Source organism: Chironomus tepperi, unplaced genomic scaffold (assembly GCF_022539635.2).
Source record: "Chironomus tepperi strain 1889 unplaced genomic scaffold, CSIRO-AGI_Ctep_v1 contig_349, whole genome shotgun sequence".
Taxonomy (NCBI): domain Eukaryota; kingdom Metazoa; phylum Arthropoda; class Insecta; order Diptera; family Chironomidae; genus Chironomus; species Chironomus tepperi.
The window spans coordinates 1,012,412-1,084,500 of NW_027226471.1; the positions used below are offsets into that span (position 1 = coordinate 1,012,412).

At 33.8% G+C, this 72,089-nt stretch overlaps 6 protein-coding genes across 6 annotated transcripts; all 6 read left to right on the forward strand.

The window, feature by feature from the left end:
• Positions 1 to 8,785: 8,785 nt before the first annotated feature.
• LOC139094064 (uncharacterized) lies at positions 8,786 to 10,452 on the forward strand. Its single transcript, XM_070644967.1, has 3 exons — positions 8,786 to 8,879; positions 8,937 to 9,671; positions 9,845 to 10,452. Exons 1-3 carry the CDS (start codon positions 8,826 to 8,828, stop codon positions 10,034 to 10,036), a joined length of 981 nt encoding a protein of 326 aa, XP_070501068.1. The 5' UTR covers positions 8,786 to 8,825; the 3' UTR covers positions 10,037 to 10,452.
• Positions 10,453 to 27,161: 16,709 nt separating this feature from the next.
• LOC139094138 (low choriolytic enzyme-like) lies at positions 27,162 to 28,755 on the forward strand. The gene is made up of 2 exons (XM_070645072.1): positions 27,162 to 27,573; positions 28,071 to 28,755. The coding sequence occupies exons 1-2, from the start codon at positions 27,336 to 27,338 to the stop codon at positions 28,610 to 28,612; spliced, it is 780 nt and encodes a 259-aa protein (XP_070501173.1). The 5' UTR covers positions 27,162 to 27,335; the 3' UTR covers positions 28,613 to 28,755.
• Positions 28,756 to 31,322: 2,567 nt separating this feature from the next.
• LOC139094096 (hatching enzyme 1.2-like) lies at positions 31,323 to 32,645 on the forward strand. The gene is made up of 2 exons (XM_070645010.1): positions 31,323 to 31,759; positions 31,820 to 32,645. Exons 1-2 carry the CDS (start codon positions 31,336 to 31,338, stop codon positions 32,347 to 32,349), a joined length of 954 nt encoding a protein of 317 aa, XP_070501111.1. The 5' UTR covers positions 31,323 to 31,335; the 3' UTR covers positions 32,350 to 32,645.
• A 917-nt stretch (positions 32,646 to 33,562) lies between these two features.
• LOC139094127 (low choriolytic enzyme-like) lies at positions 33,563 to 34,779 on the forward strand. Its single transcript, XM_070645058.1, has 2 exons — positions 33,563 to 34,193; positions 34,251 to 34,779. Exons 1-2 carry the CDS (start codon positions 33,626 to 33,628, stop codon positions 34,766 to 34,768), a joined length of 1,086 nt encoding a protein of 361 aa, XP_070501159.1. The 5' UTR covers positions 33,563 to 33,625; the 3' UTR covers positions 34,769 to 34,779.
• Positions 34,780 to 35,457: 678 nt separating this feature from the next.
• LOC139094137 (low choriolytic enzyme-like) lies at positions 35,458 to 36,682 on the forward strand. The gene is made up of 2 exons (XM_070645071.1): positions 35,458 to 35,892; positions 36,153 to 36,682. Exons 1-2 carry the CDS (start codon positions 35,463 to 35,465, stop codon positions 36,680 to 36,682), a joined length of 960 nt encoding a protein of 319 aa, XP_070501172.1. The 5' UTR covers positions 35,458 to 35,462.
• Positions 36,683 to 42,206: 5,524 nt separating this feature from the next.
• On the forward strand, positions 42,207 to 44,613 carry LOC139094030 (UPF0193 protein EVG1 homolog). The gene is made up of 3 exons (XM_070644903.1): positions 42,207 to 42,306; positions 42,389 to 42,608; positions 44,262 to 44,613. Exons 1-3 carry the CDS (start codon positions 42,207 to 42,209, stop codon positions 44,611 to 44,613), a joined length of 672 nt encoding a protein of 223 aa, XP_070501004.1.
• The last annotated feature ends 27,476 nt before the right edge of the window (positions 44,614 to 72,089 follow it).

The following is a 72,089-nucleotide window of genomic DNA, read 5'->3' on the forward strand; positions in this document are numbered from 1 at the left end:
ACTTGTGCATAAATTGGGTCATCTTATTGCGGAACATATACAGAGACTGAATATAGAAAAAGAAATCGTCGAGTGCTATAGCATGAGTAGCATGAGGGCAGTAAATACAATAACAGAAAAATAGAAAGCAGGTAAATAGATTAACGAGAAAAAGAAATTAAGTGCTTTAGCATAAAAGCATAAGCTAGGAAGAAAATGACAAAAAATAGACCTGTGGTTATGTGAAGCTCTTCTACATAACGATGTGCTTAAAACATACCTTTTTTGTTTGCACAATATAAAAGGGAAATGTTTGTACATTAAACATTGCGTGACATTAGCCATAGAGCCTTCCTAATCCAAAAGCAAAAGAATTTCTTGCTCCTCTGTCTGTGATTTTTATCTGCTGCTTATACTTCTTCATTTAGGAGCTTTTCAGATGAAAACTTTCAACTTGCAATCTGGTTGAGGATAAAATTATAAAATTGTGGTTCTTTAAAAACAGTAAAAAAAAGTTTTCTTAATGCTTTCAGGCTACACGCACTGAGGGAAGAAACTTCTTCTTATTCTGTTAAAAACCAATGAATAAAAGAAATTATGTCAGTATGAAAAAAGGTTTTGGGAAATTCTGTCTTATGGCTTTTTAAAAATTATATCCCTCTCATCACTAAAATATTAATTTTGAAGGACTTTAGGCGATGATCTGGCAATGACTTTTAAGTTTTACTTAAATTTACGTTGGCATTTCTTGAATACTTCAACAAAAACTCTTAATTCGGTGTTCTGTAGCTGATTGTAAAATTAATTTATATACTATGGTGTCCATATAGATCGATAGTTGGCATGGAAGACAGAGATAAAAACCAGCATTAGAAGACGTCTAAAGAAGGTCATGAATCGCAATTGATCTGTACAATCAGAGAAGTAAGTAAATTAGATGTCCATACAGATCAATTATGATTCATAAACTGTAATAGATGTCAAACAGGTGCGAAGGCAAGGGGAGGGTGATTGGAAGCACGGGCAAAATTTTTAAAAATAGATAGATTTTTGCCTTTGAAAGCAAATCGATGGGTGGCAACTCTCATGTTTCATGGCTTAATTCATTAAAATGCCATGAAGGAATTAGGAGCTTATAAGGCAACGCTTAGATGGATACTAACTTACTTACTGGAGCCACGGGAATTGATCGGAATTGATTGATCCTTATGTCAAATCTTAAGATTATCAACATACCATTCCCGAACAGAAATGGAGAATGTTCATGAGTACGTCACAAAATTGAGAATCCTCAGTTAAATCGATTGAGCATGCTCATTTAGATGAATATGCTTATTGTCCATTAAGGATTCTCAACCTATTAAACCAATAACTTAACCTCACAAAAAATCCAAAAAGTATAATTTTTTCCATCAGTGAAAATATTTCATTCATGCACCAAACTAACTTTTTCAGACTAACTTCATAAGACAATGGCTGAATAAAACTAGTAAGAAGAAGAAGAAGAACAAAAAATATTAAATGGATAACTAAATAAGTGTACGAAATGCTCTTGTAGAAGAGTGAAAAGAGTATAAAGGAAGAAACTACGACTATTACTTATTATTACGACATTTGAACTCGAAGCACGATTTCTTGAGTTTTAATCTGTACTGGGGCAGAAAAAGTTTTTGTGTGAAGCTTTATAAAGAAGCGGAAAAAGCCAGCTTTGAGGAAATCTTTCTGATCCTTCAAATAATTAAACTTTCTTTTTTGGTGCTGCTCAGCAAAAAATAAATGAAATGAAAATTTTTCGTATGCATGCTGAGGATTTGAGTGTCTTTGTAGATTCTATGTGGAAGGAATTGCAATTTTATATGCAAATTGAGGATGTAACATTAAGATTTGAGCTTAAAAGCATGTAGAACATTAGAATTATCATGCGAAATTCTGTAATCTTTAAAACAGCTTTAAAAAAGAGTTCCGACCGAGTTCCGACCAAGTTCCGACTTAGACAATATAAATGATGTGATGAAAATATCGAAGTGATTTAGGTGCGATAAAAATTCATTTCATTGATAGATAGTAATCATATAATAATCTTAAAATCCAATAATCCATTTTTGCATGTCAAACCCTTTTCCATCAGTCTTTTCATTCCACAAAATCTCTAGTCTTTCATGGAACTTAAAACGCCAAAGAAATATATGTATATGTTGAAGGATAAAAAAATAAGTATGGAATTATAATACTTGGATTTGATTTTGGGTCTTAAAACGCTTTTTGCAGGATGAGGAAATGGATTTCAGAATTGAAATTACTACTTACTTACTTCCTTGGCTGCGCATTGCCATGCGTAGGGAATGTCTGAAGACAGCACTATCATTCGAAATCTCTGCCAGTTTGGGATATTAAGGACTCTAGTCAACCAATCTCTTGCTATCCACAAAGTCTGATGATTTTGAACTTGATGATTTTTATTTTAACGGTTTTCAAAAATTCAAATATTAGTCAATTACTCTGTTAATTACCCTAATATCACAAGTTGGTTAATCAATCAAAATTGCAACACTTAGGTAACTTGGGCATGTTTCTAGATTGAAACCAAATCAGGCACCAAATCAGAGTTAAGCTCGTCTGAAACACGACTTTTGATCAATTAACTGACTTGAACTATTCAAACTAGAATTTGGTTTAAATCCAGCACCATGCCAGAATAACGCCGACTTGAGACAGGCTTTTTGATCGATTTATGATATTCGGATAAAAATTTAGTTTTGATCCAGCACCATGGTAGGGTCACGCCTACCTGAGACCTGACTATCGTTCGATTAACCGATTTGTGCTGTCCGATTTGGTTTCAATTTGAGAGTGACGACAGCTTAGTGCCAGACTTTTGATCAATTTGAGGTATTCGGATAAGAATTTGATTCTGATCTGACACGTTGGTATGGTCAAGGGTCAGACACTCCAGTGTACAGTACTGTACTTACTGTTCTTTCCATACAATTACAGTAAGTATGGTAAGTATAAATTCAACAAGTACAGTAGGTACAGTACTGTCCTTTTGGAGTGTCTAAACCTTGGGTAGGGTCACGCTGGCTCAGGGTTGAACTTTTGATCGATTAACTGAATTGTGTTAAGTAGGTTAGAGTTTGGTTTCAAATCGGCACCTAATCAGAATCCCTGCTTGGTGCCACTTTTGATCCTGGTCTGATCCTGATCCTGGCTTTCTGGGTAATTTGGGTGAGACAATATCTAAAATTCAAATTTTTCAACGTTTTTCTTTCTCAAAAAGTTCAAATTTCAAATTCTTTTTAGTCGAAAGCATTTCAGGACAACAACACAAACATAAATCACATAGCACACATCAAACGAAAAAGAATGTGCTTTTAAATTCTTATTTCATCGTTCTATAGAGAAAACACATCCACATCAATTTGTTCACATAAAAAAGAAGGATAAAGATAAGCGAATGTAGATATATAAAAAAAAAACGAGAGAAACCAAGTGGGAGAAAAGATGAAAAATGTAAAATGTATTTAAAAAGAATTTCATGTGAGCTACGAAATGGAAAAGTTCAATTGCTTGACATTCTTTTCTTCTTATTCATCACAGCTCATCTTCTTTCATCCCATTTTGCATATTGCTTATAATGTATGATACAATATTATACATTCAATTTAAATCATATTTGAATATATTCAATGAATGAAGGAAAAATAAGAAGTGATTTTGCTGAATATGTCGTTCAAGCGGAATCATGAAAAGGTCAGCTTATTGAATTTTTTTTTTTAAGAAATCCTTCAAAATTGCTAACTTTTATTTTATTTATTTTTATAAATCTTCGTAATTTAATTTTGCTTTCATGGTCATAATTTGAAATTGATTTATTGACAATAAACAGTGAACAGGAACAGATTAAAACACCATCAGGACAATTTTCCATAAAGGAAATGATTCTTGATACTGAAAGGCTGGTTTTACAGATATGGGTATTAAATCCAAGTCCTGAAACGTACCTCAAATTCTAAAAAAATTGAGATCTAATTGCTTATTTTGTGTTTGATGTCCGTACAAATCAATTGTGGTCCATGGCATCCCTCAAATGTCATCTAAAGCTGGCTTCTGCCTGCCAATTGCCAATACTGAAAGCATTACTATCTCTATCGACAATTTCCTCCCAGAGATCTAATTAATCTAGAAATAATTCAGAAATGTTTCATAGGACTGGATGTTTGGATCAGATCATTGATCGTACTCAGAAAAGGGAGGAAACACAAGCCGAGTTGATGTGCTTAAACAGTGAAAAAGCACCCAAAATTCATTAAGATTTTCCTTGGAATTGAATCTTGGTTCTTAGGAAGTGCTCACAGTTTGCTAGAGTTTTTTGGGAAAAATCTCCCTGGCACGTCTCGAACCCTGGCTCGCAGGGTAGTATTGCAATAACTAGGTACCGAAGTCCTAAGTCATACGGTCATCGAGCCACGTCGACTCATATGAATAATTCCAATAAACTTCATTTTAAATGTGTGGTGGACAACCTGTGTGGCACTTTTTTTGAAAATACCAAAAACCGTATGCCAAGCGCGGTTTCAGTTGTGACAAACCACCAAGATGTGTCTCGAAAAATAAGTCCACTGGTTTAAATAATGGATCAGTTGCTCAAATTGAACCAAAAAATGATTCGATGAGGTGCTTTTGCCAAGATTTTGGACACATATTTAGGACCTAATTTACAGTCAAAATTCATTGATTCAAACTTACCCAAAGATTGGAATTCTATTGTCTATCTTATCTCATTTTACACCAATTAAATCATGATTTCCTTTCAATCTCGACTTGATCTCATTTTATGATTCTGCATTACTGTAACTTAATACACATTAAACTTTATCTTTATATCAGAATCAAGAACAATCTAGACATTTTTAAAGCTGCTGCTTTGAGATGAAAATCACGATAAATTTAATATTTTTTTCGAATAAACGTATTTCGATACTCGTTTTGTCTCATTCAAAATTCATACACATACATTTAAATTCATTTATGCATCCAAAGCAACATAAATTTTATGACATACGACAATAAAATCAATGCTTAGCTTTGAAAAATTGATAATGTCATGAATGAGAAATGAGGTTTTTTGTATAGGTAGGATTATTATTATTTTATTATAAATGCAAGTTAGGTAAAGCTTTTGGAATCATAATTTTGAGAGACTTACTTACTTACTGGAACCATGCTCCGACATGGAGCCTAGGTTGCTACATAAGGCCTTCCATCTGACTCTATTGCTGGCTGTATCACAAAGTTTGTAAAAATTCTCAGTTTTGACATCTAACTGGCATTCCTTCATTACATTGCTCTTGGAGCACCTGGACGCCTTTTCCCTTGTGGATTCCAACCAAGGGCAGTATAGCAAGCTTGTGTCTCACCTCCAGCTACCACACTATTCCGTTTTCGAAGTAATTTTGAGAGAGATGGTACTCATTGTGCACCATGTCTTGAACGGTTCTGCATCATGTCTTGCACAGTATCCTGAATCCTGTCTTTGATCATTAATTTTTATTTAATTAATAAATTCAAGCATTCCTATTAAAATTCTGGTTTAAATTTTCATGTACCCAACAGGCCCCTGCAGAGGTACATCTGGAGGTCGAAGATGATAGATTGTTCACATTACCATTCCTATACTGACTCTGGGTATGCTACTCTTCCGGACTGGTTGTTTAAAAACGTTTTACATAAATCCTTATTATAGTACATATTCCAGCATAGAGCTCCGTCGCCAGTGGGATAATTAATAGCAACAGGTTACACCACGAGACTTGATATTTGATCAGCTTTGGAGTCGGCTTTTGGCTTTTTCAATACCACAGATCAGAGGAGTCTGAATACACTACGAGATTAAGACTAATAAATTCACTACATGTGAGGCTTTAAAATAGGTCAATAAGAATAATATTGACTTAGTTTAAATATTCTCTGGCTGATATGTTATCTACACAGTTCCAATTTTGTTTTCATTAGTCTGTTTCAAGTCTGTTCCTTTTAATAAGAAATTAAAAATTAAACCCGAACAGCACACTATGTTCACTTGAGCACCGCTAAACCAGCATATTAAAGGAGAGACACGAAGCTGCCGTGACGGCACCGTGTTGGCTGATTTTGATGCAAAAGTAGCGATTTGCCTCATTATGCTACTCGGGAAATATACATGCAAACTTTTTTATCATTTTTCAAATACTTTATTCAATCAATTTATCAATACATAGGTAATTTGGCAGAAACATTCAGCATATCAGCGAAAGTATTCAAAGCCCTTATGTACTTGCCATGCTACAAACATCATTCACTTGGTTTAAAATTTCATGTGATTTGACACTAATATATGTTGCATTTAAACGATGAATACAAGACTTAAATGCATTATTATTTGCATCGACTGCATTCACAACTTGAAGACCGGCTTTCGAAATCTTCCTTCCCATGTCCAAAATTGTGGGGAAAAGGGTTTGGCAGTACTAAAAGTATAAAAGTTAATAATATTTATTTAATAAGGATTCAGTAAAGTGTTTGGTGCTCTAATTTGCTTACATATGCTCAAGGGCATATCCAGGGGGAGGAATGCTTAGGGGTTTGGGGTTTAAGGTTCAACCCTTTCCATTTTTGGCAAGATTTCTTTAATTTTCTAGGGATTTTTAAGACAAAAATCCAAAAAATTCGCTAAATTCCCCCTCAAAATACTTCTGGCTGCACCCTGTCTACTTACGCTCCCAATACACTCACCTTATTGAACTTATCAGCAGCTGTGTCATTTTGTAGTTTAGTAGAATACATCCAAATATAATAAAAAGGCTCCCTTAACCTATAATTAATCGTTCTCATAGTCAATGTCAGATTATCTTGAACAGCTTTAAATTTTGGAGGTAATATAGGACGCCTAGTCGAAACATTTTGAAAACATTCCATAAATCTTCTGGAACTTTCATCAAAAAACTTCTTTATATCTCCTTCCATATCCATAACACAACCTCGTCCATCATTAAATAAGCTCTTTGATTGAATTCCAATCATGTCAATCAAGTCGTGAATGTAAATGATGAAATTGATCATGCTATTTGACTGATCATCTCTTGCATCATCTAAAGCTGATTTTATTGAGTATAGCACATTCTTTCTAATTACATCAATAAAGTTATTCATTGCATGGACGATGTTTAAGCCAACATCTACAGATCGATATTTACATAAATCTGAAGGTAGAGCATTCTGTAAAGTTTTAAGTCCATTTATTAAAGTTCCTACACTTTTCATTCTGTCGCTTATAATCGAATAAAATTGAATTCGTAACTTCATCTCCGTGATGATGCCTGCATCTTCTAAATTCGATATTAGAATATGAATATCATTGGTTTTATCAGAACATGAATTCGATAAGCAGACTAGCAATGAAAATATAATTAATAAGTTAGATAATCTGATCATGGCTTAAAACTGGAACGAAATCGTATGACTGCTAAGAAACGGATGATTTCACTTACTAAAAGCAGTTGTGTTTAATTACAAATAAGTTTAATGATAAATTATATTTTAGGGGTTCTTTAAGTACGGTAAATAATGAGCCGCGGCACATTCTCAAAAAATTAACTTACTTACTACCTTCTTTGGCGAAGGTGCACGAGGGCCCAATGCCGCTTTAATAATCGTCGAAAGCTTGATCTATCCTTAGATAACTTCTACCAGTTTCTAATTTCCAGCACTTTTGCACCGTTGCTCACACAGTAATCCCATAAGCTTTTAGGCCCACTGAAAAATCTTTTCCATCCAGGCATTACTGGGCTTCAATAGACATGTCAAGCGCATTTTAAGTTTAAGTGAGTCCATCAATTAATTACCGACGGTACCATATAGTACAAATCGATTAATCAATAAAAAATTTGATCCGGCTGGCATGCTTCTAAGACGATGACAATTAGTATACTCACTTCCATGAACGTGTTCATGAGTATACTTAATCTTTATAGTTGAGGATGTTCAATTTTGTGAGTATACTCATGGGCATGCTGATTGCATGTTCGGAGACTTTTATTTAGTCCCCGATTTGGTTTATACCCGAAACCATACCAGATTTCCGCCGGTCTAGTGTCACAATTCAGATCGATCGACCGACTCGGGGATGTACATTTTCGCCCTAAATATGAATAAAATAATTTTTTAAGTAAATAACTCAAAACACATGTGTTTTTTTACTGAAACTGCTGCATGTCTCAATATCGAATTATATCATGTAATTTAAAGTAATTTTAAAGACTCAGAGACTGCTCAATTATTACTTTAATATACCTAAAGAATGCTAACTTTTTGAGTGTAAATGTCTATTATGAACATCTCAAACACACAGCTTGGAATGATTTCTAGTTGATAACTAGACTTCGAGTCGACTAATGACATGTCATTAGCTAGACATTTTGATTAGTTATTAACTAGACATTTTGATGTCCACTCGAGCAATAAGCTTCCTTGGACATACAGATGAATTGTGATCAATGGCCTGCTTTAGATGTCTCCTCAAACTAACCCTATCGCTAGCTCGCTTGCAAATTTTCAATACCAATATCAATCCTGTCTTTGTCAACCATAAAGTGCTATAAAGCTTCAACAACCTTAAGACAATACACTCACACTTGATCATGTCGTACGCTCTTGATAATCGTGAAAAATAAACAATCTAAAATAGAACAGATATGTATAAGGCAAAAAATATTGACTCGTCATGATAAAAAGTCTGTTTAAAATTATTGACAATAATTTAAACTTTCAGTCTGTGTTGCGACAGAAAGCTGAAAAGTTTCATATCCAAAATGCTGAACACAAAATATGAGAAAATAAACCTTAAAATATTTTTAATATTCATAGTGAGTGGAAATATGACATTTTTATTCAATTTAGAGCTTAATGTCCTTTCTTTATAGATTTTCGCCTGCAGGTCCTTCTCCCAAGATGAACCAGATGAGCCAACAACAACAATTATTATTCATGATATCACCACAACAACACTTATTCCAAAAGAACCTGAAACAACTGAAAAAACAACGACAAATGTTGCTAATATCAATTTTGATACACCAGAAAAGGTCACATCTGAAGTAAATGAAGCTTTTGATGATCTTAGTCGGACAGTCAACGAGACATTGCTGAATTTTAATGGAGCAACAAGAGACAAGCTTGATGATGAAAGTGGACACATCTTTCGGGATCTTGAGAGAGAGGAACTGTACAATTTGTATCAGGATGACTGCTCAGTTGATCAATTGACAGCATATGAGGAGTTCCAGACAGCACTTGATGGCGTTGTTAAACTATGGATCGACAGAGAACATCCAAGAATCGACAATGCATTCAAAAATGTTTACTTAAAATGGATTGAACCATTTAGACGTGACGTGGAAACGACTTTAGTAACTCCAATTACGTCTGCCTTGAGATTTCCAAGAGGAAAACAGGATCAATTTATATCATGTGCTAATCAGTACACACCACAAGTTTTGAAGCTTATTGAAACTGCTTTTACAAATGTCCTTGATTGTTACAACATGTCAATTAGTTATAAAGAAACATCCAAATATGCTGATCTGATTGCTGCACTTTATAAGGACACTGCTGAGAAGTTTACAACTTGCAATCAAAATTTAGCTTGCTTTAGAAAGGTAATAATGTATGGCAGTGGTGGGTAACCTTCTTGATGTTTTTCTTGATCGAAACCGTACACAGCATACGGTTCAAAGTATTTTCAACAATGGACACACAGGTTGCCCACCACTGATATACAATTTTTAATAAATAATCTATAATCTTTTTAAATATTCAACCTTAATTTCAGTATTGTCCAAAAACACATCTCTTGGTACTTAAGACAACCTCACAAGCAGCCGATGCAATGAGCTCAATTGTTAATAATTTCCAAAAGGAAGTTGATGTAATCCCTACTTGTGCTAATGTTAAATTTAATAATGCAACGTATTTAAAGACAAAACAGGAACTACGCACAGCAATCATACAATGTCTTAGATAGTTTTTTGTATTATTTGTTCCGAACGACACAAATGAAGAAGGCTCCGTTAATGCACTTTTATTAACATCAAATGGAAACCGCTTTCTTGACAGCCATATGGATGCCATATGATACATTACTTCCATCTGGAACATGGATTTCATGTAACATCCATTTGACTGCTAAAAAAATAGTTTATATCAGGTGTTAGTAAAAGACCCACAAAGCACATGGCGTAGAAATGGCTGAAAATCCTTAAAAATCCATAGGTTGGATTCTGTCGAACCTTTTCATGGGTCGATCCATTTTTGTACCAAGTGCTTTCGAGGAAAGTTTTAGCAGAGCCATTTTCATCATTTGTGCTGCTCGGGCGTTAATTTTTTATGTTTTGAAAATTTAATAAACTCAATTCTTGAATATCTTTATGCATAATCTAATTATTTTCGCAAATTTTACTAAATTGACTGATACCAAATTGACACAAATTATTCATGACACCATAGTGGCTGCTTTATAGCGTCCATGTGTAGCAATATTCGTGTTTACTAACGTTTCGTGTCTAAAGCATGTTTGGATTTGACTTCGCAGGCCGAATATATCACTTGTGGTCCATGATATCACTCAGATGACGCCTAAAGCTACCTCAATCTCTGGTTTCCACCTGCAAATTTCAAATTCAAATATTAAGTATTATCCTGTCTCTATTGACAGTTTCCGTCTAGGAACCATAAACCATGCAGGAAGATAAATTCGTGAAAGTCTAGTCTACATCAGAATTCTTCATAACAATTCAACTTTTATGAATTCCAGCACTAACAAATAATTTATCTGATTAATACTAAATTCATACAGTTTTCAATTTAAAATAAAACTCAAATCCAGGCAAAAGTTTCTCTTGAAATACCATTAAATTTATTTTTTTGCAAACAAGCCATTCTACGTGGAAGTTAATAAAGTTTTTAAATATTTAAAACAGATTGCAAACACACGCGCATACATAAAAATTCAACAGAATTGCTGGCTATATATGCGTGGGTGATTCAAAAAAATGGAAATAATATTGGAATTTCATGAATGTTAACAACTGTAACAAACAAAAAAATATATATAACATGAAATAAAGCCCCAGTGGCATTATATACGTTTGGCTAAAGTAACTTGTGCTTTTTGGTTTTTTAAATTATACATTTTTTTATACGTCAGTCAACCAACATTTTTCACTAATATAGCTTCGAGCATTATAAAGTATATTGTTTGCCTTTTTCAACTTACTTTATATTTTTCATTTATGAATTCATATTATTTTCCACCATAATGAGCTTGTTATGAGCATTCAGCTGAGATTTTTTAATTTTTAACTTTTTTCGGACGAATTTTTCATTGAGTAAAAAATTTTGCTTCCATCATTTGCATATTGCCTCATCGGCTGTGGAGTTTAAATACTCAATATTCCGATTGGAACAAGGTTTTCATGTTTAGATATGGGATGGGATGCTGGACGAGATGAAAGGCGAGACCTGAAATGACGCCTGAGCAAAGACCGGAGACCGAGACCTAAGACCGGGACTTGAGACAAGACTTGAGACCGAGACCTGAGATCGAGATAAACTGAGATCGGTATCGAGTGTTGAGATTGAGACTTAAGACCGAGATTTAAGACGAGATCTGAGGTCGAGACTGAATTAAGACGAGACACGAGCCAAGACCTGAGAGCGAAACCTGAATTCGAGACCTGAGTTCGAGACTTGAGGCCTGCGACCGAGACGACCTGAGAGCGAGAATTGAGACCTGCGACCGAGACGACCTGAGAGCTGAGATCGAGAACTAGTCTTGAGAACGAGATTTAAGACTGGGATTCAAAACGAGACGGGATACAAAACGGGATTCAGAACTGGACGGAAATCAACAACCGTGACGAGACAGAATAACAAATTCCTGCAAATTCCAAAACCAATCCCCGTTGTTGTGAAAGCTTAATATACGGAATTAAGTCATAAATTCCAATTATACTTGATTGCTAAATATTTGAATTTTATTTGTCCGTTAAAAATTTAAATAATTTTTACTCAGAAATATCAAAATTGAAAATTTCAAAAACCATAAGCATCAAAAAATATCATCAAATACTTTAATTCCAATGCCATTTCTAAATTAATCAACCAATAGCCCAATTCTATTAATTTACAACCCCCAAACAAATTTTATTATTGCACCAAATTGCGAGAAAAATTAAATGATAATTCTGTCACAGTATAATTTTTATGGGGGACATCAATAAAATGCAAAATTAAGCACAGCATCACATTTTATTATGCTCAAAATATTTTTTTGACTTTTATTTGTGCATTTTTTTATTGATTTTATCTCTCACATTGTGTTGGTAAATATTTGTGCAATATTTTTCAGAAATAAAATCATACTCGACTGTCATTAATTTTATTTTGTACATCCTACTGCAGTCATTTATTGTCTGCGGATGTAGTGGGGGATAAACAATATCGACATAGTTACAACAGTTGACAAAAACAAGTAAATTACTTTTGATTAAATGTCTCATTTAGTTCATTTACTATAAACTAAGTAACAGCACCAGACATATTTATAGCTTCAACTATGTTAAGGAACAAAAGTAAGCCTTCAATGTTCACACAATAAATTTTCTAGATAATCAATTTCTCCTTTTTTTTGTGTCCTTCTTGTTTATTGCATACGGCACGTCGATTTTTATTCCTAAATCCATTTCCTTTTCTTTATTGATTCAGTCACTGGAAATCGATAAATTTGAGGACATGTTGAATGGTGGTCAAATCAAAATGTTTATGTCAATTTGTTGAAATATGTATTGTGAAATAAAATAACAGTTTATGCATGTGTGGACGCATTACTGCGAGGTTAGGATTATTGTAGACTTTTATTTAGGACATTGATCATGTATTCTGCAACAGACTGGAGCTTAAGAGTCATATGTATATCGCAGACCCGAACAGCCAAATGGTAACTTTCTGAATGGAAAGAGATCTCGAGGTAGACCAAAAAGCTCATGGTATTGCTGTGTGAGCAACGATGCAAAAGCGCTGGGAATTAGAAACAGGCAGAAGTTATCTAAGGATAGATCCAGCTTTCGACGAATTCTAAATGCGGCAATGGGCCCCCGTGCGCCTTCGCCAAGGAAGTAAGTAAGTAGGTAGACCCGAACAGCACAACGTCTTCACTGAAGCACCGCTATGGCACCGTATTGCCGTCAAGATACGAAGACGCTCTAACGATACTGTGAACGATGTTTTTGATAAAAATGTAGTTCTCCATATTGTGCTGCTTGGGTGAAAGTCTCAACAGAAACAAAGGCGTTAAAAACTAACGAACTATGAAACATGACAGCATATGGCAGTCAATCTGAGATCGGATTTTCAGAGATTGTATGCATTAACTATCATTAAAATGTCCTCTGTTTTACACTTGATCGGATTGACTTAACTATTGTCTCCAATAAAGAACACAAAATGGATCGGAAATCGGATACTTTGGGCAAAATTGATGTCAAATTAAATTTTAAATATTTTTTAGTAAACAGCAATCCCGAAAACCGCATGGTGAAGAAATGGCACTAAATCTGACCACATGCCCACTTGAGTCTTGTCGGAAACCAGATTTTCGGCTATTCCTACGTCGTGTGACTTTCGGGAATGCTTTCAATAAATGATCATCTATCCGAATTGGGCAAGTCTGTTAATCAATTCATAATCCGGCACCAGGGCAGCGTGGCTCTGTCATGGAACTGACGTGACTCTGGAATGGTGTCTGGAATAGCCTAGAATTCAAACTGAATACAGCATCAAGTTAGAGTCACATCAGCCAGGATTCGAATTTCTAATCGATTAACAAATTCAAAGCTAGTCTTAAAGCTACATCTTTTTCAACAATCCAAAAAGCACGTTTAGCCACAAGCACATAATTATTTCTTTTCATATGCATACCTTTCTCAACAATTTTCTTGTTCCTTAGTTCTTATTTAAAGGAAAAATGAAACCTAAATAAATTCAAAATAAATACAATTCAGATATGTCATATAACTTAATATCCCAAAAATTTAATATTTTTCATAACTTTTAAGAAGAAAGCCCACCGAACAGCATTAATAACCATTAAGATTCCTCTACATCCCAGTTCCATATAAATGCTACTTTAAACTTCAAACCTTTTTTTCCTATTTTGTGCCTTAAATTGAAGTCAGTAGCAGCAATTTTATAAGAAATAGAATTTGCCCTATCCAGTATGCCTATTTGTCGCAATGCTGCTGTCAGCTTGTACAAAACATTCAATTTTGGTTGTATTCAACATAAGGAAGAGGCATTAAAGACTAAAAGAGATGGGAGATATCCAAATAAAATCTAAAGAAAAGAAATTTGATTATTAAAATTCAGTGAACATCTTCAGCTACTATCAAACAAATGTTTTTCTATAATATCCTCAATATTCATACCACACATGGATTCATACAAAGATAAAGAAATATATTTTATTATATTTACTGTCTTATGTTTATAAGCATATGGGGATTACTTAATTTCAATACAATTGACATTCTGCAAATTTGTCTCTTTTGGAGCCTTGTATTGATATGTTGTTATCGTTTGGGGTGCTGAATTTTCAAGTGTCTGACTGTTTGTCACTGGCAATTGTAGCAAAATGTATTATTGAAATTGTGGCTTTATTTATTACCGTGTGGTTCTTCCTGATAGTCAAGACCAGTTTTGTCCAAACTGTATTGTCAAAATCACTAAGCTACGACAAAAATCACGGCATTTCCAAAAAAAAGCTCGTTGGTGATCTAATGTCTCTCGATACGCAGCTAGGACAAAACTTGTCTCCCGACAGACACAAATGAAAAAGATTCCAGCACCTTGGTGGAAAACTACACCAGTGTGACACGGTACCCCGTGTAGACAACACTTGTCTCTAGAGTGACATTAATGAAAAAATCTCTGGCACCTTAGTGGTAAGCCACGACATCAGTGTTATGCGGCAAATAGCTTAGACGACACCAGTCTCCCGACCGACACAAATGAAAAAGGCTCCGACACCTTGGTGGTAAGCAACAACACCAGAATAATGTGGTACTCAGTTTGGACAACAATAGTCTTCCGAGAAACAAATGAACCAGAAATAAATGAAGAAGACTCCGTCACGGAACTCTTTAGACATCGCTTAATCGTGTTTCGAATAACACCAAAAGGAATCGTGTGGCATGACTGCTAAATAGAGACAGCTTTCATTTGGTGTTAAAAAAAGGCTTTGATGGAGATTTTAATGCTCCGTAAGGGAGGTTTCTTCATTTTTGTCACTCGGGTAAGCTTAAACACACTCAGGTCATTAATTTGTAACTGCTGATAATTGGCCAAAGAATTCTTGGAAGTAGAATGTTAATAGAGACATTGTAGCTCTTGGTATTGACTATTGACGTTTGGCAAAAAGAAGCCAGCTAAAGAGCCAGTACTAGACGTCAATTATGAGTAATTGGCAACTTTTTTAGGCGATAGATCCATTCTGATCTGTATGGCCGGCGAAGTTAGGAAGTAAGATTCTCGCTTTCAAGATTGAGATTGATGTACCTCAATACGTCTATGAAATGTCTATTTCAAGCTCCCATTTTGAAAATCAATCAAGTCTACAAAATCGCAAATCATCGAATTTGAAAATTTTTTGACAATGTTCAGTCAATAACGTGGAAGCATCCACAACAATGCTCTTAATCCACATTGTATCCATGATTTTTTACTGGTTTCCTCTTCATCCCCAGAATTGTGACTATGTATATATGTTGTGAATGAAAAGATATTAGAATGAAAACTACAACACAACTATCATAATTCTCTCATCTATTCTTTATTTTTCGTATTTCGTTATTGTACCACATAAATATGGGGAAAAAACCATAAAATAGTTTTTTCGTTTCCGCTTTCATGGATAAAAAATTTATACAATGACACAATAGCAATCCTAATTGAAGCATACAGTTGTTGTGATTCTGAATGAGAAACTTTTGTTTTTTTTTTATTATTTTGTTCCTTTATGCTCTTCAAAAGTGAAATTTGATTACAAAATTTATGAGCAGTATCTTAAAATATGGATCCGAATGCTGATAAATCATGGAAGATTAAATTGGTTGTTGGAAGTTGTCGCTGCTTGTTAATGAATTGTTTTAGTTTTGTATTAAGTCAATTATTTTGTCAACCAAGCTGGTGGCTGTCACTTGACGAATTTGATTGCTTTCGCAATGTTGCTGCCACTTGATACTTTGTATATTCCCATCTCATTGCCGCGACGGCGTCACACTGCAATCACAGCGTCATAGAGGCAACATGTCGTATAGGGGCATTTGGCAACGCCATTTAGTAGTTGAAATGTAGCTAGTCGCTGACATGTGCTTGATATGTCGCTGCCATGTGCTTGACATGTAACTGCCATGTGCAAGACATGTGTCTGCTATTTGCTTGACATGAGATTGTCATGTTCATGACATGTCGATACCATGTGGTTGACATGTTGCTTCCATGTGTTTGTCATGTGCTTGATATGTTGCTGCCATGTATCTGCTATGCGTCTGTCATGTATCTGCCACATAATCCAGCTGCTCACACCTTCATGCCATCTTCTGACCATTTCCCTTTCTCAAAATTATTCCATTTAACTGACGATAATGCAGGTTAACGTGTACTAATCTAAAAAAAACGAACAGACCTGACCTAAATACATTCTGCAAAAATTCTATTATTTCAATTTGCTACATGAAAAAGCACAGATTTGAATAAAGCAGGTGAAGTCGAGATAATTTTCAACAAAGTGGCTATCGCAAACATAAGGATCATCATCCTGCAATTGAAGCATTGCAGTTCTTTTTTCCCTTCAAATTTAAAGAATTCAAGTAACTGTAAAGACTCTCATCCACAGTAAAGAGAATTTTCAAGATTTCCATTCAGTGAAATGATCCAAAAAAAAGAACAGCAAATATCATCACAAGAATAAAGTTGAGATGTCTTACGTCTCTATTTTTCATTATATTTTACTTCTATAACTATATTTGATGATATCAAAAAAAATAAATGAAGAAAAGAAGAATAAGATTGTGAAGAACAGCGAATGTAGCAGCAAAAAAGTACACAAAAGCAAGCAATTTTGTCTTATCACATTTCTTTTTCGCATCTTGTAAAAGGATGAAAGAAGGCGAAATCTATGGGGTGTTTTGGCAATGACGTCACTGATTTTTGTGAGAGGATGTAGAATTGGAATCAAAATCCTAGTTAATTTTGTGTTTTGGCATGAATTTGTATGAAATCATTCGGAATTTCAGTTCTTGTGAAGTATGTAATTTTTAACATAAATTAAGATCTTGTGAAGTATGTAATTTAATACAAAATTTTAGTTCTTGTGAAGTATGTAATTTCATACAAAATTTTGGTTCTTGTGAAGTATGCAATTTTATTCATAATTTTAGCTCTTGTGAAGTATGTAATTTATTACAAAATTTTGTTTCTTGTGAAGTATGTAATTTTATACAAAATTTTGTTTCTTGTGAAGTATGTAATTTTATACAAAATTTTAGTTCTTGTGAAGTATGTAATTTCATACAAAATTTTAGTTCTTGTGAAGTATGTAATTTCATACAAAATTTTGGTTCTTGTGAAGTATATAATTTCATACATAATTTTAGTTCTTGTGAAGTATGTAATTTAATACAAAATTTTAGTTCTTGTGAAGTATGTAATTTCATACAAAATTTTAGTTCTTTCCCCATCCAGGACACCATACTCCCTTGAAGCTATTTCTCAAACCCTAATAACCTCAAATTCCCATTTTTTTCCACTCTAATAATCCCAATTTCCCGCTTTACCCCAAGAAACAAAGGGTAAAAGTGGGTTTTCTAGAACAAAAAGATTCGCGCCGGAGGAAGCTTTTGCCAAAGGGACCCGATTTTCCGACTGACATTACTTAACAACTGACTAATAATACATGGTGAGCAGCGATAGGAAAAATTGGGGAGACAAACAGTGAACAATACACACAATTTTCTTATTTCATTCAATTCCATTTCATTCTTGTTGAAACTCTTCACGTTTTTCTTTTCCTTTCTTCTTCTTGTTACTTCCTCCACTTTATACATCAAATGTTGTCTTATTCTTTCCACTATTTGTCTCATTTTTCGTTATTTTTACTGTCCGCATTCACATTTCATGCTTTCCTCACAAAATTATTATGTCCTTTATTTCTAAGTTCCATCCCTTTTTTCGGTTGTTCTTCTGAATAGAATTAAATAAATGTTTATCGTGCTGTTTCTGATGTTTCAACTTCGTTGTCTTCCTCAATTTTGATAAAGTTAGCAGAATAATAATGCAATAAATGAATCAATCAGTGAATTGTTTGAACAAGATGGGAAAAAGAAGTAGGATGAAAGTTTTAAATTCTATAGGATTGGCAGTGGGGAATGTTGACTTATTGTGTTTAGCATTCAGGAAGTAAATAAGGTTTTGTGACAATTGTATGTCATTGTTATGTTAAAGATAAATCAGATAGGAATGTAGGAATTGTCTGTTTTTGGGGTTGGAGAGCTTAGTAGGGATGTCTGCGGGTAGCCGGAAAATTTTATTGGAAGGGTGGATCCAACCTGTATTTATTGAAGTCTTTATCCTTGTTTCCAATCAATTTCAGGACAGAATAGAAAGCCAGCTTTTAAAAAATCAAATTACATCCAATTCTCGGAGATGGGTCTGTGACCCAATGCCACCCAATACACTACCCCCTATCTCCCCTAAAGCATATGTAATTTGAGGAAGAAATTGGAGAATCGTTCCTAATTTTCAACCTATCCTTGCCCCAAATTAAAGTTATTTTATGTCACGTGAATTTAAATGTCTTTTTCAAGTCTTTTCAAGTCCATTCAGCCATGAATTGAAAAAAACTTAAATTGAGACATATGTAATACAACTGTACTATTGTATAAATATTGATTGAAAGGAAATTGAGACGTGATTGTCATTTTAAAACTTGATACATTTCCCTTTCTCTTTTTTCTAAGAAATTATATGAATAAATGTTAAAATCAATTACAGATCAATAGCTACTTTGAGTTTTAAAATGCCTGATATTCATGAATATGTGCTTCATATGAATTGATATGTATTTAAAAATATGTTGAATGAAGTTTTCAATTCATCAGAAATGGATATATACGCTATATTTCACGTTTCCTGCATTTTTTTCAGTTTTATGTCGCTTCCAGGACGAAATTTAAAGCCTTGACTTCTAGGAATTCATAAGATTTAGATACAAATCGTTGCATTATCTATCATTTTAAGATTACTTACTTCGCAAACCATATAGCAGAGACGAATATGTCTGCCTGTCAACAAGTAACGACTTTTCACCTCTACCTGTGACTGGTACCTGTCATCGAAACTCTGTCACACAGATCAATTGTTATCCATTGAGTTCCCGCAGAAAGCTCCCAAAGCTGCCTCTGTAAATATATTTTAGCTGTTTAGACATTTATTATGTTTAACGAGTGATGGTTTTCCAGATCTTCTACACTTAAACATAGACCTTGCAGTTTAAAGTTAGATTTTAACAACTCTTTTGATGACATTACTGCCTGGAGCTTACAAAAAGATGCTGTGGGTCTAATTTCAAGTACAAGTGATTTGAAAAAGAACAAGTGAAAAATTTCTCCTGTCGAGACCCGAACTCATGATTGCTGGATCAATTTCTGATAATTAGGCATCAAAGAACGAAACCACTACTCCACCGAGTAATTGCGACTTACTAACATTTACTGCAATTCAGCTTATATTAGCAATTAATTTTAGAAATTACAAATAAATTTTTTGATGACTTAAATTTTGATGAGCAAAACAAAAATTTTGTTAATTAACTTAAATTCAAAACATTGATTAAATGCTCAAAACAACAGTGATTTCAAGAGTATTTTCTTGAATAAACAAATCATTATGAATGACACATAAATAATTATTCATGTTAATATAATCACGAAAAATAATTTATTTGTTCAGAGAAAATGCATATGAAGCTTCGCGTGTGTAAACAGAGAAATTTTACAATTAATATAATTTAACTAGTTAAATGTAATTAAGCAATAATGCTGAGATTAAGGGGTGGATACTGTGATAATTGATGAAATATTTGTATCTGTTGGAGTGCATTCTCATATTACGCTTTAGAGGAACGAGAGAGTGGCAAGAAGAACCTTAGAAGAACCTTTGAAAAAGGTTTTCAAGTCTGAATTTGCAAATGCCAAAAGATCACGAGAACACCCAAAACATTAATGGAAGCAAGCTGTTGACCGAAACAGTGTTTGATATTGGTAATAGGCAGGCGCTAGCCAGCTATAGGGTCAGTATCAGGCAACATTTGAGCAGAACATCATTTATTGGAAGTGGAGTCGAGTCGACTCAAATAGAATTTTCCGTAGAAAATCCGAGTTGACTTGGAGCTCTGCATCTGAGAGATGCCATGGATTATAATTGATCTGTATGGCTTACAAAGGAGAAGTAGAATGGGGTCAAAAAGTCGATTATTCTAGTTACGTCAGTGATGGGCAATCTATGTGCCTTGGCATACTAGTGTGTCGTCAACCGATGGTCATTAGCGATTTCGGTCGGGACTTACCTATTTTTGAGAGTATGTAATGAATTTCCAAAATATTGCATTATTCATATTCAAAGCCACGAGTGCCTACACCTTAATTCACATGATAACTTCATTAAAATGATATATAAATTAAATTTGAATCCAATTAAAAAGGAAATAATTCTACCGAATTTCACATGGAAAATATAAAGCCACAAAATTTAACAAAAAATCAATATTTCCAGTCATCACCCAACAAATCTTCTGAGACCCATCCAAAGATATATTTTTGTACATTTTAACATGAATTATTTAAGCATTAAATGTATTTGTGTAAAATTCCATTGTTATTTTTTTTGCCATTGTTTAATGCCATTTCAAATCACTCATCTCTGCTCATCTCTTTTCTCCTTTTGATTCTTATTTTTTTTTTATTTTTTAAGACAAATAAAGTGCGTTTAACTGATGTCTATTGCCCCATAGCATGACTGTTGTATTGTCAAAAAAATACACATTATTGTTTAAATAAAATGATTTACGATCGAAAATAAAATGAGCAATAAAACATTTTACAGTGTTTCTTTCGTCCCTTTCCATTTCTATTTTGTTGTGCTTTTTTTGTGTAGAAGTTGTCTGACCAGGGGCAGAGTTAGGAATGTTTTGGAGAGAGGGTTTATATGAATCGGAAGATTTCGGAGGAGCGTTTGGATTTTATTTAACAGAAAACCTTAGAAAATTCCAAAAAGGTTGGGTTTTGACATCCAAACCACCCCTCTCTCTTCTCCTCTCTTCACCTCTCTTCTTCCCTCTTCTCCTCTCTTCACCTCTTTCCTCCTCTCTTATCCTCTCTTATCCTCTCTTCTCCTCTCTTCTCCTCTCTTCTCCTCTCTTCTCCTCTCTTCTCCTCTCTTCTCCTCTCTTCTCCTCTCTTCTCCTCTCTTCTCCTCTCTTCTCCTCTCTTCTCCTCTCTTCTCCTCTCTTCTCCTCTCTTCTCCTCTCTTCTCCTCTCTTCTAATCTCTTCTTCTCTCTTCCTCTCTCCTCTCCTCTCTCTCTCTCTCTCTCTCTCTCTCTCTCTCTCTCTCTCTCTCTCTCTCTCTCTCTCTCTCTCCTCTCTCTCCTCTCTCTCCTCTCTCTCCTCTCTCTTCTTTCTCTCCTCTCTCTCCCCCTATCTTCTTCTCTCTTTCCATCTTTCCATCTCTACACCCCTCTCTTTTCCTCTTTCTCTCCCTCTACACTCTTTCTTTTCTGTCTCCTATGTCTCCTATGTCTCCTCTCTCCTTCTATCATCTCCTTTCTTCTCTTCTACTCTCTTTCCATCTCTCCACCCCTCTTTCCCTCCCTTTCCCTCTCTCCCACTCTCTTCTTCTCTCTCCATCATTCTCTAAACCTGTTTCCACAATGTTTTCTCTCTCATCTCTCTCTCTCTCTGGGTGGAGAGACCGCCTTGAATACCCCCCTGATCTATACATACACAATACAAATTTTCATATCAAGTCCAAGTGTGGCTGTTTTGAAAAAAGCGAAGTAAAATCATTTTAATTCTGTACAGCCATAAAAAAAAGTTGTTTCAATGTGGATTTTCATTTTCTTCTTTTTGTTCGTAGAAATGGAAAAGAAGTTGAACAACAACAGCATTTGTGAGGAGAGAGATAGCAGTGATAAAAACATCACCTAATTTTGAACAGTTCTTTTTTTTCTTGCTCACTCATTGTGCTTTTATTTCATTGGAATTGGGGTTTACTTTCACGCTTTTGTGGCTTTTGTTCCTGAACAAAAGTTTTATATTTTATTAACACCTATTAAGCAATTTCTGAAAATTGAATTAGTGGTTTTCAAGGATGAAGCTATTTTGTGGGTACTCTGAAGTAATTGTGGAGAATGTAAATTGTATTAGTCAAATTGAGCAGTATTGGAATTTTAGTGGGACACATTAGTAAAGGTAATTAGGCTTGTTCTAAATTTTAGTTGATAAGGGAACGTTCGGAAATTATGTAACACTAAAAATTGATTTTTTAGACTTAATAATATTAAAATCATGGACCAAAATTTAAAACCTCCTACCCCCATCTCCCTAAGTGTTAATTAGTCTCAAAACTATCCCTGACGAACCGTAAACTTATTACAAATCACTTGTTAGAGGGAAAGGATTGAGATATTGTTACGGAGGAGAGGAGGTGAAAGGAATCAAACGTAATAAGTGAACAGCCCCTTAGATAGCTTTGTTTTTAGGTTCTTCAATAATCTGCAGGCCTGTAGCCTTGGACGAATAGTATGGCTCGGTCAATAACTGCAAGTCTATGAATTTATAATGCCGAATACATGATTGCCGATTTCTACTTAACCCTATTGTATATGACTATTCAGTGATATATTTAAGGGGGAGGGGTGAGAGCGAGGTTAGGTTGAGTGTCAAAACCTCTTTTTTTAGACAAAATTCTTTAGTCTGTCATTCTAAAAATACCTCTAAATTTTTAGATTTTACAAAAAAATCAAGTCTAAAACGGGGAGGGGTTTCACAACAATTATCAACAGAATACCTAAATCTTGCTGCAATCCAAAATTCTGAGTTTTTATATCCAACAATTCATAATCACTTTTAATATCCTTTTTTAAAAAAATCAAATTACATTCATAATCATGAAATTAAACACACCCTTGTGATAACATTGACCTTAACATCCCTAAATTATTACATTCATTAACACCAAGGGAGAGATTATACGTCTGACTAATAAAAAACGACAAGTAACTCACACTCTATATTGAGTCATATTTTTAAATTTGTTGTTTACGAGAAAGATACTCAGCATGAATGAAAATTGATACATGTCAACATATTCATTCTTTTTTTTATATATAACGCTCTCACGCACTCCATGTTGTGACAAAGTGAGGTTTTATCAAATAATTTGATTAAAGCTATGAAGCTTGTTACTCTTTATCATGTTGGTTGGCAGCATACAAATTTTCATATTAAGTTGATTGTGGATGTTGAGTTGTTTGTTTGAATGTTTTTATGGCTTACTTTACAGGATAAAGTGTAGGTGGGGTGAAATTGAAAGTTCATTAGTGTTATGATATGCTACCATAGAAGGGATTCATTTTTAACACATGAATGTGTCCGGGAGGGATTTTGAAGTTAACAACACTCTGATTCACTCCCTTTTGTAACTTTTTGAACAAAGTTCTTCAATTTGCTGTAAAATTGAATAAACTTTAGCTGGTTAGACCATAAAAGATCCATAACTGTGCATTATATGTATTTCTAGGCATTGATAGTATAACGAGTGAACTTTTGCAGATCGTCCGCCCCAGCCTAGAGTTAAACCTTAAAGTGGAAACTGAACTTCTTTTTGGCGACATTACTGTCTGTAGTAGTCTTTAAAAAGAGGCTTTAGGCCGTGTTTTCTATTATGTAGTGCAATACAAAACTGCTGGGTATTAGAAACTGGCGGGAAGTTACCTAAAGACAGGTTCAGCTTCCGACGAAGTCTAAATGCGGCAATGGGCCCTTCGTCAACCTTCGCTAAGAAAATAAGTGAGTAAGTAAGTAAGAAAGTAAGTGCGTTAAACCGCAGCAATATGATCGCCATATTAGGCAGCTTCCATTTAGTGTTAATAAATGAAGTTTAGCGGAACCTTCAAAGTTCCGTGGCGGAACTTTCTTCATTTGTGTCGTTCGCTCGAAAGATGATTCGAAAAAAGACAATTAAAAAATTTCTTTTACCGAGTCTCGAACCCATGATCGCTGGGTCGGTGTTAAAATGATCAAATACCGAATTACTAAACCATTCCGCCACTGAGCCACTTCAACTCACTCAATTTACTTTACAAAGTTACAAATATAATAAAAATATTTGCATGCTTATAAAATATAAAGAGAGCATTCCAGGTGAATTATGCATAGGACGTGAGGTCAACATAACAATTTTCATTATCAATAGAATCTCATCATTTTCATTTGCTGTTGTACCGCCATAAAAAATAAGTCATAGGAAATGACAAATTCCCGGAGAATATTTTTCATAAGAATGTATATATGCCTTTATATGCTGCAAAATTTATGAGTATGAGGACATAAAAAAAAATTCTTAAAAGGAAGAAAAAGTACTTATTAAGCCATAAATGATACACATGTGAATGCATCCAGTGGTGATTCTAGTTAAAGACACTCATCGGTATTCTTAAAAATTCTGGAGTCATCATGATATTCAGGAATCACTAGACAGCACATACACATGCTGATTTCATTCTTACTTCTTCGTCGGTGTCATTTGATAATAGGATTTTTATTACATCATTCATTCAATATACACGCACACACACGTATCCATCGTATACATTACGTAATGTCATGTGGAATGAGAAGGCTTTTCGGGGCTTCCTTCTCTCATTTTAAGAAACGACGAAAAGAAAATTTATTTACTAACATTCTTCAGTCATGATTTTATCCATAATGAAAATTTATGCAAATTGAAAAAGAAGGCAAAAGAAAGTGAATTGACTCGCATGACATGAGTATGTGTATGTATGTATATTCATGTTAGCATAATAGAACCTCATATAAAGCTACTTACTGACTTACGTTTTCTCTTCTCTTCATTTAAAATTCTTTATTGTTATTGTGTAATTGTTTTATGGAGTGATCATCAATTCTTATGTGTATGCTTAATATTATTTAGGACTCTCTCATGCAGAACTTTTATTGTATCAGATGGAAATTATTATTAAAATGTAGGGATGGTAAAGGGGTTGACGCAGGGACTGGAGCTATCTTGAGCGACACAAATAAGAAATACTAGTTGGCTAGACTAAATCAAGATTAACAGGCTCCGTGGGTCATATTATTAGAAGACCTTTAGAAATTCCATTTAATAAGGTTAAATCAGACTTTCTGGATAGTAAAATACCTTGTGGTAGACGATAGAACTCCTAGAAGGAAGCTGTTGAGAGAGACATTATTCCATTTGGTATTGAAAATTGGCAGGTGGAAGCCAGCTATAAAACATGCTTTAGATGTCATCTGAGGAGGCCATGGATCACAGTTGATCTGTAAAGCCATTGAAGGAAGTAAGCAAGTAAAGAGGTTAGGCAATAATTAATGTGTCAATGACGGAGCGTTAAAGGTGTAGCCAAGGTGGAGGGACTCCTTTTTGAATGAGCCCTCGCGAAACAGCAATGGATTCGTGATGGAGCCTTGTTCTCATGTATTGCTCGGGTTTGGATGATGAAATGTTGTTAAAAGTATTAATTGTTCCTATATACATGTGCAATTTCATAAATAAATTTTAATAAATGCTAAACCTATAAAGATTTTACTAAGAAAAGAGGTCATCAACCTTTGTCAAATAAATCTTTAAAAAAATTGGAACTAAAATTTATTTATTATTTGACATCTTTTAATTTGTAAAATTTAATTGAAGGAATTCCTATTTTTTAAAATGTGTATTACCTTAAAATTTTGAATGTGATACTTGCATTGATCGTCAAAAAAGTGATACATTTCACAAAACAAAATTACTCATGGTGACTGAGCAACAGATCCGAGCGACACCTCACTTTACTGAAGATCAAGAAGACATCTATTAATGTCAAGTAGTTTATCAAGACATACCAAATTAACCATGTATTAGACATTTATCAACTATGTTGACCTATATGATTCAGAATCATGAAATATAACTGATGCAGATGAATGTGCAATTGGTGTTTCTGAGAGAAAGATCCTTAGAGTCATATATCGTCCCAAAAGTAGTGGTGATCAGTATAGGAATAACGGCAATGTAAAAATGTTTGGACGACCAAAGAACTCCTAAAATTTGGTTGCGGATATTGACAGTATTGTGTATGATATTGGAAACTGACACGCAGAATCCAGCAATAGAGTCAGCTTTAAGCACTACCTGACAGATGTCATGAATCACAATATTGATCACCATGATCAGCGAACCAAGTAATACATTTCATTCGTATTTATTTTCTTATTTTTATAGTCCAAAAATAATCAGCTGTCGGCAACCGATAAGAATAAAAAAATATACATTTTATGCAATAAAATTCGTATAAATTGACATTACTTTAATCAGTGTATGGTCAACTGTAGTGATCACAAGTTAGAATTTCAAAAAAAAAATGAAATTAGTTTTGTACTTAATTTTTATTCATCATATTTTTGGACTTCCAGTCAATGATATAATTTTTTATCCTGCATCGGAAGAAACTACATACGACAGATTGAGAAATGAGTTAATAAGTAAAATGCAGAGTGCTACCCAGAGTACTACTCTAGGTACTACCCAGGAAACCACACAGAGTACGACCTTGGAAACTACCCAGAGTACTACGCTGGATACTACTCAAGGAACTACCCCTAGTACTATCCAGGAAACTACCCCGAGTACTACTCAAGGAACTACCCAAAGTACTATCCAGGATACTACCCAGAACACATCCCAGGATACTAACAAGAGCAATACCCAGGATGCTATCGAGAGTATCCCGCAAGATATCACTCAAAATGCTATTCAGAGTACCAACCAGGATATTCCACAAGATGCTATCCAGAGTACTTCCCTGTATACTACCCCTGAATCCGTCGATAAAACCTTGGAAGGTCGTTTTGATGATAGTGTAGATGACTTAGAACTTGATTGGTCAACTGTCTTTAATGACCCAAATATTATGAAATCTGCGAACGACACAGACAGTTTCATAGGTGATGAAAAACCTGATCCTAGTCTTCTATATGGAGATCTCTATCAAGGTGATATTGACTTAACAGAAGAACAAAAGGAATTTTTGGAAGCTACAGCAAATGGCTCTATTGATTTAAGAGTTGGCATATCAAATCCCTTTTATCGTTGGCCCAAAGACAGTAGCGGAAATGTTATTGTTCCTTATAAATTCTCGAATAAATACAGTAAGTAAAGTTATTTCTATTTTATTGCTAAAATTTAGAGGCAGAGTTGACAGTCCTGCTCGATTGTGGAAGTGACTCTAGTGAAGTCCAGACTCCTGTGAAGAAAAGTCTTTTTTGACTTTTGGTCAGCTCTGCTCATTGCAAGGACATATGGAAGTCATGAGACTTGATATACCCCATGCAATCAAGTTGTCAATTTAGTTTCAATTCGTGTGCGCAGGGTTCAGTCTAGAAAATCATTTAGATACTAAGTATGTCCAGGCAATGGAGACACATGCGACAGACCTCAAAACTGTACTTATCACATGAACCAAGCTTCGTAACTAGAACGGTGAATTGGAAAAAGACCTTCGAAAATTAGACATAGTCTGGGATTGAATCCCGTACCTTTGGCACCTAAGGTCAACGCCCTACCATTTAGACCACTGATGCCATTCCACCGCAATCACATCTATAAGCAGAACTGTATAAAAGTTAAATTTATTTTTATTTTTTAGGAACAAATGAACGATATCTAATTCTTGGAGCCATGAAGGATATAGAAGAGCATACATGCATCAGATTCAGACCTGTCTACAACGAATATGACTACATTAGTATAAAATCAGGAAGAGATTGCTCATCGAGTCTTGGAAAAATTGGCGGTCGTCAAACTGTCAGTCTTAATCAAAATGGCTGCATTTCACGTGGAACAATTTTACATGCTTTATTTCATGTCCTTGGCTTTGATCACATGCAAAATCATATGGATCGTGATAATTATATTGATATTCACTGGAAAAACATTAAGGATGATAAGATTGAGCAGTTCCTGAAAGTTGATTCAAGATATTACGATGACTTCAATACTTCATATGATTACTATTCAGTAACTCATTACAGTCCAACAGCATTCTCTAAAAATGGTAGAAGAACCATTACTACAAAAAATTCAAACTTTAGAAATGTCATTGGACAATTACCTAGATTGAGCAGTGGCGATATTACAAGAGTCAATAATATGTACAAATGTAACAGACGCTATTATTCAGGAAAGTGATTAAGCCATTAAAAATTAGCTCAAAAACATTTGGTACACTAATGTTCAATAAAGATTAAAATTATATGCTCAAAAATACTTAATAATCAGGTTTGACAATTACATGCAATTAGGGTTGTCAAACTCAAATACTGAAACATACCCCAAAGTCCTACATAAATTATTAGGAACCTGATTAATCAATAAATAAAACTAATAATGCAGAAATGATAGAACTATATGCTTCCTTAATTAGTTCCTTAGTTTTTTTTAGGATTTTGGGTACGTTTGGCGACTTGGGTTCGACACCCCTACATGCAAGTATGCGCATATTTACAAACTGCAAAAATGATTCGTTTATGATTGCTGACGCTGTCTTTATTGCAATAAGAGTCCATGGACTTCAAATCTTAACATTTTTGTTTAGTTTGGAAGTATGCATACACTTGCATGCAATTGTCAAACCCAATTGATAGCTAGTTAAAGTCGAGTAAATTGCTTATTCTATAGGATTTTTGTCCACTCGAGATTAAAATTTCAGGCAAAGTATTTCAAAATTATACATAACTAGAGTATCGAGAGCGCCCGTGGCGCCCCATCTTCAGAATTTTCAGCTTCACATAACTTCATATGGCATCACATTACACCCATATTCCTCCTGATACCCCTCAACTTTCGGCTTCACATGGCTTCACATAACTTCACATTACACCCCCCATTTCCCCTGATACCCCTCAATTTTCGGCTTCACATGGCTTCACACGGCTTCACACAACTTCACGTTACACCCCCCATTCCCCCTGATACCCCTCAATTTTCGGCTTCACATGGCTTCACAAAATGGCTTCACATGGCTTCCGTTCTTGTATCAGCAAAGGAATTGGGTGTTTATAATATAGATGTGTATTTAAGTACACTGTCATGCTGTTATCAGACTTTGATCTGATGTTCTTTTTATTACACTTATTTTTGTTAAAATAAAGCCCGAGTGGACACAGCTAGTCAATATCTAGTATTAGACATGATTCTACTAGCCATTTATCTTGCCAAAAATGTCTTGACAATGTAACAAGACATTGACTAGACTTTAACTAGACATATGGAAAGTTGATTTGTAAAGAAATTTTTATGAAACCATATACTTCACAAGTGAAAGCAGAAATCACAGAAAGTAATTTGCATGAAACCATATACTTCACAAGTGCAATCAGAAATGACTTTTATAAGTGCAATTTTTTTCTGCTCAGATTTTTAATATATTTATATGCAATGAATGGTGTGCACTTAACGACTTTTGCCAAAGTGCATTAGTTAGTTACTATAGGACTTGCCAAATTGTTTTTATGACAGCTTCGAACGTGTGATTTCCGTTCTGCTTTTTCCAAAATAATTAAATTAACAAATAAATTCATATCAACACATAATTTTTTTTTGTCAAATTCCGTGTACGTTAAACGGTTATGGTTGACTAGACATTAACTAGACATAAGTACTGTACATATGTCTAGTTAAATGGAACGTTCCAAATATGTCATTAGTCGTCCCTATGTCAAGTTCCAAAGGCTAGTTCATTGGTAAGTAACTGGTAATTCAAAGGCTAGTAAATGTCAAGTATTTAACTAGTTACGTGTCCACTCGGGAAGATTATGCTTCAAAATACAAAATAAAAATTACGTAAAAAATTAGCAATAAGCTGTTTTCCGTTTACTTTTGACGTTTCAGAGGTTTTGTTCAAAGCTACAAAAAGCTGCAGACTTGGGTGACCCCAACAAACAAGGATCATCCTTATTGCCTATTCGTAGGTAAACCTAGCGTAGATTTAAGGAGGTACATGATTTTATCTGATTTTTACGAAAAAAAAGTAGGCATCTACTCAAATCTACGCTTGGTTTATCTAGGTATAGGTTTTGCCTGTAGCTAGACAAGCCTACAAGAAGGCAAATTTGTTTGCCTTTCTATAGGTAATGCCTAGAAAAAGTCAAAAGCTACCATGATATATGTAGGCACCTATCCACATATATCTGACAACTCTGCTTATTGGTATTCTCACAAAATTGAGCATATATTGATTGAGTATACTCTTGAGGATATATTTTAAGGTACCCTAACAGACAAAAATCTTACTCTGAGTATACTCACTTTTGTGAGCATGCTATTTGTATGTTAAGGATAAAGTAGAATAATTCCAGACCTGTGTATCTAAAATGCAGGAAATGCTTTATTGTTCAAATATAAGAGCTTTCGCAGTGCCTTACAAATAAGTGTACCTCCCTAATTCAGCCCATGTTGATGTGATTCTGATATAGTGTCTGGTCGGATCCCATTGTCATGCTGTCATGTTGCCGAATTACGAATCGAACAACCAACTTGTGCTATTCGGGTGGTCGCTAATTTAATTGAGTTTTTCAATAATTATTACAGAATTGGCAAGTGGAAGCCACTGATAAAGCCAGCTTCAGGCGACTCCTGTAGGATGTCATGCATCAGTAAGTATTATGGCAACAATTTCAAAATTTTGATTTCTTTGGGATTTTTATTGCAGAATCATTAACAAATTTTTAGAAAAAATTAACAAAATGTTTATAAACAATCACTGGGAAATTCATAAAGCAGCATTTGATAATGCTTTATCGTTGGATTTTTTCAAGATTACAACTTACTCAACATTAATCTCTATTTTGAGTATAAATACGAAATAATAAAGTCACTCGCATTAGTCTATAACTGAATCACAAATAGAAAAGATGAAAATTTTAATTTTCTTGTTTCTTGTACATAAATTGTCAGCATATCCAGTCGACGACGATCGAATAATTTTCCTTGATTCAGCTGAAAGTGTCAGTAGATTTTCAGAGGTATCAAGTCGTATTGACGACAGCACAGATGACTTAAAGTTAGATCTACAAAGTCTGTTTAATGATCCAAATGTGATAAAATCAGAAAATGACACAGATAGCTTTATGCTTGAGAACCAAGGAAGTGATGATGCTTTATACGGACAGCATTACCAAGGCGATATAGTTTTATCGGATGATCAAAAGGAATTTTTAAAAGCCACAAATATTAGTGAATTTTCATCTAGAACTGGAATAATATCGTTATATTATCGATGGCCGAAAAACAGAAGTGGCAAGGTGATTGTGCCTTATGAGATATCTAATGCTTACTGTAAGTAGATCCAGAATTAAGACTTTCTAATCATGTGCTGATTGTTAATTTATTATTTAGCAATCCTAGAATACTTCCTCATTGGCAGTTCAATGCGTGACATTGAAAAGCATACCTGCATATCGTTTACCCCACGTAAAAAAGAATCAGACTACATTTTTATTCAATCCGGTGATGGATGTTCATCACATCTTGGAAAAATAGGCAGCCGTCAAGTGGTCAATCTTGATTCAAATGGCTGTATGTCTCGACGAACAATAATACATGAGCTAGTTCATGCTCTGGGATTCGATCACATGCAAAGTCGTTACGATCGTGATCGTTATATTGATGTGCTGTATCAAAACATTAAAGAAAGTGAATATTCTCAATTTGAGCTAGTTGATCCAAAGAAATTTAATGATTTTAACACTCCATATGATTATTATTCGATTATGCATTATGGACCAGTTGCCTTCTCTAAAAATCGGAACACAAAGAGAACTATAGTTCCGAAAATTGCAAGGTATAGAAATGTTATTGGACAAAGTCCTAGATTGAGTCTAGGTGATATAAAAAGAATTAATAATATGTATAATTGTGGAAGTTAGATGATAGTATTAGTCAGAATTGTAGCCTAACAGGCAAAGAGAATGCTTTTAAGTACCATAGTGGTCTTTCTGTAATATGAAAGTATACTCTTTGCCTGTTAGGAGTAGCCTTAATCTTACAAAGATTTATTCAAATATTATTAAATTTCTGGGGCTTGTAGACTCTGGGTAGTAGCCGAAAAAAAGCAGTGGTTGGGTAGATTTTTGGGGATATGAGTCACCTCATTAAAAATTATTAGCTACAAAGTACAAAGTTGAAAATCTAATAAACAAAAGTTTTGTTGTGTTTCATCAAATTTTGATTATTATCCGGACTTTGTGTGGTCCAATGTGATAAACCACATTTTTCGAAACAGACGTCATGATGACATCAGGGAAATTTCGGATTTTTCCGTTATTGCAAAGGCTCAAAATTTCCCGAATTTTGAAGTAGTCGAGATGTCAATGCAAATTTTGAAATTTTGGATAAATTTTGAAAAGTTTCCTTCCAAATCTGGTCTGGGTTCTAGCCATGGACTTTATTTTTATTTTTCGGATTTTTAATTATTTTCTGAACTTAAACACTTAAACTACACAAAACTTAAAATTGTCCAAAAAATCCCCCAATAGACCCAAATTTAGAAATCCTCTGGTCACTCTGGCCAAAGAGAATAGAAGATCATGTATCATAATTGATGTTCATAGCCAAAGTACGTTGATATAGCAACAAAACGGTACCCTAGCAAACACTGTATGCTGATTGGGCTAGACACATTTGATTAAAAGTTAATAATAGGAATCAAAAATATTATGCCTGCGTAGTATATGAATAAAGTTCAAGATAACATAAATACAACAAGATTACGTAATTTTTGATTTTATAATTCATTGACTGCTTTTAAGTTGTTTTCAAACCTGTTTTCTAATTATGTATTTCAGGTGTTCTCAAACTGTTAGTAACGATACTGTCTCTAGGCTGTTGTTTAATGGGCTGACCATTTGTACGTTTTTTACAGAGAAAGCCCCGATAGTTCATATTGTTTAAATTTAAGATTGCATCAATTTTTATTATTACAAATTTTCTAGTCAGCCTGACTATCACCTGCATAGAAAATCGAAAAAAATATATGAATACCCTCAAACATAACATCTCAGTCAAAAAGATGAAGAAATACTGAATTTAAGTATCAATTCTTCTTCATTCTTCTCACTCTTTTCAGTCAAGCTCACACATCTGATGTGATAACAAGTTGCTCAATCTTTAATATTTCGCTCTCATAGCTTTTAAGAGAATAAGATGAACTGTTGTTTACTATTAATTATTGTTTATAAAATCGCGGCCTTTCCAGTCGACGATGATTTTCGTATTATTTTTCCTGACGAATTGCCGAATTTAAGGAATACTGCTGAAGTGTATTCCAATGAACCTGAAAATCGACTGAATGTGGCTGATAATCAAACTCATGAATATGAGGCTCAACTTATAGATCCTCAAATTCATGAACTTGATCCTCAAATGCATGAACTTGATACTGAAACTCCTGAACTTGAGACTGAACTAAATGACGACGCAAATGACATAAAACCCGACATTTCATCTCTGCTGAATGATACAAATATTCTAAAGTCAGACAATGACACAGAAGAGTTCCTGTATGAAGAGCAACCAGCAGACAAGCCTCAATATGGAGATTTATTTCAAGGTGACATCGAGCTATTGCCAGAACAGATTCAAATTCTTAATAGTACTGGTGAGGAAGGTGAACTTGCAGATAGAACTGGATTGATCTCAGCGGTGTATCGATGGCCAAAGAATAGAGATGGGAAAGTTATTGTTCCTTATGTTATTTCTAGTAGTGATTACAGTAAGTATTCATGGATATAATAGATATGCCTTACCTAGTTCCTCTTTTTATTTCCAGATTCTTATGAGAGAAAACTTATTAAATTTGCGATGGAATACATCCAAAAGTACACATGCATAAGATTTATTCCTAGAGTGGATCAATATGACTACATTTACATCAAGTCTGGATCAGGTTGTTCATCAAATCTTGGAAAAATTGGTGGAAAACAGACAATTAGTCTTCTCAAAAATGGCTGCCTTGGTCGTTCAACAATAGTTCACGAATTAATTCATACTCTTGGCTTTGATCACATGCAGAACAGATCAGATCGTGATAAATACGTTTGGATTTTGTGGGATAATATTGAAAGCAAGCAGAAACATAATTTTGACAAAGTTGATTCCAAAAGATTTAAGAATTTTGATACTCCATATGACTATTATTCAGTCATGCATTATGATCCGTTGGCTTTTTCAAAGAATAAGAAAAGAACGATTATTCCAAAATTAATTAAATATAGAAATGTAATTGGGCAGCTCAATGGAATGAGTAAAGGAGATGCTATAAGATTGAAGAGAATGTATCAGTGTTGATGTTTAAATGTAAAGGAATAAAATTATAGGAAATTAAAATTTGGCATAGATTAAATGAGTGAATCGAAGTGGCTCGATGGCAAAATGGATTAGTACTTTGGTATCTAATCCGCGAAGATTATGGATTCGAAACCGAGTCCGTATCATCTGGCAGAAATTATAGATTCCATTGAATCCATGGAATTTGTGAAATTTATAGAATCCTTGAAATTTGTGAAATTTATAGAATCCAATGGATTCAACTTCGAAACCCGGTAGTAGGATGTGAAGTGACAACGCGGTACACAGCTTCTTTGTAGGCTATAGGTTGTAATTTCATTAAAGAAGCTCGGATTCCATATATGGATCTATCAGTCTGAAAGCCCCGTCACGGAGAATCTGAGGCTCCACTGAAGCTCCTTTTGTTTACACCATATAGTAGCTATCTCGGTATGGAAGCAATTTGTGTTTCTCGGCCTTATGTCCTCATAATCTAAATTTAACTGAATGTCACACTAAAACAATAAAACCAGCATGTGGTCTTATCAGTTGACAGAAAAAAATTTGTGAGATTCACACTTCTTCATCTTCACGGGTCAAAATATATGTGTTATACTCAATGTCATTTTTTTCTTAATTTGCAAATTTAATAATTTAATACAATTTGCAAATCAGTCTTTATTCCTTAGCTGCTGTGATCAAAAGTGAATAATCCATGAAGATTTTAATAATTTCGTTGCTTTTAATCTATCAAATATCTACGAATCCTATCAATAAAGATCGAATAGTTTTTCCTGATGATTCAGATGAAAGGATCTACAGTCGGTTCCAAAAAGAGTCAAATGATCCTGTAAAAGATGAAGATGATTCCGACGATCAAGATGACTTCTCATTCTTATTGAATAACACAAATATTTTAAGATCAGAAAATGACACAGAAGAAGTCCTGCTTGAGGTCCAAAAAGGTGGAAAATCAAAATATGGAAAGCACTTCCAGGGTGACATCGCCTTGATGCCAGATCAAGTTAAACTATTGAATAGCATGGATTTTTCTGATAGAACAGGCTTAAAGTCAGCAATTTATCGATGGCCAAAGGATATAGACGGAAAAGTTAATGTGCCTTACATTTGTTCCGATGAGTATTGTAAGTATATTTTGAGCAGCTTACTAGTTTTCATAATAGACTGAGCTTCAGGAAGGGTCAGGCACTCCAATGTATTGTACTGCACTTACTGTACTTACTGTACTTTCTTTACTTACTGTACTTACTGTACTTACTGTACTTATTGTACTTACTGTACTTACTGTACTTACTGTACTTACTGTACTTATTGAATTTGAGTACATTAAGTACAGTACTGGACCTTTGGAGTGTCTAAGCGTAAATTTTCACTCTCTATCCAGCACCCGATCAGAAGACTCTCATCCTTAGTGCTATGGCTGACATTGAAAAGTACACATGTATAAAATTCTTACCTCATCAGGATCAGAAAGACTACATTCATATTCTATCTGAAGATGGATGTTCATCACATCTTGGAATGACTGGTGGTCGTCAAGTTATCAGTCTCGAAATAGACGATTGCGTCAGTCGTGCGACAATTTTACATGAGTTAATTCACAGCCTTGGATTCGATCACATACAAAGTCGTTCAGATCGCGATGAATTTGTGGATATACTGTGGGAAAATGTTGAAAAAGATGAATTCAGTCAATTTGATAAAGTAAATCCAAAAAGATTTAAGAATTTTGGAACTCCTTATGATTATTATTCTGTCATGCATTATGACTCAAAGGCATTCACTAAGAATGGAAAAAGAACGATTTTGCCAAAGGATCAAAAATATAGGAAAATTATTGGAAGACTTCCTTATATGAGTGAAGGCGATGCTAATAGAATTAATAAAATGTATAAGTGTGATTTTGATGAATAAATTGGAATTAAAAGTAGTTATTGACCTTAAAATGATTTCCTGCAATTAGAATGATGACAAAAATGTCCTCCTGTAATAAGCAAGATGACACAATTGCCCTCCTATAATAAGCAGGATGACAAAAAGTATGTCTCACCTATAAAGAAAATTAAAGATAGGAAAAGAAAACTTACGCTGTGAAAGGATAGTTCAAGTTTTTTTTTATTACCTTGTTTTGACACCATTTCTATGGCTGTAGTCAAGATATGTTAACTCTTGATACTTCATAATTAAGTACTTGTATGTCTTGCTGGTAGAATAGGTAAGGTGATGGCTTAAATTTGGATGATAGCTCGAACGTCTTCTGAAGTCAATCTCAAATTACTTCCTTCGTTGGCCGTATAGATCAAGTTTGATCCATGGTCTCCATCAGTCGGCGCCTGAAGCTGGCTATCGCTTGTCAATTAGTGTGATATTCCAAGTTTGATATTATCTCTATTAACGGCTTCCTTCCATGAGTTCTTCGGGGCCGTTCACTTATTCGTTTTGCGTAACGTAATAAATGGGGCCGTTACGCTTAGGTCTGCCGTGTGATAGCTAGCAATCTGAAAATTCCTAAATTAATTAACCCGAATTGCATAAGTATTCGGTGTCTACTTCAATTTAGTAAGTAGTGTCTACTTTTCGTGTTAGACATTTCGACTGGGCTTCGTTTGATTAAGAAACGAGTTAGGATCTTAAAGTGTAGCAGCAAGCATTGAAATTACATAATGATTGGAATATTGGTGGAGAAAACTTCAAAGGATGACGGTTTGTCTAAAGAAACCTAAGCAGGCAAAGAGCGTGCTCTCAAGAGCAGGTTAAGTTGAAAGCAACGCTCACGAGCATGGTCAACTAGTATATGTAAGAAACGAGCAAGCTCCCGAGAGAATGCTCTTTGCCTTTTAGGGAAACTCGAAATGAGAGCCTAAATTTATTCAAAACTTGTTCGAAACTTTGACTTTTCAATATATTTTAAAGGCATTTAAGTATAAATCTTAAAGATTCCACACCTAGATAATGCATAAAAGTAGGAAAAGACAGAGTAGAAAAAAAAATTATTTTAATTCATCTCACATTGCACAAATTTCAATTAACTTGATTATATTCATTCACATAACTTCATTTTCCATTTTGTTCATTTGTACAGAAAGTTTTTGTAACAGAGATGAGAAAAAATTATCCATTAGACATTACATAATGCTGAACATCTCTCGAAAGCGATAATCCTCAAGAAGCAAAAAAAAGCAATCCAAGTTAATATTAATTTATATTATACTCCTTACATGTAGACATTTTACAACATTCTCATTCTCTATTTAGTTTTTTTCTTTACAAGTATTTATGTAACTTACTTATGAGACATAACAGGAATTATTTGTCGAAGCATATTCACATGTTATACTTCTGAACTTCATCTTGTTCGATTATCTTTCAATGAAACTTTTTTTTGATGATGTGAATTTTTTGTTTTATTTGCTTGGTACAAAAAGAAGGCATTCCAATAAGGTACTCGTAATTTTTTTTTTTTTGAGAGCAACAACGAGAGGCAAACCAAGGGGAATCGTTTGGTCACTCAACGAGCGTCTTGAAGACCTTGACTATGCAGATGATGCCTGTCTGTTAGCACACACACACATGGACATGCAAGAGAAGCTCAAGGACCTCGAATTAGAATCAGCAAAGGTGGGCTTAGTGATCAATGTAAAAAAGCCGGAAGAAATACGAGTAAATGCTAGAAACAGAAACCCACTGGTTGTCGGACAACAAAACATCAAGCGTGTAGAACATTTCACTTACTTGGGAAGTAATATCTCAGCAGATGGCGGCGCGAAAAAGGACGTGGGCATGAGAATTCAGAAGGCGAGAGGTGCATTTTCAAAGCTCTCGAATGTCTGGAGATCCACCAGTATCAGCAAGTCCTTGAAGATGAAAATCTTCAATGCATGCGTCAAGTCAGTGCTGCTCTACGGTTGCGAAACTTGGCTTGTAACCAAAGAAATCCAGCAAAAACTTAGAGTGTTTGTCAACAGCTGCTACAGGAGAATTCTTCGAATTTGGTGGAATGGGAATCCAGAAGACTGGCCATCAAATAGCGTTTTATTGAAAAGAGCTGGACAGGAGGACATTAATCAAGAGATTCTCATGCGAAAGTATGGCTGGATAGGTCACACACTTCGAAAACGCAACGCAGTACAAAATGTCAATGCGGGTGAAGAAACACAAGTTTGTTTTAACCCCCTTGGATGGAATCCACAAAGGAAAAGACGTCCTTGAGCTCCAAAAGCAACATGGCGTAGGACGGTTTTAAAAGAATGTCAGTTAGATGCAAAAACGGATAATTTGTACAAACTTTGTGATAAGGCCAGCAACAGAGTCAGATGGAAGGCCTTTTGTAGAAACCTAGGCTCCACATCGGAGCATGGTTCCAGTAAGTAAGTAAGTAAGTAAGTACTCGAATATTTTCAGTTTTGTGCTGAATACTAGACTGTAACTTAAGAATTAAGCTATAAAAAGTACTAATTTTGAATAAATTTTGAATTTTTTTCAGTTTCTAAATATTAATTGTAATAAAAAATTATGAATTTTAAAAATACTCAAATACACAAAACTTAATGTGCTTAATGCACGAGTTACTCGAATGATTCTCGATAATTGGACAACTAAATCCAATTAGGACTTATTTGTTTACAATGTTTATTCCTTGGAGTTCAACAACAGACTGACATTTTTTGCAAAAAGGGGTTTTCAACTATGTTTATTAAATATTATTTAAAATTCAAATGACCGTTAAAACAATACTCAATACTTGAGCAACAAAAAACCAATCGATTATCAAGCTCTCGAGAGCATGTTCTTTGCCTATTAGGCAAGTGTCAAAAGCCACGTGGTGAAGCCTTCTTCATTTGCGCTGCTCAAGTAATATGATGCATCTCAAAAAAACCAATTCCTGCCATTAAAAATAAGTTCTCAAAACAATTTGCAATTCATTTTGGATAAAAAAAAAAAAAACTTTCTCATCCTCAAAAAAATTGACCTAGGTATAGGGTTTCTGACAGCGGTTAACCGTTAACAGCATAACAGCGATTTTTTCCTTAAAAATGCGGTTAACGCAAAACAGCGGTTATTGAAAAATTAACCGCGGTTAACAGCATTTTTATCTGTAAAGGCTATAAATTAGAAATTTTTTTTCCGAAAACTTTGAATTTAAATAAAAAAGTTTTAATTTCAATCTGAAATCTCTCCTTTTTTGTAAGAAAATGTGAGATTTTGGATGAAAATTTTAGGCCAGAATTCCTTTAAAAAACTTGAAAGATTTTTGAATTTTTTTTTTAAATCTCGCCATTGTCGTGAAGTTAAGTCCAATTTCTGTTCTGCTTGCCTCGAAAAATTCAGGAAAATTTCGGTCCAAATTGCTACGAAGAAAGTGTTCTTAATTTTTGCACATTTTTGTGCAAAATTAACAGCATTGCTTTCAAATATATCATCAAACGCCTTTATGTTAATGAATTTTCAATAGAAAAAAATAATTTTGGAGTTTAATCATTAAAAGTTATTGTTTTTCTTTGATTTTGATTAATTTCTTTACTTTTGTAGGTTTACGCAACCTAATTCAACCATACGAGGCAAATAAAAAGAAAATATATCAATGAAAAGCTCATTAACATAGTAAAATTGTGATATTATTAGGGATTCATAATAACCGCTGTTAACCGCGTTAACAGCTGTTTTGAGTTTTTTCATAACAGCATAAAAGCGGTTATGGAAAAACGCGGTTAATCAGGAACCCTACCTAGGTAAATACATTGCAAGATATACGTCTACAAATACTCCCATCATCTGGCAATAACAATAAAGAAAACATTTGGTACATATAATATGTACCTATCTATGTTATTGCTTGCTTGTTTATTTACTCCAGTTGCCCTAACTTTTTCTGTTGTTTGTACACAAAAGGAGAACGACTAGTTTCATCTATTGTGAGGGGAAAAGATTTTCTTGTCCTGATGTTTGAGTTTTGAGAGAAGTAAAACAAAATAAGCAAATAAAATAAAGAAACGTGCACTTCTTCTAACATGCAATAATGACTGAAGTTTGTTTGTTGTGCATTAAACTTTGAAAACAAATAAATAATTTTAAAAGTGACGTGGTTTCTCATGGAGTATGTAAAGTAAGGGAATTATCAGAAGTTTGATGTATAAAATTAGTAAGTTGAAGAGGAGTTGGAGGGATGGAGCTGAACTTTAATCTTAAATGAATTAATTCTCTGCCTGCTAAAGATGTGATAATGCTCTTTTATTAACACCAAACAGAAGCCATCTTTGTGGGATATATAGAGATGTAGTCGCCAAAGAGTGCCTTCTTCATTTGCGCTGCTCGGGTTCAAATTGCATAAATATATTAATCTCTAATCTCGAGCGACACAAATGAAGAAGACAACAATATGGCAACAAAACGGACAGCGGCTTCTATTTGGTATTGATTTTTTAGAGCTCGAAAAAGCTTAAACCTCCATGACATAGCCTTCTTCAATTGTTTCACTCGAGAATGTTGTTCATTATTAATATAAGAAATTGAAGATTTCTGCAAGTCTTCTAAATAAAAAATACCTGTAAAACTTCTATGGGAATATTCGGAAATTACATAACGCTGCATATAACTACTCAAACCACTCCTCCATTCTGCCCTTCTTCGATAATAGGATTCCCTAACGGACTATGAGTGTACTCTCCTAAATGAGCGTGCTTATGAGTAAATTCAATCATCTTGTCTGTTGGGAATTTGCACCAAATTCATGAAACAAAATTTGTACTCTGAAACAAAGCTCAAATCATTCCCAAAAAGGTGTAGAAGACTGTACCAATATTTATAAAATTTCAATCTTGCAATTCCTGTGAATGAACTTAAAAATATGGAAAACCTGAATTTTCACTAAAACATTTTCATTCAAAGGTTTTCCCTATATACATGAAAATATTGCTCATTTAATTCTCAGAGTGTATTGACACAAACATAACTGCTGCTATGCAAAATAGTGGTAAAATTAATCCTCAAAAATGCAACTGTTTTTCCCTACGTAGATGAAAATAAACAAAATGTTTGCTACATTTTAAATTAAAAAAACATTTCATAAAATAAATGCATTGAAAAATTTTTAACGGCTTTGATTGAATATATATATCCATGGCAACAACCATTAAATGCTCATACAAACAATTTTCAATTTTCATAAATATTGAACAAAATCGTAGTATGTACAACATTTTATGTAGGGCTCTATGGAAATGTAATCATAGCAACCAATTTATTTTTTTTTTTTGTGTTTATTTTCATATTTCTTGTTCAAGGTTTCAATTTAAAGGCTACCTTTTGGCTATTAAATTGTTTAAAATATTTACAAGTGGAACTTGTTCCTTAATCAAAATTACCTTGCCTCTCCTGTCCAAATAGAAAAATCAAATTTTTATCATTTAATTAAATTAAGTGAAAGTGCTCTCTCATCATAATGGAGAAAATGTCATGGCCGAGCGAAAGGATTGCCCATGGTGGAATTTTTCATCAACGCAATGTAAATTATTCGCGAGAGACTCATGGGATGATAAAAAGTAAGTAAGATGGTGATGGCCCTGAGGTGTAATTGTATTTAATGTATATGCTTCTATCTTTTTTTATCACTGCCTACTCCAGCATTAATGAGCGAAGCTAATTTAACAATGATGCAACGCAATAAGATCAATTACTTCTTAAGGCAAGGAAGTGCTCTTCCACAGCTTGAAATGCAAAAAAGAAAACTTCCATCGGAAGAATATGAGTTGCGTAGGGCACGAGAAATAATGGATAGAAGTCGTGTTGTTCGAAAGCGCTCGTGGGAAACAATCGCGAAATCTGGCGTCTTTGAAATTGAAAGGTAAGTACAGAATGTTCTTATGAATTGTGCTGAATAGAAATGCCTTCAAGTGAGATGTTTGCTTCTTGTAAATCTGATAAAGTATCATCATTGATACTGGCCATTAATTATGATAAATATGGACCAGCATTGAAAAGTTTGAGACTGGGCAAGAAACAAGCTTTTCCGCTGTTCATTCTAAGACTCAAATTTATTACAATCGCAATATTTTATCACAAAATTCAGTCATTTTTATACAAGAAGAACATGGCTGATTTCTTGCAGGGTACATAATGACATTGCGTACAATTAAGGAATGATATTAGGCGTTGTTGTTATGGAGATCTGAGAGAATTCAAACAAATTTTAACGAAATTTGATTCATTCTAAATTCTAATTAATGATAATTTGGGGGTTGTTTATTTTTGATTTGCACGGAAATTGATCATATAAATACATAGGTAATGTAGCTTCTCAGGTAGTGGTGGGTAACTTATTATTTTTCACGACATATCTTAATGATAAGCCTCAATTGAAACCACACACGGCATACAGTTCATGGCATTTTCAAATAATTGTGCCTAACTGGTTGCCCACCACTACTCTAGGATTTCTCGAAGTCTCGGGTTCGGCAAATTTTCGAGACCTTGATTTGGACCGAGACCGCGACCATGACCGGAACCTGAAGTCTGAGACCAAGATTTCAATCGATAACGAGACCAAGACTGAGACCGATACTAACAGGGAATTCTTTGAAATCTCGACAAATCTGGAGATCAACACTTGGAAGTCTTGGTCTTAGTCTTGATAATCCTCAGCACCAAAAGCTTAACCAGAATAACAGGAAAAGAATAGGGGTATTCAGAATGGTAGGGGTATCCAGAAGGATAGAAGTATCTAGAAGAGTAGGGGTATCTATAAGGGTAGTGTTATCCATTAGAATAGGGAAATCCAGAAGGGTAGGAGTTTTCAAAAGGATGAGGGAAACCTGATGAATAGGGACCAGAATGGTAGGGGTGTTGAAACTTTTTGCTATTAATCTCAAGAATTTAAGGCGGCTTAGGATCTTATAACGAAAAATTAGCTAACTGAAGAATTTTTTTCTAAAAAAGGCGGAAAGTTAGACCTGGTTAGACCCCTAAAACCTTCACTGAATCCTTTTCTAAAGTTCCCTTAATGTGATGAATTTCAATCCGAACGCACAAGTTGAATATGTACGAATAAATGCAAAGTCTGGGTGCATGTGAACTCAGCAGACATTTAGACATCTAATTCACGACTTCTACATCTTGTTCTCACCATGTTGTTCACCATGTTGTCTCAAAAAGCTTTTAAAATTTTAAGATTCTCTCTTTCATTTGCGTATGTAATTTTTAATTACAGTTGAATAAATTTTTGTATATTTTTATATACCAAAATATTATTAAAGTAAAATTCCATGTGAATTAAGTAGCATTTATTTCCATATTTCTAGAAGTGCTCAATGTGTGGGTGTAAAGTAAGAAAAACAGGTCGCATTAAAATCTAAAGCTTTGTCCCAACAATTTTTTCCCTAGAAATAAAATCTATTTCTTTTGTCATAATATGCAGAAAATATCCTCCTACAGACGTTGGAGCTGCTTAAAAGAAGTAAAATAAATTACAATATTATTTTTGTATTATTTAACCTTACAGATATGTACCCAAGGTGACAACGAGAAATAATGACAAAGCAAAGCAACAACTTCAAGAGCGAATGTCTGGTCTGAAAGAATATCCGGAGCTCGACAGATTTACATTACATACAAAAGAAAAGCATCGTAAAAATGGTAAAATTTATTCGAATGACCGCGTTGCTGAATTATTGAAAGAAATTTACGAGCGAATTGAATGGTTAAAGGAAATGGATGAATTGGGTGAGGGTAAAAAGCATCGTCAGGTCATTGACGCTCAAGTGACGGAGCGTTTGAGAGAAATTAAGAAAATTGAGGAGAAACTTGCCAAGCAGAAACGTGATGGACTTCAGGATGTAACGGAAGAAGATTAAAAATAAGAATTTTTGTGTGTCAAAAAATTGCAATCGAAAGTTTTCAAATGCAGCACTGTGAGAAATAAGATAAAACGATTTTTTTCACTTCCTTTCTTAAGTTTTCAGCATTTTTGCATGAATAGAATTTGACTTGCATAGAAGGCGTTGCTGATGATACATTGTCTCTTTGTCTACCTTCCAGTTAAGTCTGGCAAACTTTCAGTCTTTTTCGTTGTTCATTGTTGGAGGAAGTTTATTCCAACGAATTTACATGCTCATATTTCTCAATCTAAAGCAGTCGTGAGCATCTTTTTTTGTGTCACGAGGCACACCTGAGGTCGGTTTATTGGTATACACCTAAACTTGGTGCATATCCTAGGATCAAGCGAGGAGCCAAGCGTTTGTTTAAGGCAAGTATAGGTGTGGTGCAAGGGTAGGTACAGAGTAAGGGTGAGTAAAAGGTAAGGGAAGGTGTAGGGTAAAGGCAGGCGTAGGGTAAGGATAGGTGTGGGGTAATGGTAAGTGTAGGGTAAGGGTAGGAGTAAGTAAGGGTAGGAGTAAGTAAGGGTAGGAGTAGAGTAAGGGTAGGAGTAGGGCAAGGGTAGGAGTTGGTTAAGGGTAGGAATGGAGTAAAGGTAGAAGTAGGGAAAGGGTAGGTGTAGGGTAATGATATGTTTAGGGTAAAGGAATGCGTAGAGTCAAGGTAAGTGAAGCGTAAGAGTAGATGTAGAGTAAGGGTAAGTGAAGGGTAAGGGTAGATGTAGGTAAAACCGAGTGTAGATGTAGGGATACCAGATGGTAGAGTAGATACCTAGGGTAGGAATAAGGGTTAGAGCATTCCAAGTAAATTCCAAGAAACTGACATCTAAGATCCTTCTTTGTAATCCAATATACCGTAGCACACAAGCTGTCATCCACTAATCTAAAGACACTACAACTTGTTAGATAATGTAATTCCTCATAAGATAAAAGGGAGAATATTCCTCGAATTCTAACTGTCTTAAAGTACAAGATATCTTCTTTTTATTTAACTTCATATTCTGCTTAATAAATTCATTTTTCTTACGTCATTTCTATTCTACGTGTATTATGTTAAACAAGGAAAAAAAAAAGTACGAGATCTTTTTCATTATTCATTTTCTTCTTGTTTCTCGGCGTCATTCTTATTCTCTCTCTGAGTTAGCATTAAGGAAAAAAAAGTAGAAAGGAGAAAGTGAGTAGAGCATTCTGATTGTCATTATGACATTTAATCATCCCACAAATTTAGACGTGAAATGAAGAGAGACATCAAAAATGTAAAAGAAAAGAAAAACTTTTTCTTTTTGTGTTGAGACTGATATTGAAGAGATTGGACATGATTCAAGATTGTACAAATGACTTACACAATTTGTATTATTTAATGAATAGAGATTTACATGATAAGTGAATGGGTAGTGACAAAATAGGCTTGACAGAATGCAGACAGATTTTTTATTATTTTTTATTATTCTACAGATATGAAGGGTGTATCCAGGGGAGCGGGTGGTAAGTATAGGAGCACAAACCTCCTTCCTCCATCATCCATCCTCTCCTTCCTTTCTTTCTTTTTATAAATGTATACGACTTGAGTCAACCTTTACATACAAAATCCTAGTCGAGTTCGAGCTCTGGATAGGGTTTTTTGAGGCAATAATAATCTTTCCTTCCTAAATTATTACAGTCTATACACAAATTCTTTCCTTCTCAAAAATTTCTGGTCGAAAGCCGAATTCCCAACCCTTAGTCTCTTTTAGGATATGGCAATAGTTGTAGGATAGTGTAGAATAGATAAAGGTTTATGCCTCGTGTAGGAGCACATGCAACTGTACATAGACAAACCGGCATCTGTTGGGTATCAACTTATTTTTTGGAATTGATAAAACGTTGCCTTTTCTCATATTTAATTGTCTGGGTGACAATCGTGTGTCGCTAACTAGGTTTCCACGTGTGTGAATGCGAAACATATGCTGTCTCATACTGCATTAGACCTAACCACATCAGGTATCAACTTCACCTTCTTGCGATAAAGTCAATCCAAGTTACATGAAACATCCAAGTCCAGATTAACCAGGGTGTTTAAGCCTAGCAAGCCGCCATTATTAACTCCTAGCTAAGATACCAAATGAAAGAGCCAGACTGGGTCGATAACGATAGCTTCGAAAATGCTGGTTGACATCTGGCAAGAGATATTTAAAAAACACTTTAACAGCACTGATTTAGAATTTATTTTCATAAATTTAAATTAAATCTTCTGCTGAAAATATTAAAAACATTGAAAAAGCTTCAATAAATCCAACAGTAGAACAGAAAAATAATAAATTATCGCCAAGCATGAAATGAAAAATTTTCCATGTTTCTTCTTGTTCCTAAAACAAATTACAACTAATTATTTTTCCAAAAAAAAAAGTTAATGATTATAAATAATGAATTTTTGTGAATTTTTCCATTAACAGATTTTTATTTTTTTCAGTTCCTATCGAGGCATTACATATTGTCGAAGATTATGGATTGCCATTCTCGCGAGGTTCATTTTCGCATATTTTTCTCTTTTTTTCTTTCAATGCGAAAAATTTCTCATCCTGAAAACTTTTTCTCGCCTTTTTTTCTGTGCTCGTGGGATCTAAGACCTTTTTATGAATATTTTTTTTGAAGAGTTAAACTTTTTTTTCGCGAAAATAAGAAAGAAAGAATTCAACAGCCTGAACTCATTATGAAATTGAATAATTTTACGCATATTATATCATCTCATTTATTCCTTCCTTTAAATTTTTTATCGCACTTTTCTCGATTAAAAAAGTTTTCTGCATAATGGGTTATAATTTATTTGAGACAGAAATTAGGAACAGAAGGATCTTCTTTAATAATTAAACTTTTGAATTGGAGAAGATTCATTTTGACAGAATTTTTATTACTTGCCAAATTTAGAAGCTTCATGCTGTCAAGATGATCGTTTTTAGTTACTTTAAAGATTCTGTTGGAATGAACGATTATTAAATAGAGTCAAAGTGAAAGCTTTTTGGAAAGCTCATGGCGAGGAAATGACAGTTGTAGTAGCTGTTATAGCCCGGAACAGTGATCTGGTCAATCGCTTTATTGACGCCGTACGATTCACAGTGGATCAATAGGAACCAATCATCATCATCATCATCATCATCAAATGACAGTTTCATGCCAACTTGTCTGAAACAGGATTTAATCGAATTTTTCCTAGAATCGCTAACCTAGAATAGTCATATTTTCAACGCAAAACATTTTCTATAGCAAAATATCAAAGTTAATGCTTTTCTAAAAGCACAGAGCATATAAATTGCCGAATATCTAGCCTTATGGGATTTTGACTTTGTTCTAAAGGCGGAATAAATTGAATCTGAGTCAGTTTGGCTTTAAGTCGGATTTTATACCGACTTGACTGTAGTCCCGATTGACACATATTGAAATATTGCCATCACGATGACGAAGTGGCATTATACTTAGAACCAAGTTGCAGCCACTTGGCGAAAACAATCCAATTTGCCAAGTGGATGTTCAATATGTGTCGATTGGATTTGTGAATCTGGAGTTCAATGGATCTAACTCACACTAGCCAAAGGTCGGATTTTAGGCTTAACTACGTCTTAACATACAAAGAGCATGATTACATTAATGCACATACTCAAAATATGCTTTTTTCATACAAATGAGCATGCTCTCAAAGAGAAGTATACTCAGAATATGCCCTTTGTCTGTTAGGGACCAAGATTTACAAGACCTGCATTTGATCAGTCTGACTCAGATTTGATGAATTTCTCCCTCAGGTTATGGTCAAGTTGGCCTAGAGTCAGATTTTTTGCAATTTTGCCTTTCGTGTTGCTTCCGGTCTTAACATAAAATTGACCAAGCTTGATTTAAAACAAATTTTACTATAAACTCAAATGATAAAGGTACAAATTACAATTAAATCAAGTTTCTTAATTAAATTCATCCAATTTTTTCTGAAATTTTTTGTTCAAATTCTCTAAAACTTCCATCCCTTTCTATCAAAATAAATCAACATTGTAGACAGAAACTTTGTTTCATTAAAAAAGGATAAAAGGAAAAAATGACGTAAAAGACAAAAAACTTTGACCTCATTTGAATATATTTATATACACATATTATTAATTATGCAGTCCTTCAGTGCGAAATTCATTAAAAAAAAGTGAAACCCCTTCTTTTGCTGTAATGAGATTATTGAGGTAGCATCATCTAAATACTAAGTTTTAATTAACTTTCACACAGCTTTCACGTTTTTTTGTTGTTGTTTTAATTCCATATAAATGAAAGGATGTAGCTCATTCGCATAACTAAAAGATGAGCAAAAAAAGAACTTTAATGAAAGTCAAAAAATTATGACCGCAAATTTACCACTGAAAATGATATTTTAATTGCATTTTTATTACCATTTATCCCCTTCTAGGCACTTTTGAAAGTTTTTCATTTTTATTCATTCCGTGAGCGAAACGAGATAATAATAATTTAATTTTAAGAATATTTACGGTGTATTATTTACTTAATGTGGAGAACCTTAGCTGTAAGAGAGATGTTGCTTTAGGGATGGTGGATGGCTGTTAAAATTTGATTCCGCGATTGTGGCAAATTGTTAATTTTGTTAAAAGATTTTTTAAAAGTTTTTGAAATTTGATGATATTAAAATCTTAAAACTATTGAAATTTAAAATTTTAAAATCTCCAAAATTATTGAAAATCAAATTTTAAAATCTCAAAATTTTAGAAATTCAAATTTTCAAATTTCTTAATTTTTAAAATTCAAATTTTTCGAATTTCAAATTCTAAAATCTCCTAATTTTTGAAATTCAATCTTTAAAATCTTGAAATTTTTTGAAATTCAAAATTTAAAATTTCAAAACTTTTGAAATTCAAAATTTAAAATCTCAAAATTTATGAAATTCAAATTTTAAACTCTCAAAAATTTTCAAAATTCAAATATCCAAAAATAATCTCAATTTTTGAAATTCAAATTTTGAAATCTCAAACTTTGAAAATCAATTCTTAAAATCAAAAAATTTTTGAAATTCAAGTTTAAAATCTCGAAGAATTTAAATTTTGAAGTTCAAATTTTTAAATCTCAAAATTTTTTAAATCTCATCTTTTAAAATCTAAAAATTTTGAAAACACAAATTTCAAAATTTTTTGAAATTCAAATTTTAAAGTCTTGAAATTGATGAAATTCAAATTTTAAAATTTGAAAATATTCTTAATTATATTTAAAGTACATTTTTGCCAACCCCAAAAAGTCTCCCAAATGTAAATTCATTTCAAAAATTAATTAATGTTTAAATAATGAAAGACAGAAAGCAGGAAAAAAGGTAATGTTGATAAATAATAAGGAAAAAAAGCTCATGAATAATATTTGAATTACATAAAAAAGAGAATATTATGCTACGCAAACGACAGATGAATCATAAGTCTAATCTTATTAGGAGATGTAAAAGTAATATACTCGCAAAATCGACTTAAACACATTAGATATTCTACTAACAAGCATGAAAATGAAGTATCATATTTCCGTAGTTCATATTCTGCCACAACAACTCATCCATAAAACATAAATTCTCTATCCATGTCGCTTACATATCTTGTGAGCAGCAAAACAAAAAAAAAATAAAGTAAAACTTTTTTTAACTTTCTCATCACAAAATCATTCATGTATTTAAGCAGCATCAGTGTCACGTTCGATACCGCTTTGTAGCAATAATGTTGATTTTTTTCCATATCAGTTTTTGATCCAGTAAAATGTTATTTGTCATATGTCAGCATATGAATTGAATAAAAAATTAATTGAGTTAAGTTCAAATGAGACGAAATGTGAGATTCAAAATCCTATATGACAGGATTTATAAGATGATATTGATTACTTGTTATGTTTTATATGTTTTAAGAGTCTTAACATGTACTGTATATACTTAAAATCATGTAGCGTAATATACATCAAAATCATACCTGGAAAATTATTGATGTCTTTATTCTTTAAATTATTGTTGAGATATGTCAAGATTATGATTACAATGTCACGTGCCATAATACTTTTCTGAAGTGTGTGATGTGATTTATTATTATAAAATTAGAATAAGGAAAAAGTTTCAATTTTTTAAGATGAAAATTACATTCGGATATATTATATCATTTTGTTTATACTTGCTAATCCACTTTGTAGTCATGAGACAAATTGACAAAAATATTAATTACATCTTCATTAATTAATTAAATAAACAAAAATAGCATTTCAATTTTTGCGCTAGTAGAAAATTCCTACAGCAACTCATAACAGAAAGAGATTAAAATACTTCACATTACTTGCTTAAAATGATATTTTTTTGTAATGTTGCTGTGATACCTTCAAACCGTTGTTATGACATGAATGATACATTCGTGACAGTAACGTGGCGTTGCCATGAGAGAATTATGCTACTTAAAACAAAAAAGCTCGTGCATCAATTTTTGATTCAGTAAACAGATTTTCGATTGAGTTATAAACAGAACAAAAATTAAATCAATAATTTTTCGTCTTTAAATTCTTGACGAATTTTCGAGATTGAGAGACAGAGAGACCACGAGACAGGAAAACAATGAGACCAAGAGACAGAGAAACAAAGATACCATGTGACAAAGAGACCATGAGACAGAGAGACCAAGAGACCATGAGACAAAGAGGCCATGAGACAGAGAGACCAATAGACCATGACTCAAAGAGACAATGAGACCATGAGACAAAGAGACCATGAGACAGAGAGACCAAGAGACAGAGTGACTATGAGACCAAGAGACAGAGAGACCAAGAGACAGAGAGACCATGAAACCAAGAGACAGAGAGACCAAGAGACATAGAGACCAAGAGACAGAGAGACCATGAGACAGAGAGACAATGATACCATGAGACCAAGAGACAGAGAGACCATGAGTGTTTCGAAAACAATACCAAGTTCGAAACCAAGACCTCCCAGTTCTCAAGAACTCTTAATAAAAATGCCAAAAAATATCCTTAAACTTCTCGTTCAATAGCTTGACAGCACAGAACATAAATTTCCAAATTTAATGAGAATTCTTCTTCCAATCAGACAATTTAAGCACAATAGCTCATACAAAACAAAACAGAACTTACGAAATGCTCAAAAAAATATTGAGTTTCTATATCAATAGATTTGTCTCTATAGTTACTTGAGCTAGATCCACTTTACCCGAGAGTGGGAGACAAATATGACTGTTTAGGTGGTATACATGTGAATGATTCTTGTACTTTGACCCCACCTACATGTTAATTTATAGATAAATATATATATAAAAAAAATTAGGATATAAAACTAGTTGGGAACAAAATCATTATCCCATTATACTAACAAACTAACAACATCACATTTAATGCGATTCAATGCTACAGACTTATCTGATTTGCGAGCAAAAAAAAATAAGAAAGTCGAAAAGAAAAAGTTGTTCTCAAGCAAGAAAATGAAGAAATGGAAGATGAAAATGAAAATATAATATTAAGTGTCATTATCCATTATCGATTGTCTCCCTCAATATAACATAATGCGATGGACATCAGAATAAATTTATCAATTCAGTAAATACATTAAGATGAACAGGAAAAATCCTTTTAATTGATTAAACAATTTTCCGTCACGCACACATGAAATTTTCTCATCGATACTAGGGAGTGCATTTTTTTGTGTAGCTATGGGGGAGGACAAATTGGTGTTCAAATAGATTTGTGTGCGCTAATTGGATTATGGGATCGTTTAAAGGGAATGTGACGCAAAAAACTTTTCCTTGTAAATAATCGTACAAATTACTGGATTATCCGCCTAGTCTTCGACGGACTCTAATCTTTGTTTTATCAAGACCTTCGCCACCTGATTGTTGATTGCCGTGACTGAATATTAAAAAACTAAAGATGCCTCCTTGCCTCCTTTCTTCCATAGAATTATGCGAAAATAAAGCGAAAATCATGGAATTTTATAATAAGTAAGCATTTTGACCCTCCTTCCGCCTCCCCATGATTATCAAAATCTCAACCCTAGCCTTCCCAAAAGAGGGTTACATAATAAGTAAACGGCCTCGTTAGCTGTTCAGAATTGAAGGTCCATAGCTCTGCATTACATGCGCGTCACAAGGCTAATGATAGTTTAGCGATTCACTAGTCCTGCTGCTCAAATATAGAGCTTAAGATTGTAAGCTTTGGTATAGAGCTACAGAATGTAAGGAATGGGATCAGAATTCCCTCTTTTAATGACACATTGCCTATAGCCTTCAAAGAAAGTAAACTACTTCGAAAAAGTAAAAGTGAAAATTCCCCTGCCGAGTCTCGAACCCATGACCGCTGAATTGATGGGAATGATGATGAAATCCCGAATGACGAAACCACTACGCCATCGAGCCATTGCGACTCGAAATTTGAAATGACATAAAACCAATTATATCCTCAGAATTGATTCATTTGACTATTTCAATGGTGTGAAACTTTTTATTTTTCGCGGAACACTCTAGTGGTAAGCTTCGATTGAAACCACATACAGGATACGATTCATGGAATCTCCTAGTGTGCTCCTAGTGCACACAGATTAACCACCATTAAACTATTTCATTCAATTTGTTCATAATCTGAAATTATTAACAACTGTATCAGTTTCATCTGTAGCTAATAATTAAAATGATTACAATGGATATATTTTAACATATTTTACATCCAGATTACAAAAGCAGATGAAACACAAAGCGAGGGAGAGAATATAAAAAAATCTCTGTAATTTTAAATATAACACAAATGGATTTTTAACCAAATGAGACATATTTGGTTGTTATGGTAAAGTTCCATAAAAACTTTTTTCCATGCTTTTCATTTTTTTTTCCTTCCCATTAAATGTAAACACAGAAAATTGCTTTTAATTATAATGAGCAAACTGCTAAACGATAGACGAAAAAAACGCATTCAATTCTCGCGAATGGAAGGCAAAAAGAATCTCATCTAAATGGAGCAAAGTATGAGATGAGGAACAGAGATTTTTATTATATTTTGTTCTCATCTTCTTGCCATCTCTGTTTTCATTTTAAAAACCTAACGCTTTTACACAACCAGAGATTTAATTAAAGTAATTTAATGAAATGCTTGTGCTTCTTTTTCTTAAAATTGCTTCTGCTCATACTTTATCCCAAATTATCCTCTTCTCTAGCTCCATTCCCCTCCATTCTACCGACATGACAAGCTCGATGAAAAGCTTTCACTATGCATTACATATAATATTTATATCTGTATGTATCAAGCGTTAAGAATAAAAAAAAATCCCCAGCAATACTGAATAAATTAAATTAGATATTTGAGCGAACTTTACTGTTATGCTGTACTGTGTACAGAAATTATGGGAAGATGAGCAGCGTTCCTTTCTTTACTACAAGTTCATTAAAATTTTATAATTGTTAGTGCATCCTTCTTCATGTATGCCGACATTCACTTCCATATGGGAAATAAAAAAAAGTAATGAATGTGTATGATGTGAAGGAAGAGAAAAAAAAACTGCAAAGCAAGACACTGGAAAGTTCCAAGGTTATAATGGGAAGCATAAAGTTCTATTGGAATGAAAATATGAAAATGTAAAATGTTGGATATATTTAGATATTTTTCAATGCTCAGTCTGATAGTAAGAGTCATTCGATGATAAGGTTTCTGGATACAGGAAGAGTTGGTTGCATTTTTGAGGGATTTATTACAATTTGATTAAGCAGATCTGAGAATTTGTATTTTAAGTAGCACATCGTGATGTGGGGTTTTCACCCGAGCGACACATATGAAAAAGGTTCCACCATGTAGCTTTTAAGGATCTACTGAAGCTTTTTTGTTAACAACAAATAAAAGACACCTTCAAGAGGCATCGAATTGGCTGTCATGTGACATTCGAAATGGCTTTCATGTGACATTCGAAATGGCTGGCATGTGTCATCCGAAATTGCTGTCATGTGACATTCGGAATGGCTGTCATGTGACATTCAGAATGGCTGTCATGTGACATTCGAAATGGCTGTCATGTGACATCCGAAATGGCTGTCATGTGTCATCCAAAATGGCTGTCATGTGACATCCGAAATGGCTGTCATGTGTCATCCGAAATGGCTGTCATGTGACATCCGAAATTGCTGTCATGTGTCATCCGAAATGGCTGTCATGTGACATTCGAAATGGCTGTCATGTGTTATCAGAAATGATTTTCATGTGACATTCGAAATGGCTGTCATGTGACATTCGAAATGGCTGTCATGTGACATTCAGAATGGCTGTCATGTGACATTCGAAATGGCTTTCATGTGACATTCGAAATGGCTGGCATGTGTCATCCAAATTGACTGCCATGTGGCATCCGAAATGGCTGCCATATGACATCCGAAATGGCTGCCATGTGACATCCGAAATGGCTGTCATGTGACATTTGAATTTGCTGCCATGCAACATCCAAAATGGCTGTCATATGACATCCGAATTGGCTGTCATGTGACATCCAAAATGGCTGTCATGTGTCATCCGAAATGGCTGTCATGTGTCATCCAAAATGGCTGTCATGTGACATCCGAAATGGCTGTCATGTGACATCCGAAGTGGCTGCCATGTAACATCCGAATAGGCTGCCATGTGACATATGAAATGACTCCCATGTGGCGGAGCCTCAAAGGCTCCATATCGAAGCATTGTGTCGCTCGGGTTCTAAAATATATCTCTGCATATGACACCAATTAAATTGCCATAATGTAAGAATCCATATTCCTGGCCATAATCGCAAACTTAGTCCACTTCCTAATTTTTTACGGTGAAATACTTGGAAAATGCTCCTTTTTTGACTCAGTTCCTACAGATATTAATTAGAAAATGATTTGACTAATCAAATCTCATTCATCATGGATGGATTTCATCCTCCAATAACTCGTGCAATAATATATAATTTAATTATCCATGGATATATTGATTTCAATTTAATGAAGATCTTCAAACTTGAATTATTGTAATTTCAACGAGATATAAAAAGGGAATGGAAAGAGAAGTAAGAGGAAGTAAAAAGAAGAAAAAAAGGGGAGATTAAGTTCTATGGTCAAATAAGGGCTAATGGATACACATGAAAAAACAACACATTAATCATTTTTGTGTGCTTATCTACGTCATGTAGGCTTTATAGGATTTTTGGTACTCTTAATTGATGTAAGATCCGTTGATCCTTTCACTTTTTTTTGTTGCCTTCGCTTCTTCAACTTATTCTCTTAATTTTTACTGTTCATCATGAACGCCGGCGGGCATCCATGAGAAAAATATTCTTTTTTTTCTTTCTGTTCCTCCATCTCCATTGTGCTGTATGATGATGGTACATAAACACATACACAAGTCCTTTGTAGCCACATAAAGCACATAAGAAATGTTAATCACACTCAGCCACTTGAGACGCATAAGGATCTAAGCGTCAACTTGAGAGTTCTACTTATATTGCAGTTTTTGCCTTTTTCCTCACATTCATCACGTCCGTATATAAATAAATTGAACACAAAGCTTGTGCGGAGATGCCCTCCGATTATTCTTATTTAAGGAACAACACACTGTAAGGACGAGGGTAATAATGAAGACTGGGAATGAAGAGAATCCGAGGCGATGTCGAAAAAAAAGGAAAACAATTTCCAAGCATGCCCCATAATCTCAGCATAAGCTTCGAATTTCAATTTCAACTCAATAAATTGGTACACAATGGAAATTTATTGCTGTTTATCGACATCCATTCGAAGCAACTGCATCAGCTGCAGAAATTTATATTTTTTTTATATAAAATATTTGTGCTTCATTCGAGTCCATCTCATATACACCTTAAATGTGGCTGTTATCATAATATTACACACATTTATGCAACAATAAATCCATTGGATTGTGTGTGAGTGTAAAGCATTACCTATCCGGATACCTATGTGGTTTTTGTTAGATTGTTGATTGTTGATGATGTTTTTCAGATTTTCATGTGATTCCTGAATGTATGTATACACATTTGTATGACTTTAATTAGGTCAATTTAGAATACAGCTTGCAATTGGGGCTTTTTTAGGGGTAAATTTATTGCTGAAAATAGAAATTGAATAATAATTACCTTATTCGATCTCTTTCGATAACTATATCCATCGTTTTTATTTGAATAATTTTCATTCCTTCCTCTTCCTGAATTCCTTTCTCTCTTCATTTCCATTTTATTTGCAAATCCAATAAATAAAATTCAAACAATGCGGTATGATGATTAAGAATATAGGATTTCCTTTTTATTTGTATGTCTCTTTTGTGTTTATCATTAAATTTAGTTTGTGAAACTGAAACATTGTGGAGTGATATGGAGTGGATATGGAGTCGTTCGCAGGGCCGTTCACTTATCACGTGATGCAAAAAATCAAGTTATGTATTGGCCACATATCCTTTAACGAAATCTCCACGAAGTAAACTTAATAAGTGAACCTCCAAAATATTGATAGTTTTTGGATCTAATTGGCTGTAGCGAGATTCGAACTCATCACTTTCTGTTTGAGCAATCTGACCTGTTGGCCACCGAACCATAAGGGCCAGATCACGAAGTCGACTTAAGTTGAATCAACTTTATATAAAATTGGAGTCGACTTCGAGCTCTAATAAGAACTCAAGTGACAATATTTTAATTTAAATAATGAACAGTTCTTTTTCTAATAGCATCAGAGACGTTTTAACAGAAGGGAGGAGGGTGAAGGGGTTTAGGAGTCCTTCCTCGCCCTCAAAAAATTTCTGTTTACGCTCCTGAATAGAAAAAATGAATTCATGAAATAGTCTCAGGTGCTGAGTAATTTTCATACCTCAAAGTTTTTACTGATCATGTTTTTACTTACCTGATCAGCACACTTTTATAATGACAGCCAGATGGTGACCTCATGACATCCAAGTTGCAAATTTAATGACAATCATCACAAATATTGTCACTTGGACGCAACATGGCAGCCACTTGACTGGCTTAAACTATGTGTGCCGATCGGGTAAGATTTGGATAGATTCATGACATCTGAAGAAGCAAATACATGAAGAAATTACCAATAAATTGTATGGTTTTTGCCTGTGCCTAAATTGTATGTATTAGGTGCCTGTTTTGCAACTCTGTTCTAAAGCATTAAAATTCTATAATTAAATTAAGAAACAAAACAAAATTAAAAGGATAAAGCAAAGCGATTACTCGCTATTTTCAAAAAAAACATGCTCTAAAAATAAATCATATTCATAGATTCTTTTAATCTTTTAATCAGTTTATACAAGTTGGAGAAAATATATTCCGCATGCAGCAAACATTACTTTCTACAAATATGCAGCTACAAAACTAGAAACTTTAACAAAAGCAATAAATTTTTCTCATCTCCGATTTTATTTAAGAAGAATGAAAAAAAAAGGAGGTAAAAAAAAATTCATCCAAAGATGTAGTTTGTAGCAAATTGAGCGTAGTATACATTTTTAAGGCTTTATTACGTAGGAACAATAATAGTAATAGCATTGTTGGAAATTGTTAAGTCGTTGGTGAAGTTGGTAAAAAAACATAAATCACCCAAAACTATAAAAATTTTTATAAAAAAGCTTTTATCTTTCTCGCATTTCATTCCTTTTTTACATTCCATTTACTGCCTTATTTCTTTCTCGGTGTTCTATTTAGTTTTACAAGATTCAAGGAATAAAATAAAATAAAAAAGAATCGTTCAGTACATGCATATGAATTATTATTTTTATTATTATATTATATGCATTCTTCTTGCCTTTTATTCTGTTATCATGCATGAATAAGTGAAAAAATTGTTTAAGTTGTTTGCTCTAAATTTGGCTACCTATAAACTTTTTTTTTTCGAGCATTTTTTTGCTCATTTTTTTTGCTTTCAAGAATTGTTAAAAATTTTCTGGATAAAAAAGTGAAGAACTGTGGGATTGTTCACTTATGATGTAACGTGAAAGATCGATGGCATCAAACTTCTCTCCTTTCCTCTTCTTCACATCAAAATCAATCCTTCCACCTTCATGGCAAGAGCGTAGCAAGATCTTTTTGTTAGGGGGAGCCCGACTGTTCTTGAAATAACAAAATAAACTGTTCTTGAAATAGTCCTCAGAGGGGGCACGGGCACCCAATGGCCCCCCGGATACGCCCCTGCTTGATGGTAAGCATTGATTGACATCGCACACGACACAAGATTCATGACATTTTAAAAATCCAATTTTGATGGCACTGGTTGCACTGTTCTACTGTTTTAAGGAATAACAAATTCGCAATGCAACATAACTAGCAAGGAACAAAATGGCACCTACTACTCTCGACCCCGAACTACCTTCCCAAAGATCGTTACTTAATACATAAATGATCCCCCATGCAGATGAAGATTCCTGAATATTCAGCAAAAAATAGAGAATTTTTATATCAAATCATTTCTATGGAAATATGTCAAGTGTGTGCAAAATAAATGGCAGTGAAATATATGCAGAGGATATCAGCATGAGAAAGATTAGCTCTGCAAGATTCAGTGGTTGTTTCTAGGAACGTTTCATGTTAATATATATAATGTCCTTTTTAAAACTAAAAGAATTGCATAGTCACTTTAATGGCCGACATTCTGGGATAACTGATTAATCGATTGGATCAAAGCTTCAAACTTAAACGAAAGGCCTCTGATTGTACAACTTGCCGTCCAATGAATAAATATAATAGAACTTTTCGAAGAAAATGTCATTAGTCGACCGAAGGTCTACCTGAGCGACAGAAGCAGGGTTGTTAAATGCAGAATCTGGTGTGTTTTGAAAATATGTCACAGGTAAAAATGTGTGGATATGTGTGGAAAATGTGTGAATATCCACACATATCCACACATTTCCACACATATCCACACATTTTTCCCTGTCACACATGAAATATGTGACATATGTGTACACATTCTGTAAAACAGAATATGTTGTAACAACCCTGGACAGAAGTGAAGAAGGTTCATTATTAACACCAAATGGATACAACTTCCGTATGGCATCCAAATGGCTGCAAAATAGAAGAGGCTTCCATTTGATGTTGATAAAGGAGATTTAGCAGAGCCTTAAATGCTTTATGGCGAAGATTTCTTCTCGGTGTCGCTCGGACTAGTTATAAACTAGACACTATGTCAAAATGTCTACTCGGGTTAGTCTCCTAAAATACTGAACCAGCAAATCCAAACGTTTAAGTTGAGTTCTCTAAAATCTATTTTAAAGTAAATCCTCTGGCAATTTAAGTATATCCATTTTTCTATTAAATGTACAGTATTCATACAATGTATGAATTTAGGAATTCTCAAACGTCAAGTAGAAACCTTACAGGAAATGTGAAAAAGAAGACATAGAAATTCATAGAAATAAATTATATATGTAGTCTAGGAAATCCCGCAAAAAGCTTTTTGCCCTACAAAAGAAGCATACAAAATTGAGACATCATGACTTCTTTAACAGAAATTCCAACTGAAAATTTACTTACTTTATTTGCGGGTAATATTAATAATAACAAGAATATGCAATTCCTTTTATCATATTGCATGTTCGCGGTATAGCTTTGTAGTGCAAGTCTTACAGCCAAATGCAGTAAATGGGCGTTCGTATGTTATGTAACCCATAAAAGTCAATTTGTATCCCCTTACATATCACTTAAATGAGCGTGCCTATGAGTATACACCAGAGTTTACAGGAAGGAGACCGCTTTTAGGTACCGTAATGGTATTTCTGTGCCATGAAAGCATGCTCTTTGCCTGTTAAGGATAACCTTTGTCTGTTCCGATATTCAAAATGTCATACTACATGTGTATGTCTACACACCTCCTTCACGCACTTTACATAACATCAAAGAGTGAATAACCTCAAACGTTATAAGTGAACGACCCCTAAGGAATGTAGAATTTGAAGCTCACGAGACGACGACAATGTAATAATTGAGACATAAATGTGAATTCGATTTGGCATGAAACATGAAAGTGAATTTAAAATTTTTTATTTTCACTCCTTTGGAATTAAACTCGAAAAAAAAAAAGAATTTCATAAAACCGCTCGAATGCCTTAAATTGTAAAAATTTTCTCGCAGACTGATTCATGAATAATTTTTTATTGCCATTCTTATCGCACACATAAAGTTCCTTGAATATTTTCCACGTCACGAATAATGTCAAGGAAACGCAGCAATATAAGACACGAAAAAATTTTGCTTTTCTTCTTCCTTCCTCTCTAAATTGCGATATGAGACTTTGTCAATTGATTTGAAAATATCACTTCACAAACAATCGTATGTATGAGGATGTGAGGATGTATATCGATGTATATCCAACAAATATAAATATATACATATATATGCTTGTAGGATGGAGTGAAATCAATATTCAATTGAATATTTTACAATTTTTTCCTCCATTCACAATAATATTTTTGTGTACGTGTTAAGAGACATACAGAAAAAAAATGAATTTCCATTCGTGTAACGTAAATAGATGAAAATTCTATTCTTTTTTTCCTATGAGATCAATCGCATGAATGGAAGTTTGCTTGTCGTTGACAGATGCAGAATTATTATTTCTTTCCTTGCAATCGATAAAAGTTTTCTTTTTGAATGAATAATGAGACATTCAAGAAAAACAAGAATTATTAAGAAAGAAGTAGGGCATTGCAATTCTGAATTTGAAGCTGGGGGAAGTGTAATGTCGTGAGCAATGTGCGAATCGTTGTCATATCGACAACACTCTATATCAATGGTCGACAACCTTTTACTTTTTGCGGCAGATCTTTAGTGATAATACTCTACCAAAACCGCTCACGACCTCATTTCGAAAGGGGTGGGTCGCAGCACTCAAGTTGCTCTCCTCCACCACTGCTCTATACTATCTCTATACTTTAACTTCCTGACAAAAGAGTCACGATATATTCGGTTTGTTACCTTATCATTCGACTACAGACACCTTACTCCGAATCGATACAAGCACTCTATATAATGATTGATATATTGGATTCTGGTAAGAAACAAACCCTCACTCGGTCACTATTGGTAACTGTTGACACTGGGGTCTTTAAATGGCTAAATATCATCATTCTATTCTGAGATATTGGTCTCTGATGGGTTCCCCAAGACTCACAAAAATTAAACACAGATATTCAGTCTGTTGGCTAAAAACTTAATCACATAGCAGAAGGGTAAGGGGAGAGGAATGTTGTGTTTTTGAAGGAAAATCCTGACAACTCTCTCTCCTCTGATTATGTCTCTGACATAATCAACCTGCCTCACTCTTACCACGGGCAGATGTGCCTACAAATGACTTGATACCCCAAATTACATTCTCCTCAAGGACAACATTCATATACGTAGGTTGACTAATTTTATCTTAGTAAAAGAATTTCATTCGGTAAACCACATCTACAATACTATAATTAAACTATGACGATTTTCATTCAATTCGGACTGAACATCAAAAATAGAATTTCAAGAATAAATCATAAAGCAATAGTAAAACGATCAACAACAACCTCCTACCTGTGTCAATGAGGTTTATTTATTTGCATTAACTCTATTTTTAGTGCTTTTGATTATCTTATAAGGTAAGAATCCTTTAAAAAGCTTCTTTTCCTATAAATATAAAATATATTTAATTTTCTTCAATAAATAACGTCTGGAAAAGGTATCCGTATGACAGAAGATTGCCTCAGAAGACGATACGTACAGGCATAATATATATTTTTTGTAGAACAAGCAATTTTCTTCATAACTGATCCCTTTTAGGTACGAAGTTCTATTTTTCGAAAAATGAGATTTTTTTTTGCTGCTTCCTTTATTGACGTCAATAGAATGTATTGAATTACAGATAGTCCAAAAATTTAATAATTTTCATCCAAAATGTTCATTGCAAAAATTCCAACCCCATTTATTCTATTTCACAGTAAAGCTTTTCCTATCTCTTAGGTAATATTATGCCATTTACAGGAATGTTGAATTAGGAAAATTTTGAAATTTAAGCACGTCTCATTGAATGTAATGCTATTTAAAATAAAATATCATATAATGGTCATTAAATTCTTTAACCTTAGCCCAGTGGTGAACAACCTGTGTGCCGCGGCACTTTAGTATCCCGTCATCGCATTTTGGAAATTCCATTAACCATACGCCATGTACAGTTTCGGTTGAAGCTTACAACCATGGTGTACCGCATCACACAGGTCACCCATCACTGCCTCAAACCTCATACAAAACATTTTTACGGTAAAACAATTTTAATGACACACAATAATAACCGTTGACGTTGTTTGTTACGTCATGTAATGTGCGTAAAAAAAAAATCTTTTGTGGCCTCCTAATCGCTCAACATCATCAACATAACCTTTTCTGTTTTTTTGTGTTTGTTTGGAAAAAAATATGAACAATTTATGAATAAAAAGTATGATTTTATGTCAGAGGTTATTCATAAATGACATTTATAATGAATTGTGGTATTATGGAAGTTTAGGAGGGAGTCACATCCCACTTTTGATTCCGATTGGTCCATATTGGAATGATGTCATTGCGGTGACGATACGCCAGTATCAAGTGCGTATTCAGAAGAAGAAGGTTGAAGCCAAAGGACAGTCAACTTTAGAGTCAGTTTAAGACGCTAACTGAGAGATGCCATGGATCACAGATGATCTGTACGGCCAACGAAGTAAGAATGTTAGGAGGGTCAAACCCTACCTTCCCTTTTGCGAACAAATTCTTCATTTTACTTGGGTTTTTTGAAAAAATTTATGGCTACAAAGCTGGGTAGGATACTTAGAACAGCCACTTGTTAAACTTGATTGTTTGATCTCCATAAGATTCTAAGTAGAGCTTGAAGTAAACTTAAAGTTTATATGGAGTCGAGTCGACCAAGTGTCAACATCAGTCGACTTTTCCATACAGAGTCGACTTTGAGCTCGAATTCTATCTATACAGCTGTCTCATCGCCGTGTTGACAACATTTGAGGATGTGCCGACCGGGTATAATTCTCGATAATTATATCTTCCATGTCCATAAGCTTCTACCCCTACCTTCGCTAAGTTTTCGTCACTATCTTTGAACAATCACTTACGACAATCAAATGTGACCATATACCATCCATATACAAGAGTCATTACACTCCACTCAACATAATTTAAGCTTTTTTATGATGATTTCATGATATTTTTATAGTTTTTCTTTTTCGGAGGCTTTCAACATTTTCAATTAACTTTATTATCTGTTTTATTAGTTTATTACAGGATATTTAAAGAGCGGACATTACAGCATACCATGCCACACTATCTTTATCGCGCACATTTATTCTGTCTTCATTTCTTGTTTTCTCGATTTTTTTTATTTTTTTTTTATTTTTATACCCATATACTAACCTAAATGTGTTATTTGAGTCTACGGTCATGTAGAGCACAAAAAAAAGGAAAAAAAATGTTCAGCTATAAAATGATCATTTAATTGCTTTCAGCTCGAGTGAATGAGAGCCCATATCAGTTAGAAAACAAATGATGACATAAAATATATAAATTTTTATACAGAAATTTACAAATCGATATCCGAAAATAAATCTCATGCCATGGCCCCCTCTTAATATTGATTTGATTTTTACATTATGGGAAATAAAATAAATAAATTTTCAATTAATGTGCTGTGGGGATTTTCATCTTTACAGTATTAAAAATATTGAATAAGCCTCAAAAAAGAAACGTGCCTTTGTATTCATAGCCATAAATTGGCCTTGAAAAATCCATTAAATATTATTGGATTCTCTGACTTTACTAAGGTTTCGCCAAATAAATTGAAAAATTCTCAAGCTTTAATAGACTTTATGCTGAAATTTAAAAATTGAGGAAATTTAAAAAGGTGACATAAAGTAAACATGCATCTCCTGGTGTGATTTAATAGCTGATTAACCAAAGATTAAATTAAATTTTCCTTAAGCTTTAATGCTTTTTTCTAAAAGAAATCCAGCATTTCTTCCAAAACTGAAATGTATTTCATGATTGAAGAGGAAAGGTATACTAAGACCTTTATACAATCAATGAATCATATTAATGAACAGTAGTGCTTTTGAATCAATGTTTCCAAACTTTTGCAGACTTTGTGGACGGCAAAAGATCAAGAGGAAAACCGAAAACATCCTGGATTGATTGTGTTGATAAGGACGCTAGAGTTCTCAATGTCCCAAATTGGCAGAATTTATCGAAAGAGCAGACGTTCTTTAAAAGCGGCAATGGGCCCTCGTGCGCCCCAGCCAAGGAAATGAGTAAGTAAGTTTCCAAACTTTCCCTACCCCCTCTTACTTGCTTAATTCCACCCTTAGTTTCTGTCTGAAGCTGGCTCTATCGCTAACAATCGCTTGCAAATTACCGATGCCAAATTCATTATCATAACTTTCGATCCCACCCTCTCAAAAATAAAGAACCTTAACACTAAACTCACATTCCGTCAAATTCTCTAATAATTACTTACTTCGCTGGCCGTAAAGATCAACTATGATCCATGGCCTCCCTCAGATGTCGACTAAAGCTGGTTCCATCGCCGGCTTCTGCCTGCCATTTGCCAATACCAAGTTCAATACTTTTTCTATCGACAGCTTCCTTGCAGGAGTTCTTCGGTCTACCACTAGCTCTCTTACAAATTTTCTAATAACAATGTTTTAAGGGCCAGGCTTCTAAGCTATGAGTTAATGATCTATTGTTTCGCATCCTTCAGACATACAGTTTATAATGGGATTCGAGATTTGTAACCAGATTCAACAAAGGACCGATACGGATGTCACTTCACCTCTAAATTCCATTGTTCCGCGATACATACAGGTTAACCCATCACTGGTCTAAGCCATCAAACATCCTCTTATCTTTCAACACTTTAATTCTCCTGCAAATAATGCTAATGTAACTTACGTGCATAAGAGAGACAATAATCAATCAAACTTCCAAATACCATTAAGATCTTCAGCATAAAACTGAAAAAAGTAAAAATATGAAAAAGATATGCAGATAAAAGGAGAATATGCATTGAAAAGAGAGAAATCAATAGTGAGACAAGCAAATGAAAAGATTGTTGATATGGAATGTCAATAAAAAAAATATATTTTTTAATTTTTCAATTTTCTCAAACATTGATAAAAAAAAAATGGAAATGAAATTTTTATTGGAAAAATTAAACGCTTTTTCATTTCAATGATTTTTATTTATTCCCACTTCTTTATTCCCCCATCACAGATATCATTTTAATTTGCTGATTGCTGATTGGAATTCAATTTCATGTTGCCCAGTTTGTCTATCAAATTTTAATTCAGAAATGGTTAAATGGGGATATACACCCGAGTGACACAAATGAAGAAGGTCGCTACAGAGCTTTTAAGGCTCCACAATACCTTTTTTATGGAAGCAGCCTCAGTTTGGCAGCCATATGGACGCCATTTACCCTCCACAATGAAACTGTGTCACTCGGGACAGTAACGTATATTCATGCTTCATGCCGCAAATTATTTGCTTACTTGATGAAAATACGAGCGAGAAAAAAAATTGAAAAAGCGTTCAGCAATTGGGGAAGCCAAAAATGAAGTCAATTATCACATTAACAAATTAATTTTGCTATCTATCTGGGTTAATTACTGTCTCTTTTCATCCGTTGTACTTCTTTTTCCTCCCCTCTCGCCTTCAGTGTTTTACTGATGTAATTTTTCCCATCTATAGAGACTTCGAAATTTAATTAATAATTGAAACTCAATTCCTTTTCGCACCAACCACCTATTTTTTTCTGCTAACAACCATCATCATCGTAATTTCTCGCTCTTCTCATCAATTTTTTTAGCGAATATTCCCAAAGGGAAAAGATGATGTTGTCTGTACTCTGTCCGTCTGTCTGTCTGTCTGTCTGTCCGTCGGTCTGTCTATCCGTCCGTCTGTCTGTCCGTCCGTTCGTTTATCTATCTGTCTGTCCGTCAGTCTGTCCGTTCGTCTGTCCGTAGGTAAATAATGTGAGAGGTACAGTAGTTCCCTGCAATTCCCTTACGTTTTACGTACGTTTTTTGATTCCTTGCTGGAAAAATGCGCCTCCGTCGGTCACGAGTGGCCACGTCTATACTAGTTCTTTTCTTTTCTTCATCATCATATTTAAATTTTCATGAGTAAAGTATAAAAATTGGAAGGAAGAATGATGAACAAGAAAATCAATTTTTCTCTTCCCATTTTTTTGATGAAATAAATTCTGCTTGACTAAGTTTTAAATTCATTTTTATAAAGGAGGTGATTAATTAATTTTCAAATGATTTGATTTTATAATATGAAAAAAAAACTTTTCATGCCAAAAACATGAATTTTCGAGTTGGATACTTTCTTGGTTTAGTGTTGATTTTGTTGATGAGGAATATTCAAAATGTCTATTGAGTCCTGGGTGAGTCAAGTTTCTCAAACAGCACAACGAGTGCTAGGGCAAAGCTCCGTCACCGTATTAATCGAAAGATGAGGAATTTAACATCAAATAGAAACTGTCTAATATGGCAGCTAAACGGAAATGACTACAATTTGGTGTTAATAACCCGAGTGACACAAATGAAAGGTAAAAGAGACTTAGCGGAGTAGTGTGTCGCTCAAGAATAAAGAATACAAGTCTAAAGAATTGGGTTTTGACATCCCTAATCCCTACCACGTTTGGTAGGCGTGGCCACGTCTTTATAAACTAATGAAATTAAATTAATTGAACTTTTAATTTTGTTAATTTTCAAATCTCATTAAATATTCATGATTTTTGAAGCTCTTCTAATTTCTTTAAATTGTTATAAAATTAAAATAGACTAAAATTTAAAAGAACTCAATAAAAATTAAATATGAATTTACAATGAACGACCAAAGACGTTCGTTCAATTTAGACATTTCAAACAATGTAGATATTTTGACTCAAATCAACTTTCTCGGCTCTGCTGTGAATGAATTTAAATTTTAAGAGAAATATTTCCATTAAAATTCATTTTAAAAAGTCAATAAATAATGCTAAAGTCTGAAAATGAAGACTTTATTTAACAGTCAACATCATAATGTATTAATGCTGCATCAGAGTCGTACCCAGAAATTTGTGATACAATGGGCTCAAATCAGATCTTTCAAAAGTTCTTCTGGATTTCAAAGAATTAAGGATATTAAAATATATTGAAATTTCACAGAATAAATTCTGTATCGGAAGCCTCCCCCGACCACTAAGCTATGCCTCCCATTGCTGCATCATTTCATTTTAATTCCACTCCAAAATTTCCAATACACAGCATTCAGTTCCTCGAAAAATATTCATTTCATACTTTATAATGTAAGCGAAATGTTTTGCAGGATAAAGCTTTCAGCTTACAATTTAAAAGCTTTTCTTTTCCTCATGGGAAATTTTCAAAATGTCTGTAAAGATTATATTTCTATTTTCATTAAAAAAAATCTCATTATTTTTACTTTTTCTCTCTTATTCCTGTTTATTCTACTTCTTTATTTATTCCCTATAAAAAAAGAAGTTGCAATTCGAGAATTTCCATCTTTTTTATTCCATTTAATTGCACAAAAATATTTTCGTTGTTAATGCTAAACTGTATAAAATCTAAAAAGCGAATGAGAGATTGTGCGGTAGAAGAATCTTGTTGGAAATGACGGATGAAGGAGATGAAGGAACAGCGCAATATAAAAGAGTGAAAGCTTTTTTTTTGTGGAAGCAATTAAGCTAATTCTACAGTTCAAGTACTGAAAAATAACTGCGAATCCCTTTTTCAGAATGAATGAAAAATTTTAATTGGTTTTGTTTTAATGCACAGCTATTTCATTTTTTTTTTTAATGCCACATTTTATACTGCAATACTTCAAAATATTTTCCCAAGAGGCAATTAAAAAATAATTTTTTGCAATAAAATGAGAGGAAAAAGCGTTACAATTTATTCTGAATAACTTTGTGTATTTTAATTTATTTCAGAACATTTCATTTCGACAATAGGTGGGGTTTATTATGAAATAAGATTGTTAATAAATGTTGCAAAATATTTTCATCCTCATTGGCTGAATTTATACTTAATTGTTTCTCACTTTTTATTAGTACACGTTTAAATGATAAATGTTTTAAAACTCAAAAATGACATTTATAAAAAATGGAAATTTCAAAATCTTAATTATAATGCAGTGGTGGGCAACCTATGAGGTATACAGTGGCGTAGTCAGAAATTTTCTCTAGAGTGTCCGACCATTATTTTGAAACCTTGAATATTATTCCATTCATAGTAATAAATCACATAAAATTACTAATCCAAGAATTTAAATTTTAATCTAACGCCCTAAATGCCACCTCTCCCCTCAGCTAAATCTCTGATGGTGCGGGACAACTATGTAGAGTGTAGCGTCTCAGATATACCTTGGACACAGGTGTGTCTCTAAATTTTTCAAAATTTCAAAAACAGTAAATTTTTTAGAAGTTCACAATATCAAGTTGATTGCAATTTTTTGAAATTTTTGTGCTGGTGAAGTTATACTTAATCAATATAATGTCGGTGTACCCTTGAGGTCGAAGTTTACTCAGATTTTGTATAGAAATGTCGACTTGACTCGAAATAAAGCTCGGATCAGCTTCGCGGTGTAGTGTGCTCTATAATGATTTTGATTGAAATGATGTACCACGTAAAATTGTCTAGGACTAAAATGTGTCGTGGCATAAGAAATACATACCTGTTTAAAACACGTAAAAAATGATATTCTAAATGATTTACTTTAGAATTTTACCTTCTTACGTTTAGTTTATTTTACAAAAATGGAAGTTATTCCTTATTTCAATCAATATTAAACAGTATTTGGTAAATAAAGTCTTCCTACCCGAATAGCGCAGTTCGGTTAATCGATCCGAAATCCAGCATCAGTCCAACGTGACTTTAATTCAAATCCGACACAAAGGAAGAGTCATGTCGACTTGGGATCGAATTTTTGATGGATTAACCGATTTGTGCTATTTTAGCTAACTTTTAAGTCAAAAGGAAATATAATTGGACGAAATGTTTTATTATTAAATGTCATTGAACACTAAAATCTCGGACAGGCCCAACAAGGAGCATACTCAATAATAATGATTTAGCATGCTAATGAGTACCTTTATTTTGGTGATTGTGCTCATAGTCTGATAAGAAAAAAACTTTTCATAGTTGAAAGGCTGTTCCTTTTTATCGTACATCAAGTTCAGCTACTTATTCTTCAGGTGTAAGGTGTCAAGTAAAGGTCTATTACATGTAAAGCATTCAAAACTCAACTCAACCTAAAAGAGATTTTAAATTAAGGATATAACAATTATCAACACCTTCTTTTTCCTTTACATGTCGAAACGTGCTACAATTTTAATACTTTTTCTTTGAAGTAAAGAGTCGCATTAAAATGGAAGTAATCATCACAAGAAAAAGCAAGAAAATATATTCATACCGTAAGTGACGAGAGAGAGTGAGATGGAGTTAGAAAAAAGTTGTTTGGTGTTTTTATGATGGCAATTTATGTTACAAGCATCAGTTATCATTGTGACACATAAAACTAGAGAAAAAAAAGCCATGCGTTAGTTGACAAATTGTTTTGGTTGTGCTAAAGAATCCACTTGAGAGACGGAGACAGAGACAGAGTAAATAATGCAAAATGGAGCGTGCATCAAAGCCACATCACGATTTTGAAAAACTGTAAAGTTGAAGCATGAAGAGATATATATTTTTATGGCTTTTCAGTCAAAAGCTCTTCAATCCCTTTTTTTTAGTTCTTCTGCGTCTGTGACATTTTGAAGAATATTGCAACAGCTTAATTTATTAAAATCTCAAAAGTTTTGGGTTTTGTTGTGAATTTTCAGCCATCAAATTAAAAAGTTTTTCCTTTTTTTTGGGTTTTAAGTCTCGAAAAAATTCAACATGTTCATCCTCAACAAAAGCTTCCTTTTTTAAATATCATCATGTCAATCTTGATTCCTGCTTTAATAAAAAAAAAATCAAAATGATCCCGAAGAATGTTGAGGCTTTCAACGTCTCTTCAATCTTCCAGTTGGGTATTAAGTTTTGTGGATGAGAAGTCATGTCAGTAGAAAGTTTTTGTTATTCACCAGACACAGAAGAAAGAAGAACTGACATAAAATATATATATAATCTGAAGACGGAAAGCTTATAATGATGATTTTTAGCACATTTCTTCGAATTGCGATGGAGAGATTGTTTACAGTTTGAGTATCTGGTTGTACATTTGGGTAAATCCATGAGTAAAGGGAACTGAAAATTTCGATGTGCAATATTTCTCAACTTGTTATTTTTAATTTCTTTTTAAAAAATATCAATAATTGCTAACATCTACAACTCGAACTTTTAACAAGCCATCAAGTAGTGCCGGTGGAATGAAATGCAATTGTATTTAATGCAATTATGTCCATACAAACTTAATTAAGTTAAAAAAACTCGAAATATTTATCTTACGTTTTTACGTACGTAAAAACCAAAGTTTTAACCGATTGACGCAGTTTTTTGCAAATATTGACTTAATTAAGAGTTTAAAGAACTTTAAATAGACATAAATGAATGAAGTTTGGGTATGTTTATGAGTTAAAATGATTTCATCGTAGCAAAATTGAGTAATTATCGAAATATTATAATTTTTATAAAATAATTTTACGAAAGTTTAACCGATTGACGGAAGTTTTTTGATAATATCTTCCTTAATAAGCATAAAAGCTATACTGTTTAGTTCAGAGAAGCTGTAGACCAAGTTTTTATACAACTATATGTAAGGAATTGGACCGTATTTAAAGAAATATTGAAAATTTAAACTTTTTTGTGACATTTTCTCACTCATGGATTTACTCATTTGTTTCCTTCTGTTTTCTTTTGTACGTGTTTGACAACTACGTCTCATATTTAATCCTTTTCGACCTGAACCAAGGTTTTCTGAGTGAGAGGAGCAGGGTGGTTTGAATTCGTTTTTTTATAGATAGGACAAATTTGGAGGGGTTTTTGGGGTTTTCTCATGAATCATCCTCCTTGCAGCTTTGTTTCCTAAAACTAACATATGAGTTCGTCCCTGACTAGAACTTGTTAAAAAGGCTTAATGTAAACAATTTTAAAATTTATAGTGACAAAATTTAACAAAGCTTTAATAAAGCTTTACGTTTAATACTCTAGTGACCTTTCTTTGGGGTCAATTTTAAAGAATTACAGTTGAATGCAGGGTAAAATGCAAGTTAAAACGGTCTGTGCGGTTGTTGAGGATATACCAAAACAGCACTATTTAGACATTTCGGACTTAGGACATAGGACATAGACATTTTGAAGAGAATTTGGGATGGTACAACTGATCATCGATCAAAGTGCCGATTTGGCTGTAAGCATTTCATACATTAAATTCTATTCTATTGGATGAAAGTATGCTCTTTTGAAGAAAGAGGGAAGGAAGGGAATCT

Excerpts from the sequence above, each read along its gene's own strand:
- LOC139094127 (XM_070645058.1), top strand. The coding sequence starts at position 33,626 with ATGAACTGTTGTTTACTATTAATTATTGTTTATAAAATCGCGGCCTTT. Across the intron at positions 34,194-34,250 it reads TATTTCTAGTAGTGATTACA|ATTCTTATGAGAGAAAACTT; the intron begins GTAAGTATTCAT and ends TTTTATTTCCAG.
- LOC139094064 (XM_070644967.1), top strand. The coding sequence starts at position 8,826 with ATGCTGAACACAAAATATGAGAAAATAAACCTTAAAATATTTTTAATA. Across the intron at positions 8,880-8,936 it reads AAATATTTTTAATATTCATA|ATTTTCGCCTGCAGGTCCTT; the intron begins GTGAGTGGAAAT and ends CTTTCTTTATAG. Across the intron at positions 9,672-9,844 it reads ATTTAGCTTGCTTTAGAAAG|TATTGTCCAAAAACACATCT; the intron begins GTAATAATGTAT and ends CCTTAATTTCAG.
- LOC139094096 (XM_070645010.1), top strand. The coding sequence starts at position 31,336 with ATGAAAATTTTAATTTTCTTGTTTCTTGTACATAAATTGTCAGCATAT. Across the intron at positions 31,760-31,819 it reads TGAGATATCTAATGCTTACT|CAATCCTAGAATACTTCCTC; the intron begins GTAAGTAGATCC and ends TTTATTATTTAG.
- LOC139094030 (XM_070644903.1), top strand. The coding sequence starts at position 42,207 with ATGGAGAAAATGTCATGGCCGAGCGAAAGGATTGCCCATGGTGGAATT. Across the intron at positions 42,307-42,388 it reads GACTCATGGGATGATAAAAA|CATTAATGAGCGAAGCTAAT; the intron begins GTAAGTAAGATG and ends TGCCTACTCCAG. Across the intron at positions 42,609-44,261 it reads GGCGTCTTTGAAATTGAAAG|ATATGTACCCAAGGTGACAA; the intron begins GTAAGTACAGAA and ends TTAACCTTACAG.
- LOC139094138 (XM_070645072.1), top strand. The coding sequence starts at position 27,336 with ATGAAATCTGCGAACGACACAGACAGTTTCATAGGTGATGAAAAACCT. Across the intron at positions 27,574-28,070 it reads TAAATTCTCGAATAAATACA|GAACAAATGAACGATATCTA; the intron begins GTAAGTAAAGTT and ends TTTATTTTTTAG.
- LOC139094137 (XM_070645071.1), top strand. The coding sequence starts at position 35,463 with ATGAAGATTTTAATAATTTCGTTGCTTTTAATCTATCAAATATCTACG. Across the intron at positions 35,893-36,152 it reads CATTTGTTCCGATGAGTATT|CACCCGATCAGAAGACTCTC; the intron begins GTAAGTATATTT and ends CTCTCTATCCAG.